Source organism: Schistocerca gregaria, chromosome 4, assembly GCF_023897955.1.
Source record: "Schistocerca gregaria isolate iqSchGreg1 chromosome 4, iqSchGreg1.2, whole genome shotgun sequence".
Taxonomy (NCBI): domain Eukaryota; kingdom Metazoa; phylum Arthropoda; class Insecta; order Orthoptera; family Acrididae; genus Schistocerca; species Schistocerca gregaria.
In genome coordinates, this window is record NC_064923.1 from 222,275,999 (window position 1) to 222,348,087 (window position 72,089).

Genomic DNA, 72,089 nt, shown 5'->3' on the forward strand with positions numbered 1-72,089 from the left:
AGAAGTTAAGTCGCATAGTGCTCAGAGCCATTTGAACCATTTTGTTAATTGATATGAAATGTTAGTATATTCCACGCATATTTTTATGAGGGGATAATTAATTTACATATAATGGTAGTAATAACTGTAATTATTATTAATGTCAGATGGAATTGCACACTATGAAATCATTCAACGTTTATCATTCATATTCTGAGTTACCGTTAAACTTTTTTCCTTTTTCATATTCATTTTTTTCCTGATGTCTTTGCAATTTCGTTCTCCCATTGTACTTACTATCTGTCAGCCTTACGTCCGTTCACGTTTCTGTCCAAAACTTCGGATAAATTTATGTGGGCTCATTTTGGAGCGTTTTGATTTGTCGAAGCCAGTCGTTTAGTCTAACGTTGAAATGTTGGTAGGAAGTCATGTCGCTGGGAATCTGTGAAGGGCCAAAAAATCCTTAATATTTTTCAAATGTGTGCCACGAGGTTTGCTGTTTTCCAGGATTTTAGTCCGTAGCCATCTCCCTTTGTACATACGTCGATAATCTTTCTCATAATATCGTGTTTCTCTTTCAGGATGTTTTCTGTGTCGCGTTTTATGTGAAGTGTGGCATTCATGTCCTTTTGATTTGATAATTATGTATTGGGCCAGAGTTTTACACGTCTGGAGATAAATTTTTTGTTGTAGATGTGGTAAGTGTTTCAGCAGATCGTCTTCGGTTTTTGTAGGCCCATTTTCTGTGCCAGTTTTCCTCTCCTATTACGTTCAAGGATCTCTCCTAGGTACATGGAGTACGGTATTCTCTCCAGTTGACCATACACTCCTGGAAATTGAAATAAGAACACCGTGAATTCATTGTCCCAGGAAGGGGAAACTTAATTGACACATTCCTGGGGTCCGATACATCACATGATCACACTGACAGAACCACTGGCACATAGACACAGGCAACAGAGCATGCACAATGTTGGCACTAGTACAGTGTATATCCACCTTTCGCAGCAATGCAGGCTGCTATTCTCCCATGGAGACGATCGTAGAGATGCTGGATGTAGTCCTGTGGAACGGCTTGCCATGCCATTTCCACCTGGCGCCTCAGTTGGACCAGCGTTCATGCTGGACGTGCAGACCTCGTGAGACGACGCTTCATCCAGTCCCAAACATGCTCAATGGGGGACAGATCCGGAGATCTTGCTAGCCAGGGTAGTTGACTTACACCTTCTAGAGCACGTTGGGTGGCACGGGATACATGCGGACGTGCATTGTCCTGTTGGAACAGCAAGTTCCCTTGCCGGTCTAGGAATGGTAGAACGATGGGTTCGATGACGGTTTGGACGTACCGTGCACTATTCAGTGTCCCCTCGACGATCACCAGAGGTGTACGTCCAGTGTAGGAGATCGCTCCCCACACCATGATGGCGGGTGTTGGCCCTGTGTGCCTCGGTCGTATGCAGTCCTGATTATGGCGCTCACATGCACGGCGCCAAAAACGCATACTACAATCATTGGCACCAAGGCAGAAGCGACTCTCATCGCTGAAGACGACACGTCTCCATTCGTCCCTCCATTCACGCCTGTCGCGACACCACTGGAGGCGGGCTGCACGATGTTGGGGCGTGAGCGGAAGACGGCCTAACGGTGTGCGGGACCGTAGCCCAGCTTCATAGAGACGGTTGCGAATGGTCCTCGCCGATACCCCAGGAGCAACAGTGTCCCTAATTTGCTGGGAAGTGGCGGTGCGGTCCCCTACGGCACTGTATAGGATCCTACGGTCTTGGCGTGCATCCGTGCGTCGCTGCGGTCCGGTCCCAGGTCGACGGGCACGTGCACCTTCCGCCGACTACTGGCGACAACATCGATGTACTGTGGAGACCTCACGCCCCACGTGTTGAGCAATTCGGCGGTACGTCCACCCGGCCTCCCGCATGCCCACTATACGCCATCGCTCAAAGTCCGTCAACTGCACATGCGGTTCACGTACACGCTGTCGCGGCATGCTACCAGTGTTAAAGACTGCGATGGAGCTCCGTATGCCACGGCAAACTGGCTGACAATGACGCCAGCGGTGCACAAATGCTGAGCAGCTAGCGCCATTCGACGGCCAACACCGCGGTTCCTGGTGTGTCCGCTGTGCCGTGCGTGTGATCATTGCTTGTACAGCCCTCTCGCAGTGTCCGGAGCAAGTATGGTGGGTCTGACACACCGGTGTCAATGAGTTCTTTTTTCCATTTCCAGGAGTGTATTTTATGATCAAGCTCTGGATGTTGCAATTAGAACATATGAATTGAGATTTTTCGAAGAAAATTTGTAAGCCGATATTTTCAGCTTAAGCTCACGGGCATGTAAGCATTGTTTCTTCGCGTGCCAGGGAATAGGAAGAAATCATTATGCTTGGTACAATGTGAAGCAACCTCTGCCATGCACATCAGTATCTAGCACAGTGATTATTGTTTATATGCTTCTTGGGAGCATTACTAACGTATTAAAACAGTTGTGGCCCGATGGCTCCAAATCTTTGGTATCCATCTCTTTCCAGATATGTTAACGGAGAACTGTTAAAGACGAAATGGCCCTCATTTACGTATTATATAGGTTGTGCACTGTATGATATCACACACAGGACCATAAACCTATAGAATGTACACTTCTGACTATTGAAATTGGAAGACTACGAAGGCGGCATGCAACAGGCAACAAATAGACATAGAGTCAGACGAAGTTAGCTTTCATAAATGAAATACTTAACGTAGCAGATGAATATGCACACACCACAACAGTTATCCGCATGGGATGGAAATCAGTAGATCTGATGTACATGTATAGAAAAAGAAACAATTATAATTTCAGAAAAATTGGATGATTCATTCAAGAGAAAAAGCTACACAGTTTGAGCAAGCGAATAACGCGTTGGTCCCCCTCTGGCAGTTACTCCGCTTGACACTGATTGACAGAGTTGGTGGATGTCGTTCTGAGGGATATTGCTACAAATTATGTCCAATTGCCACGTTTTCTTTCGGCTCCTGTGGCAACCTTTTCATCTCAGAGTAGCAATTGCACCCTACGTCCTCAATTATTTGCTGGATGTATTCCAATCTGTCTTCCTCTGCAGTTTTTGCTCTTTACAGCTCCTTCATGTACCATGGAAGTTATCCCCTGATGCCTTAACAGATGTCCTATCATACTGTCGCTTCTTCCTAACAGCGTTTTCCATATGTGCCTTCCTTGCTGATTTTTGCAGATACTCCCCTTATTGTTCAGTTTATCAGTCCACCAAATTTTCAACATTCATCTGTAGCACCACTTCCCACATCTCCCACAGTGCACGTCTCACTGTCATACAATGCTGTGCTCCAAATGTACATTCTCAAAAATTCCTTGCTCAAGTTAAGACCTATGTTTGATACTAGCGGGTTTCTCTTGGCCAGGAATGTCTTTCTCGCGAATTCCAGTCTGCCTTTAATGTCCTCATTGCTGCGTCCCTCATAGGCTATTTTGCCGTCTAGGTAGCAAAATTCCTTAACTTCGTCTACTTAGTGATCCCCAATTGTAATGTTACGTTTCTCGACGTTCTCATTTACGCTACTTCTCATTACTTTCATCGTTCTTCGATTTACTCTCAATCCATATTCTGTACTCACTAGACTGTTCATCCTGCAATTCTTCTCCACTTTCGCTGAGGACAGCAAAGTCATAAACTAATCTTATCATTGATACCCTTTCGCCCTGAACTTTAATAAGATTCTTGAATATTTCTTTTATTTCTGTCATTGCTTCTTCATTGTATAGATTAGATACGAAAGACTGCATCCATGTCTTACACCTTTTTTAATCCGAGAGTTTCGTTCTTTGTCTTCCAGTCTTATGTCCCCTCTTCGTTACTGTACATATTTTATATTACCTCTATAGCTTACCTCTAATTTTCTCACGATTTTAAACCTATGGACCATTTTACACTGTCGAACGCTTTTTGCAGGCCGGTACACCCCGAGAAAGTGTCTTGATTTTTCTTCAGTCTTGCTTCAATTATCAACTGTAACGTGCCAATACCTCTCCTACAGCCAAACTGATAGTTGCCTAAGATATCTTCAGTTTTCTTTACCACTGTTCTGCACATTATTCTTGTCAGCAACTTGAATGCAGGGGATGTTGTGGAAACTTGATGGTGCGATAATTCTTGCACTTACTATCTTCGCAGCTGTGTGGATGATGTTCTTCCGAAAGACTGGTGGTATATCGCGTGTCTCATACATGCCACACACCAATATGAATAGTCATTTTGTTGCCAATTTCCCCAATGATTTTAGAAATTCTGAAGGACTGCCGTCTGTCTCTTGTGCCATATTTCATCTTTAGCCTTCCAGAGCTCTCTTAAATTCTGATTCTAATTCTAGATCCCCTGTCTCTTCTATACCTATCCCTCTACATTTAACAGTGGAGTTACCATTGAACTCTTAATGTTACCGTCATTTCTTTTGATTTCATCGAAGGTAGTTTTGACTTTCCTATATGCTGAATTTGTCCTTATGACGCCGGCCGGGGTGGCCGAGCGGTTCTAGGCGCTACAGTCTGGCGCTACAGGTTCGAATCCTGCCTCGGGCATGGATGTGTGTGATGTCCTTAGGTTAGTTAGGTTTAAGCAGTTCTAAGTTTTAGGGGACTTATGGCCTCAGCAGTTGAGTCCCATAGTGCTCAGAGCCATTTGTCCTTACAACCATCACTTCTTTTTCGATTTTTGCATGTTTTCCATGCAGCCAGTTTGCTTTAGCTTCCCTACACTTCCTATTTACTTCGTTCCCTCACTGGGGAACATTTTTGTACTTCTTTCTTTCGTCAATCAGCTGAAGTATTTCATTGGTTACCCATGATTTCTTCGCAGTTGTCTTTCTTGACCTACGGTTTTCTTTCCAACTTCTGTGACTGCCTTGTTTAGAGACGTCCATTCCTCTTAAACTGTATTGCATATTGGGCTACTCATTATCGCAGTGTCTATAGCCATAGAGAACTTCAAACGTATCTCTTCACTTCTTAGTACTTTTTGCGCACCGCTTATTCCTGACTACTCTTTTAAACTTTACTTAATTGTGAACTGAGTATATTTGCTCCTGGGTACGCCTTACAATCCAGTATCTAATTTTGGAATCTCCGACTGATCACTAAACAATCTAACTTAGATCTTCTCGTATCTCCCGGCTTTTTGAAGTATACCTCCCCCTCTTTTGATCCTCTAACAGAATATTCGCTATTACTAACTAGTTCAAATGGCTCTGAGCACTATGGGACTTAACATCTAAGGTCATCAGTCCCCCAGAACTTATAACTACTTAAATCTAACTAACCTAAGGACATCACACACATCCATGCCCGAGGCAGGATTCGAACCTGCGACCGTAGCAGGCGCGCGGTTCCGGACTGAGGAGCCTAGAAGAGCTCAGCCACCGCGGCCGGCTATTACTAACTAGTATTTATTACAGAACTCAATTAGTCATTCTCCTCTCTCGTATCTACTACCAAGCCCATATTTTCCCTCTCCAATCCCCCATGACTATTGAATGGCGGCTGCAGTGTAACACGTGTTAAGTTCGGCTCGCGAAATTTAGTCGATTTCGAAGGTGTTCTCGCAGGTGGTGTTGTCTAGTACAAGTGGAAATCGTGTAAACAACAGTGCTCTGTGTAGTAGTGCTATTTTTTTCTGTGCTCCGCCAATATCTGCGAGAAAATGGTAAACAGAAGAATCAACAGCAGCGCGTCCAGCAGCGGGGAAGCAGCAGGTGCGGCGGGCCTGCTCCTGGCGGAAGGTGCGGCCGCGGCTCCCGGTATAGCGGAACTGGTTCGCTCTGAGGTAAACGCTGCGCTTCGCGATAAAAACAATCTCGATCTGATAGCAGGCACCATATCAGATACTGTAACGGCAGCAGTATTGGCCAAAATGCGTGAAACTGTTGAGGCCAATACTGCCGAAATTACAGCACTAAAAAAGTCTGTGTCTGAATACGAGAAAAAGGCACGAGAGTTGGAAGTGAAACTATCTGCCGCCACAGACGAGCTAGAACAGTACCAAAGGCGAAATAGTCTACGACTGTTTGGAGTAGCAGAAACTAAAGAAGAAGACACGGACAACCTGCTTATACAGGTTGCGCGTGAAAAATTAGGCGTCGAAGTGACCAAGGCAGACATTGACAGGAGCCACCGGGTGGGACGAAAACTACCAGGTGCTACCAAACCTCGTCCAATAATAATTAAATTTGTGTCGTACCGAAAAAGGGCTGAGATCTTTACCCAGAAGAAGAAGTTAGCAAGGACAGGGATTACAATAAGGGAAGATCTGACACACGAGCGGCTAAAGATTTTAAACAGTGCCATATCCCATTTCGGTCTTCAGAATGTATGGACTCAGGATGGCAGAGTAATCATTAAGACTGCAGCTGGAAAGAAGACAGTCACAAACATGACAGAACTAAATAGTATTAAGTGAACCTACTCGAGCCAAAAGTCAAACTTAACACCATTTGCAAATTTTAACAGTCCTATACTCAGATATAGTCTTGTAATTGTATTAACTTTTTAATTATTTGTACCTTCAACTAATTGTTCTTGTAACTGTATTAACTTTGTAATTATTTGTACCTTCAACAAATTGTTTTTGTAACTGTATTAACTTTTTACTATTTTTTTGTGTCTTTAGCTGTAGCCATTGCTTAGTTTTAGTTACTGCTAATACTTTTTTCATTTTCTCAGTTTATTCTCTTCCATTCTGTAATAGTTCTATTGCAATTATTAGTCTCTCCTTTAGTTCATTAGTCAACCATCTCTTCGGTTTAATTTGTTCATAACAAAAATCAGTATCAGTATCACTTTAGCAAATTTCAATTTAATTCTAGCTTCCTACGATACTCTATTAAATATTAAGCTTACTTCTCTCTGCTGGCAGCATCGGCCTCTTAAATCACTCCTCTTTCCCTTATTTCCACCCTAAGCTGATTAAATACTCTAATTACATTTTTCCTCTTACGACATAGGATACTCAGTGACACACAGCTGTCACCATTTTGGTCATATTCTCCCTGCACCGAATACCACTAATCCATTTTCTATACTCCCGCAACCTCAGGAAATCTCTTGCAGTCGCTTTTCTTTCGGTTCTCGCGGAGTCACAAACAGGGCGCGCAAAATCTCGGACACCCCTGTAATATGTCACTTGGCGGAAACACCGGTCAGTGCCCCTCGCGGCAGGTAGTGCCTAACAAAGGGACAAACCAGTCTGCCACCCTACTCCAGGCTGCTCAGCGGAACGCGTCCGAGGTTTTAGCAGCTCACTGCAACATTCAGTCTTTACCTGCGCATTACGAAGAACTTAGCCTCCTCTTCCACCAACTAAACTACCACGTAATCCTCTTATCCGAAACGTGGTTGAAACCACACATATCCTCTGCATCTATTCATCTCCCAGGGTACACATTTCTTAGGGCAGACAGATCAAAAAAGCGAGGTGGCGGGGTCGGAGCATATATACGAACAGATCTCAAAGCGAAAGTCTTATGTACGTCAAATCCTGCTGAAGAAAAAGAGGCTGAATTCATGTTCATTGAAATAAATATACAAAGTCGGAAATTCTTGACTGGCGTCGTGTACAAGCCGCCAAAAATAAGCTCAATGAGTTCCTTCCAGTCGGAATTACATTCACTTCAGTGTCAATACGAACATGTCATCGTAATGGGTGACTTGAACATAGACCTGCTAAGAGACACTCCCTCCGCAATAAACCTAAGAAGATTGTTTAGTTGCAATAGCATGAACATTCTTCCATTACAACCTACACACCATACGGCGCACAGTCATACTCTTATAGACGTGATCGCAACGAAACAGACTGACAAAGTAAGAGATGTTGGTCAATCATCGGCCCCTGGCCTCTCAGCACATGATGTAATATTCCTGGCCTACTCTGTGCAGCCCCCAAGGATCAAATCGCGTTACATAACTTGTAGGAACATGAAACGTATTGACCTTGACGCTCTAACAGCCGATTGCTCAGAAATCTCATGGCATCAAATAATCAGAGAACCTACAATCGACGGCAAAACTAATGAACTTGGTCATAAACTCACTGCCCTCTATGACAAACATGCACCTGTGCGCACAATCCGTGTAAGAAAATCTCCTGCTCCATGGCTGACAGCTGAATTACGTCAAATGATGACTAATAGGGATGCTGCCCACAGGCGTTTCAAGGCAGATCCGAAATCCGAACGTTTTGAAGAATATAGAAAGCTACGGAACAGAGTGAAACAATGCATTCGCAATGCCAAAATCAGGCACGCTCGCTCCCTTGTATGCAGCGATCTGACACCCACGACTCTATGGAAGAATCTCCGTAGCTTGGGGGTCGGAAAGGCAAAATCGGAAACTACTTTTCATGTGTCAGCTAACGAATTAAATGAATTCTTCTCTGCACCTCTGAATACCAACACGGCTGATAATTACCGTCCACAAGAATCCCCAAACAGGATAACTAACAACGATACCTTCCATCTAAAACATGTAACAACAAATACGGCAAGAAAAGCAATAATGAGAATCTCTTCTGATGCAATAGGCAACGACAGTATTGGTATAGCCATGATTAAGAATGTTGCCGATATCTTAGTACCTGTCTTAACCGACATATTTAATTTTTCCCTCGTGAACGGAATATACCCCACTGCATGGAAAAGAAGCATAATTCGACCCATCCCTAAGGTCGAAAACCCGCAACTGCCTAGTGATTACCGACCAATTAGCATACTGCCTGCTGTTTCCAAAGCACTGGAATATATTGTTCATGACCAAATCACTGAACACTTGCATGAATTCAGTCTATATGACAAATTTCAATCCGGTTTCCGTAAACATCACAGCACAAACACTGCTCTAATTAAAGTAACTGATGACCTGAAATATGCCATCGACAATCGAAAGGCAACAATATTGACGTTACTGGACTTCAGCAAAGCTTTTGACACTGTTAACTTTGACATATTACTCAGAAAAATGCAACAGCTTAATTTCTCTGATAGTGCAATGAGATGGTTTGAAAGCTACTTAAAAGACAGACAGCAATGTGTTGTCTGCGCAAATGAAAAATCTTCCTGGAAACATGTTTCTTCGGGAGTGCCACAAGGATCAGTCTTAGGACCACTTTTGTTTTCTTTATATGTCAACGATATTTCGTCGGTTTTGTCCTCCTGTAAACATCATTTCTATGCCGACGACCTCCAGCTCTACCTAAGCGTCAGACCTGAAGACGTAAACACTGCAATCGCTCTGATGAATGATGATCTGTCTTCAGTAGTGACATGGGCGAAAAATCTGGGGCTTAAATTAAATGCAAAAAAGACGCAAGTAATCTTAATAGCCCATCAGAAATTAATAAGTTCAGATTTCCGCGAACGGCTACCTCCTATTCTGCTCGAAGGTACTCCAATACCATATCAGAAAACAGTGAAGAACTTGGGTGTAACTTTGGACGAGCATCTCAACTGGGCGGAGAATACAGTCGCAGTGTGCCGAAAGACGTCTGCTTGTCTCTATGCTCTCAAAAAGTTTCGGAACACATTCCCACAGGACTTGAAACGCCAGCTCGTGCAAGCACTCGTTCTACCGAACCTCCACTATTGTGATGTGATTCAACAAGGCATGAGTAGTGAAAACAAAAGACGGCTAGAGCTAACCATGAATGCCTGTGTGCGTTACACCTGCAACATTCGCCGATATGATCATGTTAGTGCTTCATACTCCGAGCTAGGGTGGCTGCGGCCGGACAAACTGCGTGACTACCACACTCTGTGTCTACTTCACCGACTCCTCATCGCGCAAGCACCCCAGTACCTAGCTTCAGAGATAAAAAACCTGTCATGCCATCATAATCGAAACACGAGGTCACTCTTATCTGGTATCCTAACTGTGCCCACTCACAAAACAAAAACTTTTGCAAACTCCTTCTCAGTTGCCGCTGTCCGCCTCTGGAACAAACTGCCCCTTACCTTGAGAAAAATTCAATCTCCTGTGGCTTTTAAGAAGAAGTTGAAGCATTTCCTACTATCATCCGCATAAAATTCTCCACAAAATTAATGTGCAAGGCCAATCCTCTCATCTGTCAAATAGCAAAGCTAGCGACTCATATCTTGCTCCTGAGATGCCTTCCACTTCATCTATCTCTATTAGGCACACAGTCTTCTTTTCCTTTATATTTTCCTTAATCATGTTTCATCATGTCTCTCTATTCTTCTCCTCCCTTCACCATGAGTCTCCCTCATACTCCCTGCTGCCAGCACTCCTATATTAAATCTTTCTCTTCAATAATGTATTTTTCGAGGTGTACCTTTCTAATTGTTTATCTCACTTTTTGTATTAGATGTAGTTTAACATGCCTACTGAAACATATGACTGTAAAATAAGTAGAATGCCTGGTTAGATGTAAGAGAGGGCCTGATGGCCCTAATCTTGCCAGGTTAAATAAATAAATAAATAAATAAATAAATAAATAAAAAATGACTATTAGATTGTCATCCCCCTTTACATGCTGACTTACCCGTTTAATATCCTCATATGCTTTCTCCGTCTGTTCATCTTTTGTTTGCGACGTCGGCATGTTTACCTTAGTTATTGTGATTCGTGTTGGTATGCTGTATATTCTGATGAGAATAAGTCGATACTGAGTTGTTCACAGTAAAACACTCTCTGCCCTATTCATAAGGAATACTACTCCAGTTACACCATTTTCTGCAACTTCTGATATTACCCTAAACTCGTCCGACCAGAAATCCTTGAGTTCCTTTCATTTCTCTTCACTGACCGCCACTGTATCTAGATTGAGACTTAGCGTTTTCTTTTTCAGATTTTCTAGATTTCCTGTCACGTTCAAACTTCTGCCATTCCAAACTCCGATTCGTAGAAAGCTATCCTTTCGTTTGTAATTCATCACCCGTCCCTAGTCAGTCCCTCTGTTGATCCGAATGGGGGACTGCCGAAATCTTTTGCCAATGGAAACATCATCATGACACATTAACATTTTTTTTAAATTGCTGGTCTCATTTCCTGTGGATACACATTATGTCTTTAATGCAGTGGTTTCCATTGCCTTCTGCACCATCATGCCGTTGATCATTGCTAATTCTTCCGCCCTTAGGGGTAGTTTCCCACCCAAAGGGCAAGAGAGTGCCCTGAATCTCTATCCTCTGCTCCGTTTCGACAAGTCGGCATCAGATCGTCAAAATTGCTAGATGGTTAGAGGACTCTGTCCACACTTCTCCAAACTTTTCTGTTTTGGAGAGAGATCTGGTGACCTTACTGGCAAAGATAGGGTTTGGCAAGCACGAAAACAAGCAGTAGAATCTCTCGCCTTGTGCGGGCGGGCATTATCTTGCTGAAATGTACGCCCAGGATGGCTTGTCATGAAGGGCAACAGAACGGAGCGTAGAATGTCGGCGGCATACCACTATGCTATGAAGGTACCGCAATTGAGAACCAATGAGGTCCAGATGTGAAAAATAATGGCACTCCTGGTTGTTGGGTCTTATGGAGGGAGACAGTAAGGTTCGTATCTCATCGCTGCCTGGGCCATCTCCAGAAACTTCTTCTGCCTGGAATCTCACTGACTAGCGTACAGTTGTCTCCAGTGATGACTTCCGCTTCGAACTGAGTCGCGATGACCAGGGCAGGCAAATTGGAAAAATCCTGGACAGCGGTGGGGTACTTACCTATCTATCGCGGGCCATACGGCTCCACAACCGGGAGTGGTGGTCTGGGGTGGTATTTCTTTTTATAGCAGGACCCCTTGGGTTGTCATCCTCGACATCCTTACAACACAGATCGTCGCCGATATTGTACGCCCAGTTCATCGCAAGATATCCTGGGTTTATATCTGAGCAAGATTAAGCATTATACACTCCTGGAAATTGAAATAAGAACACTGTGAATTCATTGCCCCAGGAAGGGGAAACTTTATTGACACATTCCTGGGGTCAGATACATCACATCATCACACTGACAGAACCACAGGCACACAGACACAGGCAACAGAGCATGCACAATGTCGGCACTAGTACAGTGTATATCCACCTTTCGCAGCAATGCAGGCTGCTATTCTCCCATGGAGACGATCGTAGAGATGCTGGATGTAGTCCTGTGGAACGGCTTGCCATGTCATTTCCACCTGGCGCCTCAGTTGGACCAACGTTCGTGCTGGACGTGCAGACCGCGTGAGACGACGCTTCATCCAGACCCAAACGTGCTCAATGGGGGACAGATCCGGAGATCTTGCTGGCCAGGGTAGTTGACTTACACCTTCTAGAGCACGTTGGGTGGCACGGGATACATGCGGACGTGCATTGTCCTGTTGGAACAGCAAGTTCCCTTGCCGGTCTAGGAATGGTAGAACGATGGGTTCGATGACGGTTTGGATGTACCGTGCACTATTCAGTGTCCCCTCGACAATCACCAGAGGTGTATGGCCATTGTAGGAGATCGCTCCCCACACCATGATGGCTGGTGTTGGCCCTGTGTGCCTCGGTCGATGCAGTCCTGATTGTGGCGCTCACCTGCACGGCGCCAAACACGCATACGACCATCATTGGCACCAAGGCAGAAGCGACTGTCATCGCTGAAGACGACACGTCTCCATTCGTCCCTCCATTCACGCCCGTCGCGACACCACTGGATGCGGGCTGCACGATGTTGGGGCGTGAGCGGAAGACGGCCTAACGGTGTGCGGGACCGTAGCCCAGCTTCATGGAGACGGTTGCGAATGGTCCTCGCCGATACCCCAGGAGCAACAGTGTCCCTAATTTGCTGGGAAGTGGCGGTGCGGTCCCCTACGGCACTGCGTAGGATCCTACGGTCTTGGCGTGCATCCGTGCGTCGCTGCGGTACGGTCCCAGGTCGACGGGCACGTGCACCTTCCACCGACCACTGGCGACAACATCGATGTACTGTGGAGACCTAATGCCTCCCGCATGCCCACTATACGCCCTCGCTCAAAGTCCGTCAACTGCACATACGGTTCACGTCCACGCTGTCGCGGCATGCTACCAGTGTTAAAGACTGCGATGGAGCTCCGTATGCCACGGCAAACTGGCTGACACTGACGGTGGCGGTGCACAAATACTGCGCAGCTAGCGCCATTCGACGGCCAACACCGCGGTTCCTGGTGTGTCCGCTGTGCCGTGCGTGTGATCATTGCTTGTACAGCCCTCTCGCAGTGTCCGGAGAAAGTATGGTGGGTCTGACACACCGGTGTCAATGTGTTCTTTTTTCCATTTCCAGGAGTGTACGTAGAGCCCTTCAACCATCTCAAAATTCTGTCGCTGTACCGCGCCATTTGCACAGAATTTGACACGATATCGCTCAGGTGAACATCCAATAACTGTATCAATGAATACGAACCCGATTAACTGCTTGCATAAGAGACAGGGGAGAACCAAGCATTACTGAGTTGCTCAATTTGTGAACCTCTGTCCCTTGAACAAGTCATCAAAATTTCCTGAAACTGTAGTCATTTGTGTGGGTGTACATGTACATCATATCTATCGATTTCCATTCCATTGAGATAATTTCTTTGTGGTGCTTCGTTTTTGTTTCTGTTTTTATCGTAGAGTGTATGAGCAAAAACAACAAGACCTAGTATAGATCCTGATATCGCAAAAAAGACGTCCAACATTGAATTGGATGAATGGGGGAGTTATAAAAACGTAGTAAATAAAGCAAGGGGAAAGGGGTTGCAGGTGTCGAATAAATGAAGTCGACAAAAAGTGGAAATTGAAAACTGGGAGTGACTAGAGCAGAAATGCGATGACGTAGAAGCATGGATGACTGTGAGAAACATAAATTCGCTTTGAAGAAAACAGAACTAGCTGTACAACTGTCAGGAGGTCAGATGGAAAGCCGGTACTAAACAAGGTAGTGAAGGCTGACCTGGCAGGATCTGACGCACGATAGCGTCCAACATTTGTTCTATCGGGTTCAGGCAAATTTTGTGGCCAAAATATTAACATGATTTCACTATCATTCTCCTCAAATCATGCCGTGGAGGCTCAGGTCAGTATCATCCACAGCGTAATACTGTCACCACTGGTTCAGTGGGTCAGGGATTTTCTCTGCCTCGTGGTGGCTGCGTGTTGTGTGATGTCCTTAGGTTAGTTAGGTTTAAGTAGTTCTAAGTTCTAGGGGACTGATGACCATAGATGTTAAGTCCCATCGTGCTCAGAGCCATTTGAACCACTGGTTCAGTCCGGAACCGCGCTGTTGCTACAGTCGCAGGTTCGAATCCTGCCTCGGTCATGGATGTCTGTGATGTTCTTACGTTAGTTAGGTTTAAGTAGTTATAAGTCTAGGGGACTGATGACCTCAGATGTTAAGTCCCATAGTGCTCAGAGCCATTTGAACCATTGTTTGGTCGACACTGGCATTCGTGTGTGACAAGGTGCACGTTTTGAGCAGCTGTTCCATTGGGCACCAACATCGACCTGGTGCAATAAGAAATGATTCATCCGACCGGGCGACTCGTTTTCACTGAACTATGGACCAATCTCGATAAAACCATGCTCACTGCTTCACAGAGCGGGCATGGTTCCGACTATCACGTTCTGTGATGAGGGGTGGAAGCCCAACACCTTGTCACCATTTTTGTGTTCACGGCGTCCTGCAACAACTTTCCTTGGGTGCTCAAGACAGGAGCATATGAACAGACGACCAACTTCGTCATTTCCGATATGCTCGTTTCCAGGCGCAGCACCATAACAATCAGCCCTTTGTCAAAGTCGCTTACGTCAGTGTGTTTCCCCATTTCCTGCCACTGTCGTGCCCAGATTGGTTCCCCCTTCGTCCCTGCTCCGCTTACCTAGTTATCTTAAAGCATCATATGTACGTAACGCCACCAGACGGCATTCAGTCGCATGGTGGGCAATGATCGTAACATTTTGGTTCAACAGTACATGTTATCCCCCTTCTGACTGGCTAGGTGCTGCCCGCTGTGAATTTCTCTCCTCTGGACAATTATTCACCGCAGGATTGCCCCTACACTCAACGTCCTTAGTTATTTGTTGTGTATATTGTAATCTCTGTTTTGCTGTGCATTTTTTCCCTCCTCACCTCTCTCTACTACAGTTAAAAGTCAATCCTGAGCCTTCTTTGTGCCAGTGTGCCTCATATACTCCTTTCCTCGCCTAATGTGCGGAGAATCTCCTCAAGCTCTTATCTTCTCCGCGTAATTTCCATCGTCCTTCTATAGAACCCCATCTGAAACACATCTGTTGCCACCTTTTCTAGACTTTCCACTATCCTTGTTGAACTTCCATTACATTGGTATGGTTGAGATACACAATTTCAATTTTTTTTTCATCTTATTAAGGCTTACAACGGCGTGGAAAAAGTCTTGAGATACCTCCTAATATCATGTCGGACCTCCTATTTCCGGCATAGGGCAGCAACTCGACGTGGCATGGACTCAACAAGTCGCTGGAGGTCCCCTGCAGAAATATAGAGCCATGCTGCCTCTACAGCCATCTATAATAACGAAATTTTGTGGGTGCAGACTTTTATGCACGAACTGACCTCTCGATTATGTCCCATCAGTGTTCGATACGGTTCAAAATGTTCTTCAAACGAATGGCGAACAAAAGTGGCTTGGGGACGTGCTACATTATCATCGACAAAAAAACCATGTTTGTTTGGGAACATGAAGACTAAGAATGGCTGTAGGTGGTCTCCAAGCTGAACGTAACCGTTTCGACTCAATGATCAGATCATTTGGACCAAAGGACACCATCCCTTGCAAACACTGCACACATTATGGAGCCACAACCAGAAGGGGTGGGAAACTGCCCCCAAAGGAGGAAAAATCAGCAATGATCAACGGCATGAGGATGCAGAAGGAAATGGAAACAACTGGGTTAGACACATGTAACGTGTATTCACAGGACATGTAACCAGTAATTGAAGAAGTGTCATGATTATCTCTTCATTAGCAAAAGCCCCTCATTAGGACCTCCGAGATGGGACTGCCAAGGGGGAAGTAACCATGAGAAAAAGTTTGAATAATCAACGGAAGGATAACGTTCTACGAGTCTGGGCATGGAATGTCAGAAGTGTGAACGTGGTAGGGAAACTAGAAAATCTGGAAAGGGAAATTTAAAGGCTCACTCTAGACTAGAATGCAGTTGTAAGGGAAGGAGTAGAAGATAAGGTTACCGGAGAATATGGGCTTCGCAGAAGGAATGAGTGAGGAGAAAGAGTAATTGAGTTCTGTAACAAGTTTCAGCTAGTAATAGCGAGTAACCTTTTCAAGAATCGCAAGAGAATGAGGTATACTTGGAAAAGGCAGGAAGATACTGGAGGATTTCAGTTGGATTACGACATGGTTAGACAGAGATTTCGAAATCAGATACTGGGTTGTAAGGCGTACCCAAGAGCAGATATAGACTTAGATCACAATACAATAGTGATGAAGAGTAGGCTGAAGTTTAAGCCAGTCAGGAAGAGTCAATACGCCAAGGAATGTGATGTGGAAGTGCTAAGGAATGACGCGATACGCTTGACGTTCTCTAAGGCTATAGATACAGCAATAAGGAATAGCTCAGTAGGCAGTACAGTTGAAGAGGAATGTACATTTCTAAAAAGGGAAGTTGGGAAGGAAGACATAGTACAAAGAAGGTACCTGCGACTGAAACAACATATAGGAAAATCAAAACAAACTTTGGTGAAACTGAAAGCAATGCTGATAACATTAAAATTGCAACGCGAATTCCACTGTTAAATGCAGAGGAGAGATCAGATAGGTGGAAAGAGTACATTAAAGGCCTCTATGAGGGGGAAGAATTGTCTGATGTGATAGAAGAAGAAACAGGAGTCGATTTAGAAGAGACAGGGGATTCAGTATTAGAATCAGCAATTAAAGGAGCTTTGGAGGACTTCAAATAAGGCAGAAGGGATAGATAATATTTCAACAGAATGTCTTAAATAACTGGGGGAAGTGTCAACAAAACGGCCATTCACGTTGGTGTGTTGAATGTATGAATTTGGCGACATAACGACAGACTTTCAGAAAAATATCATCCACAAAATTCCAATGACTGCAAGAGCCGACAATCAGCTTAACAGCTCATGCTTCAATAATACTTACAAGAATAATGTACAGATGACTGGAAAAGAAAATTGAGAATGTGTTAGATGACGGTCAGTTTAGCTTTAGGAAAGGTAAGACACCAGAGAGGCAATTCTGACGTTGCGGTTGATAATGGAAGCAAGACTAAAGATAAATCAACACACGTTCATAGGATTTGTCGACCTGAATAAAACGTTGGACAATGTAAAATGATGCAGTACGTTCTATACTCTGAGAAAAATAAGGGTAAGCTATAGCGAGAAACGGATAATACACAATGTATACAAGAGCCAAGAGGAAATAATTAGAGTGAACGACCAAGAACGAAGTGCTCGGATTAAAGAGGATGTAAGAGAGGGATGTAGTCTTTCGCCCATGCTGCCCAATCTGTTCATCGAAGAAGCAATGATGGAAATAACAGAAACGGTCAGGAGTGGAATTAAAATTCAAGGTTCGCTGATGACATTGCTACCCTGAGTGAAAGTGAAGAAGAATTACATGGTCTTCTGAATGGACTGAAAAGTCTAATAAGTACAGATTATGAACTGAGAGTAAATCGAAAAATAACGAAAGGAATGAGAGGTAGCAGAAATGAGAAAAAGAAAAACTTAACGTCATGATTGATAGTCACGAAATAAATGAAGTTAAGGAATCCTACTAGCTAGGCAGCAAAATAACCAATGACGGACGTAGCAAGGTGAACATCAAACGGAGACTACAACTTGCAAAAAGGGCGTTTCTGACGAAGAGAAATCTAGCTAGTATCAAGCATAGGCCTTAATTTGAGGAAGAAATTTAAACATGGACTGCGGGAAAACCGGAACAGAAGAGACTCGAAGCATTTGAAATGTGGCGCTACAGACGAATTTTGAAAATTATGTGGACTGTGATAAGGTAAGGAACGACGTGTTTCTGCGCAGAATAAGATAGGAAAGGAATATGTGGAAGATACTGACAAAGAGAAGGGACAGGATGAGAGGGCATCTGTTAAGACATCAGGAAATAACTGTCATGGTACTAGAGGAAGCTGTAGAGGGAAAAATCTGTGGAGGAAGACAGAGATTGGAATACATCCTGCAAATAACTGAGGACGTAGGTTGCAAGTGCTACTCTGAGATGGAGAGGTTGGCAGAGAAGGGGAATTCTTGGAGGGCAGCATCAATCCAGTCAGAAGACTTGAATTAGCAGTCTAGTTAAAAGGTGATTAAGTCTCTTCAGTAAATTGATTCCTTAGGATGTGTGACGGCTGTGTACGGACGCAGGAGGAGCTGGCCACTCTTCGCGAACAGCTGAGCGTGTTGATGGCCGCGGTCAGCCGTCTTCAGGCTGCTGCCTCGGAGTGTAGCGGCAGTGGGGAGTCTGGTGCGTCGCAAGGTACACCCCAGGTGTTACATGCTTCACCCAATGTCCCTGCTGTCGAGACATCTTCGCGGGTACCGGGCGCGGTTGGGCCACCATCTCCCCAAGGGGAGTGGCGGGTTCAGCGGCGTTCGTGGCGCACGAGGCGGAGAGTAAATGTGGAGGCTGGCCTTGTGGCATCGTCCGCTCTGCCTGTGAGTGGACATGTGGCTGCTCCTTAAGCAAGGTCCGAGCAGGCACACGGGGGGGGGGGGGGGGGGGGAGGGGTTTATTAGTTATTGGGAGCTCCAACGTTAGGCGGGTGATGGAGCCACTTAGGGAAATAGCGGAAAGGTCGTGGAAGAAGGCCAGTGTTCACTCTGTCTGCTTGCCGGGGGGGTCTCATCCGAGATGTGGAGGTGGCCCTACCGGCGGCGATAGAGAGCACTGGGTGCACCCGACTGCAAGTTGTTGCTCATGTCGGCACCAATGACTCCTGCCGTCTGGGTTCAGAGGTCATCCACAGTTCTTACAGGCGGTTGGCGGAATTGGTGAAGGCGGAAAGCCTCGCTCGCGGGGTGGAATCAGAGCTAACTATTTGTAGTATCGTTCCCAGAACCGATCGCGATCCTCTGGTTTGGAGGCTCAGACGATTCTGCGGAGAGCTGGGGTGCAAATTTCTTGACCTCCGCTATCGGGTGGGGAAATGTAGGGTCCCCCTGAATAGGTCAGGCGTGCAAAACACGCCGGAAGCTGCTACAAGGGTAGCGGAGTACGTGTGGAGTGCACATTGGGGTTTTTTAGGTTAGAGAATTCCCTCCCTAGGCCCGACAAGACGCCTCCTGAGACGCGGCAAGGTAGGAGTAGGCAAAATGCAACAGGGAATAACAATATTAATGTGCTAATAGTAAACTGCAGGAGCGTCTATAGAAAGGTCCCAGAACTGCTCTCATTAATAAACGGTCACAACGCCCATATAGTACTAGGGACAGAAAGTTGGCTGAAGCCAACAGTAATGAAATCCTAAACTCAGATTGGAATGTATTCCGCAGAGACAGGCTGGACAGTGAAGGGGGAGGCGTGTTTATAGCGATAAGAAGTGCTATAGTATCGGAGGAAATTGACGGAGATCCGAAATGTGAAATTATTTGGGTGAAGGTCACGGTTAAAGCAGGCTCAGACATGGTAATTGGATGTCTCTATAGGCCCAAGGGCTCAGCAGCTGTTGTGGCTGAGCACCTGAAGAACAACTTGGAAAATATTTCGAGTAAATTTCCCCACCATGTTATAGTTCTGGGTGGAGATTTTAATTTGCCAGATATAGACTGGGAGACTCAAACGTTCCAGTGAAATTGTTTTTAGTGCTTTATCTGAAAACTACCTTGAGCAGTTAAACAGAGAACCGACTCGTGGCGATAACATGTTAAACCTTCTGGGGACAAACAGACCCGAACTATTTGAAACAGTTAATGCAGAACAGGGAATCAGCGATCATAAAGCATCGATGATTTCAGCCGTAAATGGAAATATTAAAAAAGGTAGGAAGAATTTTCTGTTTAGCAAAAGTGACAATAAGCAGATTACAGAGTACCTGACGGCTCAACACAAAAGTTTTGTCTCAAGGACAGATAGTGTTGAGGATCAGTGGACAAAGTTCAAAACCATCGTACAATCTGCGTTAGATGAGTATGTGCCAAGCAAGATCGTAAGAGATGGAAAAGAGCCACCGTGGTACAACAACCGAGTTAGAAAACTGCTGCGGAAGCAAAGGGAACTTCACAGCAAACATAAACATAGCAAAAGCCTTGCAGACATACAAAAATTAGGCGAAGCGAAATGTGTGACGAGGGCTATGCGAGAGGCGTTCAATGAATTCGAAAGTAAAGTTCTGTGTACTGACCTAGCAAAAAATCAAAAGAAATTTTAATCTTATGTCAAAGCGGTAGGTGGATCAAAACAAAATGTCCAGACACTCTGTGACCAAAATGGTACTGAAACAGAGGATGACAGACTAAAGGCCGAAATACAAAATGTCTTCTTCCAAAGCTGTTTCACAGAGGAAGACTGCACTGTAGTTCCTTCTCTATATTGTCGCACATATGACAAATTGGTAGATATCGAAATAGACGACTGAGGGATAGAGAAACAAAATCGTTCAAAACAGGAAAGGCCGCTGGACCTAATGGGATACCAGTTCGATTTTACACAGAGTACGCGAAGGAACTTGCCCCCCTTCTTGCAGCGGTGTACCGTAGGTCTCTAGAAGAGAGTAGCGTTCCAAAGGATTGGAAAAAGGCACAGGTCATCCCCGTTTTCAAGACGGGACGTCGAACAGATGTGCAGAACTATAGACCTATATTTCTAACGTCGATCAATTGTAGAATTTTGGAACACATATTATGTTCGAGTATAATGACTTTTCTGGGGACTAGAAATCTACTCTGTGGGAATCAGCATGGGTTTCGAAAAAGACGGTCGTGTTAAACTCAGCTCGCGCTATTCGTCCACGAGACTCACAGGGCCATAGACACGGATTCCCAGGTAAATGCCTTGTTTCTCGACTTCTGCAAGGCGTTCGATACAGTTCCCCACAGTCGTTTAATGAACAAAGTAAGAGCATATGGACTATGAGACCAATTGTGTAATTGGATTGAGGAGTTCCTAGATAACAGAACGCAGCATGTCATTCTCAACGGAGAGAAGTCTTCCGAAGTAAGAGTGATTTCAGGTGTGCCGCAGGGGAGTGTCATAGGACCGTTGCTATTCACAATATACATAAATGACCTGGTGGATGACATCCGAAGTTCACTGAGGCTTTTTTCGGATGATGCTGTTGTGTATCGAGAGGTTGTAACAATGGAAAATTGTACTGAAATGCAGGAGGATCTGCAGCGAATTGACGCATGGTGCTGGGAATGGCAATTGAATCTCAATGTAGACAAGTGGAATGTGCTGCGAATACTTAGAAAGATAGATCCCTTATCATTTAGCTACAAAATAGCTGGTCAGCAACTGTAAGCAGTCAATTCCATAAATTATCTGGGAGTAGGCATTAGGAGTGATTTAAAATGGAATGATCATATAAAGTTGATCATCGGTAAAGCAGATGCCAGACTGAGACTCATTGGAAGAATCCTAAGGAAATGCAATCCGAAAACAAAGGTAGTAGGTTACAGGACGCTTGTTCGCCCACTGCTTTAACATTGCTCAGCAGTGTGGGATCCGTACCAGATAGGTTTGATAGAAGACATAGAGAAGATCCAACGGAGAGCAGCGCGCTTCGTTACAGGATCATTTAGTAATCGCGAAAGCGTTACGGAGATGATAGATAAACTCCAGTGGAAGACTCTGCAGGAGAGATGCTCAGTGGCTCGGTACGGGCTTTTGTTAAAGTTTCCAGAACATACCTTCACCGAAGAGTCAAGCAGTATATTGCTCCCTCCTACGTATATCTCGCGAAGAGACCATGAGGATAAAATCAGAGAGATTAGAGCCCACACAGAATCATACTGAAATACCAACTGATTTCAGAGAGTATGTATAATCCTACAAACAAAGAAGGCCGTTGCTGACATGTTAATATTCCAGAACTATTAATTATTAAACTTGCATAATAGTGACACAAATTGGTTGCAGAAGAATGAAACTCCGACATCAGTGAAGGTCATTATTGCTTCCAGAGGAATGTAATTTTTTCTAATTTCTTAGTAGTGATTTGCTATGCGATGGTTAGTGAAACCATTATCGCTTCATATATCAGTCGCGTTTTTGCTGTATGATTTTCTGTTTCCAAGAATATCTTCAAGTGTCATGTTCCTGGCTTTCTCGCATATTGGATGAGTGTTAAGCGTATTGTGGCTCCTATCAGACCTGTTTAAGTGCACTATAACCGATTCTTGGTAATTGCTGACAGTCACAGTTGTATCAAAGGAAAAAAAATTCATTTCGAAAACATTTTCAGAAGCACGGTACCCCACTGCTAGTATTACGGTTTTAAGACCGGTAAGTCGCTATTAAAGCATGATCCATCGACGAAAAGGTTAGTAGAAGGCAGTGACTTTTCTACCGCAGAGTTCTGTTGTCAGAATTTACCGACTCGATTCTATTATTTTGGATAGGCATGTTTTGTAGTTAGTGTTCAGTTTTTGGAATAAGAAATAGTATACCCTTATGCCTGGCAATATCTGCTCTGTAGTTTCTAGAAGGACGGCATATTCTCGTGATAAAACTGATGTATACAGTTTGATTCTAAACGATATTCAGCAATTTATTACAAACAAACTGTGGAAGACAGAAACACATTGCACATGTCACTGAAAAGAGGAAGATTCAAAGTTTTGTGTTCACTCAGTCACTATGCCATTCACTCAACATGAGCACCACACGATATTCGAGAAATATCGAAACTGTGATCCCATCTATTCCACACAAGAATCAGTATGTCCTTATTTATTGGACCGACAGCTTCACTAATTGAGTTGCTAAGTTTTTGAAGTGTAGCTGCCATAGATGTGACAAAGACTGTATCTTTTATATAAGCCGACAGTAAAAAAATCGCAGAAAGTGAGGTCTGCTGACCTGGAAGACAAAAAACAGGGAAAAATATTTTGTTGTTCATTTCTTACAGTACAACGTTGTGGGATGGTGTTGTTAAGACAGCGCTGCACGTGAAAGGGTACACTGAGGTGGGGCGCCGTCATACATAAAAATGTGAACACTGGTATCTTCGTGAAGGCGAGGAAAAAACCGATTTTGTAGCATGTCCAGGTGTGGCATTCCTGTCACAATTTCCTTCGAAAAAAATGAAGATCCATAAAATTTGAAAACAGACGCGGCAGAAAACACGTTCAGTTTTGGTGAGTCTCTTTCATGTTCGATGACTACGCCAAGATTTTGTGACCTCGAAATTTTTACATTACGGCGCTTTACCTGATAGATGAAACGTCGGTTCCTTGGAAAAAATGAGACGTTCGAGAAAAGTGTTCTCTGCCATACCCTCGAACTGAAATCCGAAATTCGTACCTTCTATTATGGTCACTGGGACGCAGTTGCTGTACTATCTGCAACTTGTATGCCTCATATGGAGGCGTCGTTTCAGAAAAAGCGGCTCGTGGTCAAATTGCGTGCTTATGGAATGTCGTCTCAGTTATGTGACTGGATTTGTGATTTCCTGTCAGAGAGGTCAGAGTTCGTAGTAGTTGCCGGAAAGTCATCGAGTAAAACAGAAGTGATTTCTGGCGTTCCACAAGGTAGTGTTATATGCCCTTTGCTGTTACTTATCTATATAAACGATTTTGGAGACAATCTGAGCAGCCGTCTTCGGCTGTTTGCAGACGACGCTGTCGCTTGTCGACTAATAAAGTCATCAGAAGATCAAAACAAACTGCAAAACGATTTATAAAAGATATCTGAATGGTGCAAAAAGTGTGAGGTCATCCACATGAGTGCTAAAAGGAACTGGTTAAACGTCGGTTACACGATAAATCATTCAAATCTAAAAGCCGTAAATTCAACTAAATATCTAAGTATTACAATAACGAACAACTTAAATTGTAAAGAACGCTTAGAAAATGTTGCGGGGGAAGGCTAACCAAAGAATGCGTTTTATTGGCAGGACACTTAGAAAATGTAACAGACCTACAAAGGAGATTGCGCTTGTCCGTCCTCTTTTAGAATACTGCTGCGCGGTGTGGGATCCTTACCAGATAGGACTGACGGAATACATCGAAAAAATTCAAAGAAAGGCAGCACGTTTTGTATTATCGCGAAATATGGGAGAGAGTGTCACAGAAATGATACAGAATTTTGGCTGGACATCATTAAAAGAAAGGCGTTTATCGTAGCGACGGAATCTTCTCACGAAATTCCAATCACCAAATTTCTTCTCCAAATGCGAAAATATTTTGTTGACACCGGCCTACGTAGGGAGGAACGAGCACCAAGATAAAATAAGGGAAATCAGAGCTCGTACGCAAAGATACAGGTGTTCATTCTTTCCGCTCGCCGTAGGGATTGGAATAATAGGGAATTGTGAAAGTGGTTCGATGAACCCTCTACCAGGTACTTGAACGTGATTTTCAGAGTACCCATGTAGATGCTGATGTAGAACACTCCACACCCTTGTTTGAGGAAGTTGACGACTGCCCGTCTTGTGAACTGCCGAGGCTCCGTACGAACGCGTCTCTTGACACACTCGACATTTTCATCAGACGTGCGAGGCCGCCCAGTGCTCTTCCCTTTGCATATGCAACCAACTTCCAAGAATTTGTTTTGCCTGTTATAAATCTGCTTGTGCCACGCGAGTGGCTGCTAAACTACTGGCTGTTCTTCATGTATTACTCTCCTAGTAGTATATATCGCATTGGATTAATTCGGGCAGCTCTATCGAAAGGAACGTGAAATTTCTATTTAAAAATAATTTTGTTTGTGGCGGGAGACAAAGCAAAGCTTTCCGTCGATCCGGGCGGCGCGTAAAAGACGTGATGAGCTCTCTGCTATATCAAATGGTACCAATTATTTTGCCTTACTTGTCCTATCTTATAATGTAAAACAGAGCAGTATTGAAGGAAAGGTTGCAGCTAATCGTTAACTCTAATCCCCAGAGTATGAGACTCAGCTGTTTGTTGCCACGTTATATTACTATTAATCTTATTGTGTGTGTGATAATAGTGTTGTGTATGCTTTGGGACCAGTTAATCTTGGCCACGTTCTTGTGGAGTGTCACGGCTTCTACAGCCCGGTCGAACCACTTGCAATATCGGAAGGTTTCTCAGAATATTTTGTAAAAGTTTGACCTTCAAATTTATTGTTAGAGTTGTTGTATGCATCTTTTCTTAAAACATTCTTGAAATTGATTTATATGTCACTCGATGTACCCAGTTAAATTTCAGTTGGGTGTTACTGTGAGTTTGTGTACATTATTCCACACATTGCTAAAAGCTTTAAAGAGATCTGGGGATCTTAGAAGTACAGGCTTCAAATGAAATCTTATTTGAAGCCTGCTGTTTTAAGAGCATGTAATTTTTCTCTCAAGTGTTCATTGATTTAAAGAATATTTGCTAAATTTCGCCATACCTGAATCTTTGCCTTGCAATGCTTTTAACTTGCAAACTGGTAACTATACCTTTTAGTTTTGGGAGCAATCCTTTTAAGTTTGCTGATTTATGTGGAATCTTGTTATCTTAATAAATTCTAATTAAAATTTGGAATAAGCAATGATATCCAATTACCATTTGCACAGACCATTCTTATCCTTCCTAGTAGAGGCGTATCGAGGCGTCTCCTTGTATGAATAGAAAATCATTCTGTTCCTCTGTGTGTTATCCGTGGAGACAAGGCAAGCAAACTCCAGTTTCTTCTTTTTTCCTTTAAATTACTATTCACATGCAACGAAAAGAATCGTGAATACAAGAGAGGAAAGAACTTATGATGCTTTAAGATGGTTGGTTGAGAAATGAAAATTTCCTTGGGATCACTTCATTGCCAAATCGCGTATAAGTTTTGCAGTGCTTTTCTTGAGTTAGTTAAGCAACATTTCTGCTGCATTATCGAATGTTTTCCAAGCTTCTTAGTGGTAGATCATGGGAGTTGTGGATAAGCCTGCTTGGTCCAGCACCACACCTCAATGAAACAGTGTGCAGAAAACGACGATTTTTTTTTCACAACATCCTTTGTGCACGCTATCAGTGTCACAGTGTATTATTTATAGCTTTTCATCACATCTCGACCGCACTTCACTTATGGTACTTTTGCCGTGGAGGAGGTGTATGTTTTCAGGAAAGTTACAAAAGAGCATTTGGAGCAGTACCAGCTGAAACTTTGCTTTATTAACCACAGTGAAACGCACAATTAAGTTTCAAAGGCAAGTTCAGATAAATGTACAATAAGACGTATAAGAGTAAGCTGATGCGTAATGAGGGTCCGTCGAAGCCAGGAACTTCCTGCGCTAGCTCCATCATCCGTAGTAGCCGTAGTATCGCCTGTAGTACGGTCTGTAGTAGCCTCCTCCGTAGTACGGGCGGTAGTAGCTGAGTCCGTAGCCGCGGCCGTACCCGTAGTACGATGGGTAGCCGTAGCCGTAGAACTGCGCCGTCCCAGCCGCCACCAGCATCGCCATCACCAGGAGGAGCATCTGAAACGTAGGAGGCTGCTCAGCGACCATCGTACACATCTCGGCAACTGGCTGCAGCTCTAGGCTGTACCTTCAAACTACAGCTGAAATGAGTTTGTGACGTAGCTTTTCTCTAAGAAATGTAAAGGACGGATCATGAAAGGAAATAAAAAGCTGTAGGAAGTGACAGGAATCAATGCGAAAAGTTTTGATCAAGAGCTTAGTAAAAACCAGTAAACCCCTATACTCCAATTCTTTACAGAAGCCAACTCCTAGTGCAAAACTGGACCAAACCACTCATTACATTACAGATAAGTTAATGCACAATGAGATTTTCACTCTGCAGCGGAGTGTGCGCTGATATGAAACTTTCTGGCAGATTAAAACTGTGTGCCGGACCGAGACTCGAACTCGGGACCTTTGCCTTTCGCGGGCAAATGCTCTACCAACTGAGCTACCCAAGCACGACTCACGTGACGTCCTCACAGATTTACTTCTGCCAGTACCTCGCCTCCTACCTCCCAAACTTAACAGAGACTCGAACTTTGGAAGGTAGGAGACGAGGTACTGGCAGAAGCAAAGCTGTGAGGACGGGGCGTAAGTCGTGCTTGTGTAGCTCAGTTAGTAGAGCACTTGCACCGAGTTCGAATCTCGGTCCGGCACACAGTTTTAATCTGCCAGGAAGTTTGTTAAGATAATGTGTTAACCATGAAAGCATGTAAGCGAGATGAAGTTTAAAAAAAGCATTAAAATTATATCAAAAGTTTGTTGGAAGTCATTAAGTGTTCTCATTATCGAACACTGGCTGAATATCCTCTGAATCAAACCATTGTAATTACACAAAATGTATATAAGAGGTAACTTTCTCTCGATCAAAAATTTTAGTCCTACAATTCCATTTTCAAGATATTACAACTCTGAAAAAATAGACACAATCAAAACTGTTGATAACAGTTCATTGAGATACATGGCTTTCTATATCATTGACTGTTTATTGCAATATTGTGAATAACTTGTCAGAACCAGCCTTACACAGTCTGAAAGTTGAGGCGGTTATTTGTCATGTCAGTATAAACAGAAGTCTCGGTTTCGACGACACAAAGTACACTACTGGCCATTAAAATTGCTACACCACGAAGATGACGTGCTACAGACGCGAAATTTAACCGACAGGAAGAAGATGCTGTGATATGCAAATGATTAGCTTTTCAGAGCATTCACACAAGGTTGGTGCCAGTGGCGACACCTACAACGTGCTGACACGAGGAAAGTTTCTAACCGATCTCTCATACACAAACAGCAGTTGACCGGCGTTGCCTCGTGTAAGGAGGAGAAATACGTACCATCACGTTTCCGACTTTGATAAAAGCCGGATTGTAGCCTATCGCGATTGCGGTTTATCGTATTGCCACATTGCTGGTCGTGTTGGCCGAGATCCAATAACTGTTAGCAGAATATGGAATCGGTGGGTTCAGGAGGGCAATACGGAACGCCGTGCTGGATCCCAACGGCCTCGTATCGCTAGCAGTCGCGATGACAGGCATCTTATCCGCATGGCTGTAACGGATCGTGCAGCCATGTCTCGATTCCTGAGTCAACAGATGGGGACGTTTGCAAGACAACAACCATCTGCACGAACAGTTCGACGACGTTTGCAGCAGCATGGACTATCAGCTCGGAGACCATGGCTGCGGTGACCCGTGACGCTGCATCACAGACAGGAGCGCCAGCGATGGTGTATTCAACGTCGAACCCGGCCGCACGAATAGCAAAACGTCATTTTTTCGGATGAATTCAGGTTCTGTTTTCAGCATCATAATGGTCGCATCCGTCTTTGGCAACATCGCGGTGAACGCACATTGGAATCGTGTATTCGTCATCGCCATACTGGCGTATCCCCGGCGTGATGGTATGGGGTGCCATTGGTTACACGTCTTGGTCACCTCTTGTTTCCCACTGACGGCACTTAGAACAGTGGACGTTACATTTCAGATATGTTACGACCGGTGGCTCTACCCTTCATTCGATCCCTGCGAAACCCTACATTTCAGCAGGATAATACACGACCGCATGTTGCAGGTCCTGTACGGGCCTTTCTGGATTCAGAAAATGTTCGACTGCTGTCCTGGCCAGCACATTCTCCAGATCTCTAACCAATTGAAAACGTCTGGTCAATGGTGGTCGAGCAACTGGCTCGTCACTAGACGCCAGTCACTCCTCTTGATGAACTGTGGTATCGTGTTGAAGCTGCATGGAAAGCTGTACCTGTACACGCCATCCAAGCTCTGTTTGACTCAATGCCTAGGCGTATCAAGGCCGTTATTACGGCCAGAGGTGGTTGTTCTAGGTACTGATTTCTCAGGATCTGTGCACCCAAATTGCGTGAAAATGTAATCACATGTCAGTTCTAGTATAATATATTTGTTCAAGAAATACTCGTTTATCATCTGCATTTCTTCGTAGTGTAGCAATTTTAATGGCCAGTAGTGTATTTAACTGGATATTATCATCTCAAGCGAGTTGTTTCGTGCAGACTGGAAAACTGAGGTCTGTGTCTCCTACTGGAGTCTAAGCCTGTTCCCTCCAGCACCGCACACTGCGCTTCATGTCACAGCTAATCGTGAGCGCTCTCCCCTCTCATCGCAACCCCAAGTCACAAGGCGAGGAGTTAGCGAGTAGTAACCTCACCTTGCAGGAAAGAAGGCTGTTGCTTCACGCGAGCGTTGAAGTCGGTGATACGTAAATGGAGACGGAAGAGGCGGGGATATTGTTGTCGGATTTACCGCCAACGGATACCGTCCAAAACACTCAACATCAACACCTGGAATTTGCAACAACATCTCATTTAAGCCGATTTTCGGCAAGGGTGTTGAAAGATCGACTCATAAAGTCATGGGGATCAACCGGACGATCGCAACTGACTGGTTGAGCACCACTGTTCTGGATACTTCGGTGTCCGTTTGAAGGAAACCTGGTTTTTCAAGAATCTCCTTACGTATGACGTCCTAACTCCCGACCTATACGTCGTACGAAGATATGTTTAAGTACATTAAGTGGTCTATTTGGGTACTCGCTGCAAAAGTCTTGCGAATAGAATAAGTAGTAAAGAAGAACGCCTGATGCGGTAGTTTTCACACATCTCAATGTTTATGATGTCATATCTCCTGAACTGTTTCTAGCAATGATATAATTTTGCGGGAACATTCAGTTGTCTACGTGAATATCGTCAGCGAAATGTGTTGTGAGTAGAGTTAGCGGTAATGAAGTAATAAATAAAATCGTTATGGTTAATGTGGCAGTTTTACTGCATGAACACTGACAATTTAGTAAGCGATAAACTATTTTCATTTCATTATTTCGTGGAGGTAACGGAGACAAAAACTTTCTTCAATGTTTGAAATTTTGCTTAAAGTTTGTTGCAAGTCGCTAAGAGCTCTCATTTTTAAATATTGGATGAATAAAGCCTCGGCAGTTGCGTGTGACATGCTACGTAACTTTTCCATCCCCCTTGAGAGGTTGCACGTTCTTACTCCTACAGTGCTTCTCTCCATTGCTTGTTCATCGCAAGTGCGATATGTATCACGCCCGAATAAAATAGTTCCAGTCATTTAGGAAGAAATTATACACACATAGATTCATTTTTATAAGACACAGAGAAACTGACAATGAAAATTTTGTTTCCCCTGAAAGTCGTTTGATAGGCAAGCTGCAACTGAGATCATATGACCGTTTTAGCCGTTTAGTGATATAGATTCATGCAAATGGATGACCTAATTTGGAGCCGCTGAAAGGATTACTACCCTACTAGCCACATGAATATCCTTCTGTGGAACCGGGGAACTGTCCCACAGGTTGCTTTGCCGTTATCACCCACTTTCAGAAAGTTGAGAGATTAAGTAAGACAGCGAAGACTTCGAAACCCCTGTCTTCCCTGTGCACCTCAGAACGACTGGTAAGAAGCATTACCGGGAGGAAGCTCCTGTCAGATTTCCGTCAAGCTGCGTGAGGATCATCAGGATATACCAGCATTGTAAATTATATTCGATCCCCGCTGCCACTATCGAAAAAAACCAAACGCCCATTTCTTGCTACTCGGCAGTTGTGTTGACATCTGGACACAGTAGGACTGCTCATGTCGCTTCTCAAGGACCGAGATGCATTCTTTTATAAGAGGCGATCAAAAAGGTTCCGTTTAAACACTGTAGTGCATATGGAACGTAGCACTACTTCGATGCTGTACATAAGCACCAAGATGTAGGCAAGGGAACTGGAAATTGTTGGTAAGTTCCTATGGGACCAACTGCTGAGGACATTGTGAAACGTCCCCTTAGAACAATTATACATAACTGTGCTTAAACTGACACACAATATTTTTAGCGCAACGCAATCTGACTTCCAAAAATCCCTACGAAAGATTGGCCCTGACTAACATTAACCTATACGTTTCACAAATCACTTACCTCACAAAAATCTTCGTTACTCAAGCTACTGCAATACAGCGAGCGCGACTACTGCCAGCTAACTAAAAGATTCAAACTACGGAAGTCACTAACTACTGATAGGCACAGTTAGCAAATGAAAGATTTTAATAGAGAACGAACAATGTATTTACCTTAATAGTCACAATATATATATCAGTTCATGACACCAATTCTTACAAATTTCAAAACTCCGCCATCTCTCTCCCCACGTCCACCACTGTTGGCGGCTCACCTCCAACTGCGCAACGCTACGCGCTGTTAGCATCCAGCTGCCGCTGCCCAACACTACAATGGCAGACAACAATGCAAACCAGCCAGTGATTTTCTTACAGAGCGCTACGTGGCGTTGGAGTTACCAATAAAAAAACCTAAACAGCCTACTTACAATTGGTCCCTAGACTCACACACTACTTAATTTAACTTAAACTAAGTTACGCCAAGGACAACACAGACCACCCATGCACCCATGCCCGAGGGAGGACTCGAACGTCCGACTGGAGGGGAGGGGGGGGGGGGGGGGGGCGGGTGGCCAGACCGCACGAAAACCGTCATAAGGCGCCTAAGACAACGCGGCTACCCCGCGCAACTGTGGTCAAGGGATTACGGTCTTTCCGACGTGCATCCGTAAATGCCGAAACGTGAACTATTACATTATTACCATTGCTTCCAAACAGGACCAACGTGCTGTTACTCTTTTCTTTGCTGCCGAAGGACAAATACCGGTAGGCATTCATCTGAAAATGCAGAATATCCGACGTCCGCCTATTAAAAACTACCGTTGTGAAATGGTGCGAGTAGGAATGCTGCTGCTTCATGGTAACGCAAATGTCGTAACGCAGAAGTTAAGCCAACAAAAGTGGAAGGAACTCGAGTACCCACCCTATAGTCCTCATCCCTCCCCACGTGATTATCACAACCGCCCACGCTTAAAAAAATACCTTGAAGGGTCGACGATTCCTGTCGGACGAGGATGAGCCTGTTTGGCATACCCGTTCTTGAGCGTAGGCTTTCAAAGAGAACTGTTTGACAGCCCCTTACGATTTATTTCAGTCAACACCTTAGCTCAGTCTCGAGCCGAACGCCTTCTGCGGTCGTAATTTCAAATTAAAACAGAATAGGGCTAAATAAAGCAAACTTTTCATTTATAAAGAACGTCATTACGAGGGCTGCACAGCAGATAAATATACAGGGTGACAATTATTGAAGTACATGAAAAATAAAAGTAAATAGGTTACGAATTACGGCGTGCACACACTTTATTCAACATGTAAACGTCACTACAGATATTCAGATTTAGGTTATGACATGTTCGATATGTCTGCCGTAATTGGCGATGATGTGGCGTAGACGAATAGCGAAATTCTGCATGACCCGCTGAAGTACCTGAATATCGATGCTGTCGATGACCTTCTGAACGGCTGTTTTCAGCCCAGAAATAGTTTTAGGGTTATTGCTGTACACCTTGTCTGTAAGACAGCCCCACAAAAAGGAATCGAATGTGTTCAGATCCGGAGAATATGGCGGCCAATAGAGGCCCATGAAAGTGGCCTCGGGAGTAGCCCAGAACCAGAATGCGGTCCCGAAAGTGCTGCTACAGGACATCAAGCACTCTCATGCCTCGATGGGGTCAAGATACGTCTTGCACGAACCACGTCTTTTCGAAATAAGGGTTGCTTTGGATAGTGGGGATGAAATCATCTTCTGAAACCTTCACGTACCGTTCGGTAGTGCCATCAAGGAATATCGCACCGATTATTCCATGACTGGACACGGCACACCACACAAGCATCCGTTGAGGGTGAAGAGACTTCTCGGTCGAGAAACGAGGATTCACTGTCTCTCAAATGCGCCAATTTTGATAATTAACGGGTGAAGAGACTTCTCGTTCGAGAAACGAGGATTCACAGTCTCTCAAATGCGCCAATTTTGATTATTAACGGGTGAAGAGACTTCTCGTTCGAGAAACGCGGATTCACAGTCTCTCAAATGCGCCAATTTTGATTATTAATGAAGCCATGAAAATGAAAGTGGGCTTCGTCGCTAAACCAAACCATAATGCACATGCTGATTGTTATCATGCCACCCGGTCAACCTTGCAGTTGGAACGTCTTAACGCAAACCGTTCAGAAATTATGGCGATTTTGTGTAATATAGATCAATAATTGTCACTCTGTATGTAAAATAATTTACTGTGCTACTCTCTTGTTTCATTTTCCACCTGCGCATTTCGATAGTTTAAATTTGCTTGGATACAAAAATTTATTAAAGTGTAATGTGCAGCACTGAAGAGCAAATGCAATAACTAGTAACTCAATTCCTACCCCGCTTGCCTTCAAAAGGTGGAACATAATCTACTTTCCAAGTCTCTGCTGAATTGAAAAGGCATCTGTTCTCTCTTCTCTAACACCAGCAATATAACTACACCGCTCTCCACCTGAAAAGAATAATGTGAAGCATCGAAACGTATAGTGGGAGAATAAATCTGTGACTGACGCAGTGGACTGTTTTATTTTTTAATTTATGTAGCCCTTGGTATTTCGAAAGGCTAAGAGTAGCTACAAACGATTACAGGCACTGAGGCGGAATGGTTTCCGATTTACTACACTCGTTCTCCGGTGGGCGCTGCTCCAGGGATTGGACTCCTCAGTTTGGACACCATGTCCGAATCTTCATGACGTAGTATGATTGACGGTTCTCAGTTCCAACAAGATTTGAGTAAAATTAATTCCCTTACCCCCTAGATAGTAGCTGGCAGCTAGTATATGTTTTTTCCGATACTTGATTCACTTACTCAGCATGCTAATCACCATTGAATATTTATGTTTACTGTAATGTGTATAACCTTTAAATACTCATCTTAATTCCTAAATGATCTATGGCGTCAAAGATAAATTTTCTTAGCAACTTTCATCCCAGTTCGTGAGAGAGGTGAGGGTTGTAGATCTTAGATTTTTACCAGAGCACACTGCAAGTGGGGCATAAGGAAATTCCAGTTGGAAGTGCGCATAAGGAAATTCCAGTTGGAAGTGCTTTCATCCGTGTTTTTCACACTTTTATGAACTAGGTAAGAATAAAAAAAAATCATTCAAAGCTATGGTAAGACGTCATTTTTCGACTGTCGGGGTGTGATTTACCTTGTTGTCTGCTGTAACCATATGTTATATTGGCTTTTGCGAAGATAACGTACTGGTGCCAACAACATTGCCACCTGCTGATTCTAATGATACGTCAACATATACCACTGTATCACCTTACAACTTAACTGATGAGATTAATCTGATAACCTCCAATCCTTTTCTCTAGCTCTGAAATGGATGTAAAGAGAGTTAAAGAAGTAACCGCATTCCCGTAGTATGGAATTTGGCACTATTGCTCCAAACGACAAAAGTATCTCTTCCCACTTTCGTTACGTTCTAGCCACTTGTCTGCTTGACTGGTAATACATGCCTCTCATGATAAAAATGAAAAAAAGGGAAAAAAAAGAATACAAATGAGATCAGGCTTCAACGGTTGAAGTTCATTGTAGCTAAATTCTGTCAGGTGTTGTCCAAGTCGTTGTGTACGAGTTACGTCCTACCAATGTTTCTCTTGTTCTGATAGCTTTCATGTGTGTAAGATTCGTACTTATTTGACGATGAGATGATACAGTTAAAAGTATTTCATATAAGAAAAATCTACAATTTGCATTACAAATATTCTTACAACGAGAATATACTAAACTAACCTTTACAAAGACAAGAGACACCTTATTGTAATATACGATATCCGTCCATCAAAAGGTTGTACGTGGAGTGACAGATACATAGAGAAGGAAAGAAATAAATTATGCGTAGCACCTCCCTAGTACGAGGATGAACAATAACGAACCAAGCGCATCCTTCTTTGTCGGATATTTTGGTTTTATTGATATTTAACGCATCAGTTACATAACGAAGAAAAGGTTGGGAATGCTAGTTTTGTTCTTTCTATACTCCATACTTTTATTTTCGGACGAAGATACTACTTAACATTCTAAAAGTGGCTGATAGATGGTGATATGAAATTGTCTCACGACAATCTGTGTTGAGTCAAATTTTTAAAGCCTTCCGTAGGTCCTGTTGTGATGTCATCTAAACCAATTTCATAAATTCTTTCGCTACGTCATTCTACAAATTTAAATGCTGAAGTGTTGTAGCAAAGAAAAAATGAAACTTGTTTAGTGAAACTGGTTAGTAGATAGGTACACAACTGAATACACCACATCAAATCAACATATTTTAAATTTTCGAAAGTACAGTGACATTTAGGCTCCTGTGGGTCACCCCTAATTACAGATGCTTTTCGGTTGTACCTTTGCTTTATGTGTTGTAACACACACACATACACACACAAAACCACTTGCCATCGCAGATGCTCCACAGTCCGACATGAAGAAGGAAACATGTAAGTTGCTGAACACCACAGACAACATTATTGCTGCCTCACAATGAAACTTGTTTAGTAAAACTTTTAGTGAAACTTTTAGTGAAACTTTTAGTGAAACTGGTTAGTAGATAGGTACACAACTGAATACACCACATCAAATCAACATATTTTAAATTTTCGAAAGTACAGTGACATTTAGGCTCCTGTGGGTCACCCCTAATTACAGATGCTTTTCGGTTGTACCTTTGCTTTATGTGTTGTAACACACACACATACACACACAAAACCACTTGCCATCGCAGATGCTCCACAGTCCGACATGAAGAAGGAAACATGTAAGTTGCTGAACACCACAGACAACATTATTGCTGCCTCACAATGAAATACATAACGTACTAGAGTAAAACCAAAATAACCAACGTTCAGGAAAACGACCCACAATAGAATTTAAATTAATGGTGATAACAGTAACTAGCATTACATTAACTGTTAATCTAGATATTTAGACTAGAATAAATATTATCTGTGTTTTGCAGCAGATTTTTTTTGGTTTTTATCCAAACATATTTTACCTGTTTTTGTCATACATCAGCAGTGGTTCAAGAGAATAAATGCGATGATTGCCAGTTCTATATGTTTTCATGTGTAGTGTTTACTGGCAGTAATTGTATGTTTCTGGAGAAAGTAGAAACATGCTAATATAAATTCATTTAAGTTTACAGTTGGTTTATGTTGGTCCTCTGCATCCTGTCCAACAATTTGGAAACAACTCGTGAAGTCATGCTGTAGTATATGGTGCACTGTCGGCTGGACAACTGTTTCCTGGTACGACAGGTTCCTCCTAGGCTACAGCATCCATCTTCTAGCGCCCGTGGAAGATGATCTGTTAGGAGGTTGCGATACTTGTGCGTATTCAGTGTTCTATCTGTGAAACCAGCGTATGAGCTGATGGTTCACTATAACACACCTCGCGTTTGCATTCAATGGACGCTGATATTCCAACGGGATACATGCGGACGTGCATTGTCCTGTTGGAACAGCAAGTTCCCTTGCCGGTCTAGGAATGGCAGAACGATGGGTTCGATGACGGTTTGGATGTGCTGTGCACTATTCAGTGTCCTCTCGACGATCACCAGAGGTGTACGGCCAGTGTAGGAGATCGCTCCCCACGCCATGATGCCGGGAGTTGGCCCTGTGTACCTCGGTCGTATGCAGTCCTGATTGTGGCGCTCACCTGCACGGCGCCAAACACGCATACGACCATCATTGGCACCAAGGCAGAAGCGACTCTCATCGCTGAAGACAACACGTCTCCATTCGTCCCTCCATTCACGCCTGTCGCGACACCACTGGAGGCGCGCTGCACGATGTTGGGGCGTGAGCGGAAGACGGCCTAACGGTGTGCGGGACCGTAGCCCAGCTTCATGGGGACGGTTGCGAACGGTCCTCGCCGATACCCCAGGAGCAACAGTGTCCCTAATTTGCTGGGAAGTGGCGGTGCGGTCCCCTACGGCACTGCGTAGGATCCTACGGTCTTAGCGTGCATCCGTGCGTCGCTGCGGTCTGGTCCCAGGTCGACGGGCACGTGCACCTTCCGCCGACCACTGGCGACAACATTGATGTACTGTGGAGACCTCACGCCCCACGTGTTGAGCAATTCGGCAGTACGTCCACCCGGCCTCCCGCATGCCCACTACACGCCCTCGCTCAAAGTCCGTCAACTGCACATACGGTTCACGTCCACGCTGTCGCGGCATGCTACCAGTGTTAAAGACTGCGATGGAGCTCCGTATGCCACGACAAACTGACTGACACACTGACGGCGGCGGTGCACAAATGCTGCGCAGCTGGCGCCATTCGACGGACAACACCGCGGTTCCTGGTGTGTCCGCTGTGCCGTGCGTGTGATCATTGCTTGTACAGCCCTCTCGCAGTGTTCGGAGCAAGTATGGTGGGTCTGACACACCGGTGTCAATGTGTTCTTTTTTCCATTTCCAGGAGTGTATGATACATCTGGAGCATCCTGTGTTACTGTCCATGTACAGAAGTTAACACGATTCTCACAATTGTTTCCATGAAGCTCTTGATCTGGTAGTTATGGAACCTATGCCGATGGAGAATATATAGCGTACCTGCCTGACACATGCCATTTCCTCGTGCGTGGAGCAAGAACCATAATTTCCACTTCTTGTGTCATGACTTGTTTCCTTCTTTCACGTTGTCTAGGTGTTACACTGCAGCCTCCACGTCAGTGGTTGAAGAGGTTGAGAAATAGTTGCCGAGATGGTTGACATCTATTGGGATATCTTGCCGCATACACCGTTCAAGACCGAACTTCATTCTTCCTATATTCTCCATACACCATGGGCAAGTCGGCTTTTTTTGCATTTGTAAATCCCATCGTGCCCACACGACGTACTGCGTGGACTGTCACACACTGACTAGTAAGTCGCAGTACACTCAAGGAAAATATAAGCCCACTGTAAGCGAACATAACAACACCGTACCTAGCAACTGCCCAAGTTGAATGGCACAAACAGTGTCTGTCTAGAAACTTATCAAAATACAATATCTCGAAAACGACTCACACTGGACTCCTGCAACAAACGCCACTGCAATTTTAATGTACCCGACTTTTAGTTTGTTGAGGCCAACAGATATTCCATTTCAAAAAGTGTAAATTTGCATGAAATATACACTTTGTAAGTACTATTACACTCTGTTGACTAACCCGCCCAGTTAGCTGGGGGCACTAATGTGTTGCTTCCTGGACTCGGATAGGCGAATTAAAGGCGAGGGCCGGAGTGTCGGCCAGCCTGGATGTGGTTTTTAGGCGGTATTCCACATCCCACTAGGTGAATACTGGGCTCGTCCCCACGCACCGCCTCAGTTACCACGACTGGCAGACATTTGAAAATGTTCACACTATTTCATGGCTTACACTAAACACAGACTGCTAGGGTACACTGATTCCGTCCAGAGGGGGGGGAGGGGGGGGGGGGTTACGGTGTGGCGGCAGGAAGGGCATCTGATACTAAGATTGCCAAATTCCATTTTAACAAGGCCGACCCCGCGCTTGTGTGGGACGGAGGCCCAAAGGAAATGATGCTTGTGATTACACTCTGTTGACTGGCTAAAAAAACTAACCACTGTTTATTCCATCAATTTTCTGGAGTGCATCCGGTATATTGTTTTTCTGATATTTTGCCAGGCAACCATTCAGCCAATTTCAAGGTGAGTCCCTTGCAAAATTTTTAAAGAACTTAACTTTGCAGAGTAAAAGCACATACGTCAGAGATAACATGGTTACGACAGCGTCAGTCATAGATAAAATTTTACGACTCTAAGTGCAAAAACACAGCAAGGGCAGAGTCAGTGAAGTCGCAGTGCTTACGAAGTATTTTGTAGGTTATTGTGGATGGCGTATGTTGGAATGCCACGGAGCGTAGACAGTGTGGACTTAGACCTTTTTCTGAGAGCGCAGTCGTGAAATGAGTTTTCACGATTTGTCGAGCTGGAAAAACCCTAATCTCGGTTGAGACGTTCTTCTGCTGACTGTATTTTCACAGCTTCCTTGATCATTGAATCCCGTGAGGCGGTGGCCACTATCTTAGCTTCTCGTAAGCCATGGAATTGCTAGTGGAAATACAATTCATGTTAGGGACTGAAAACCCATGAAGTCAATATCGCACATGAAGTCTTCTTTATTTGTATGGATTACTACTTTCTGTCAACAATCTAGCTATCTCCAGATCATAAACCATTCGTGACTAATGTTGGTGCCATTTCGGCTTCACACATCGTTAAAATTCTTAAAATGACGACAGTCATACATGAAATAATTAAAAACAGTTCTTTTCAAATTATAAACCAAATATTAGGATTTCCATTCAGTAAAATCACTTTAAGCTCCAAATCACATTGAAAATCACGTTCGAGGTCACGGCCATTAGTAGCAATGCGGGACCGTCTTAGCCACCTACAACTTACCTAGATATTCGCGATTATGCATTAAAACTGTCTACCCTGTATATGCTACTGATTGTATCAGTTACTAAGTTTTAATCACATAACGGCTTTGTTTTATGACCACAATTCAATTACACTGGTCACGAATGGTGAACCGTTTTTTATTATGTTATTTACGGATGCTGTCATTGTAAGAAAGATTTTATCGATGTGTGAAGTCGTAATAGCACCAACGCTAATCAAGAATGTGTATTGATCTGATGATGGCTAGATTGTTAGCCGAAACTAGTAATCAATCCAAATAAAGAAGATTTCTTGTGCAAACTTGACTTCATGGGTTTTCAGTTCCTAATAAAAATAAAAAAACTACAACAGATCGCGTATCTCGTGGCTGACAAAGTCAACAAACTTGAAACCAGATATAAATAGTAGTAAAATTTTGAACTCGGATCGGACAATGTTTAGGAAGAATAGGACTGATGCTATGGGGGATGGTGTGTTCATTGCAGTTATAAACTGTTTAAACGCAGTTGAGATCGATACTGGGTCGGACTGTGAAATAGTATGCATAAATCTGTCAATCAGACAAGGGTTGACCATTGTATTAGGAAGTTTTTATAGGCCTCCTGCGTCTGCAACAAACGTCGCAGAACGCTTCAGGGAAGGTCTTGAGTACGTAGGAAATAAATATCCAAATTATCCATTAGTTATAGGTGGAGACTTAAATGTGGCATCCATTGTCTGGGAAAATTACGCGTATATCACAGAGCCAGAATCAAAGACTCGTGTGAAGTTATTCTAGGAGCGCTCTCAACATACAACCTTAAGCAATTGGTTAGTAAACCAACTCGAGATGGGAAAATATTAGATATCTTGGCGACAAATAGACGTGATCTTTTTGAGGAAATTAATCTAGAAGAAGGTATTAGCGACCATTATGTTATTGTGGCTTCTATGTCAGTGGAAGCTGAAAAAGAAATAGCGTAGAGTTCTCTTGTTTGGGAAAGCAAACAAAAGTGTCATTAATGAATATCTTCATAGTCAGCTCCAAGCATTCACCGCGGCACACAAAGATATTGAGCATCTTTGGTCGGAATTTAAAGGTGTTGTCCACCACGTGCTAGAGAAGTATGTGCCTAGCAAAAATATAGGGGAGGGAAAGGATCCATCTTGGTACAACAAACATATTAGGAAGTTGCTGAGAGAGCAGAAAATTTTGTTCAGTCATTTTAAACGTAGTCACTACCACGCTGACAAACAGAAATTATGCGAAATGAAAGCAGCTGCCAAAAGGTCCATGAGAGATTCTTTTAACAAATTTGAAATATTTTATCTGCAAATTCTAAAAATAACCCCCAAAAATTTTGGTCTTACGTAAAATCTATGAACGCTACAAATAATTCAATACTTTCTCTTACTGGCAGTACGGGTAATGTAACGGATGATGATATACAGGATGCTGAAATTGTAAACGTAGCTTTCAAAAACTCGTTTACGGTAGAGGACTGCAGCACCATTCCCCCTTTCAATTATCGAACAAATACAAGGATGGCTGACATAGTATTTAGTGTATCTGGGATTGTAAAACAGTTAAGATCTTTAGACGCCAGGAGGGCATCTGGCCTAGGCGATATCCTCGTAAGATTATATGTTGACTACGCTACAAATATAGCACCATTCTTATCCATCATCTATAATTGTAACAGCGAAAAGTTCAACGGGACTGGAAGAAGGTCCAGGTCATAGCAATCTATAAACAGGGGAGAAAGTCGGATGTCCATAATTACGGACCAATTTCACTGACATCGATTTGTTGTAGCATCATGAAACATATTTTTGATCAGACATAATGTCCTTTCTAGACTCTGAGAATCTCATCTGCAGAAACCAGCACAGTTTTAGGAAACAGCGGTCATGCGAGACACAGCTGGCCCTCTTTGTGCATCATATACAACAGATTCTAGATACCGGCTCCCAGGATGATTCCTCGACTTTCGAAAGGCTTTCGACTCAGTTCCGCACCGTCGCTTGCTCCAAAAAGTGCAAGCTTACGGCATATCCGATGACGTATGCGGATGGATAGAAAGTTTTCTAACAGACAGGGAACAGCATATCGTCCTGAACGGGGTGACTTCAACAGAAACAAGCGTAAGTTCAGGTGTGCCCCAAGGCAGCGTAATAGGCCCGCTGCTTTTTACGATTTACATAAACGATCTGGTGGATGGTATTGACAGCGGCATTAGACTGTTTGCCGATGACGCTGTAGTCTACAGGAAAGTAGTATCACACGAAAGTTGTGAAAAATGAATGAGGATTTGCAGAAAATAAATGCGTGGTGTAATGACTGGCAGTTATCTCTCAATTATAGTAAGTGTATTCTACAGCGTATAACAAGGCGAAAATCCCCATTAATGTACGAGTTCACAATAAATGCCCGGTCTTTGGAAGCGGTAACATCCGTCAAGTATCAGGGTGTGACTATTCGAAATGACCTCACATGGAATTATCAGATTACACAAGTAACGGGCAAGGCGCACTCTAGATTGCGGTTTATTGGTAGAATCCTGAAGCGATGCAGTCCTCCAACAAAGAAAATTGTTTACAATACGTTAGTTCGTCCAGTCTTGGAGTATGGTTCGTCAGTATGGGACCCATACCAGTCGGATCTGATTCAAGAGATTGAGAAGGTCCAAAGAAGAGTTGCAAGATTCATGACTGGTACATTTAGCCATCTCGAGAGCATTATAAATGTAACTTTTAATCCGTCTTGATTGCAAAATGCTTATTCATATGACCGGTTTCGGTTCCTTTAGAGTCATCTTCAGGTCTGTAACGATAATGATACTGATTTACTATTTCACGAATACAAGCCGTTTTCATCCTATCTAATCAACATCAAATGTATAAGAACGTACCTGATATTTCGGTTACAGGAGTAACACGTCCAAATACAGCAACTTTCACATGCTGCGTCACATAAAAGTGTTTGGCAGAATGCATGTCATTTATATTAACTATAATAGTATTAACAACAGGTGGCGTCTAATACATTTGTTACATTACACATGCACATGCTATATTCAGAATTTAGTATGTCCATATGTAATGTAACCGAAACCGATCATATGAATAAACATTTTGCAATCAAGACGGATTAAAAGTTACATTGTAAAATCACTTTTTGCGGCTATCCTATCAGACATTATGTCTGTTTTTGCAAAGCGTTGCAAATCTCATAGAAAATTTGAAGTGGGATTCACTTGCAGATAGACGAATTTACTATGTCCATATGTAATGTAACCGAAACCGATCATATGAATAAACATTTTGCAATCAAGACGGATTAAAAGTTACATTGTAAAATCACTTTTTGCGGCTATCCTATCAGACATTATGTCTGTTTTTGCAAAGCGTTGCAAATCTCATAGAAAATTTGAAGTGGGATTCACTTGCAGATAGACGACGCACTGAACAGAAGGGGCTGCTAACTAAATTCCGAAATCCGATCTTCGCCAAGGTTGTAGAGTATGTATTATTACCAGCAGCTTTCAATTCGCGTAATGATCACCATTCAAAGATAAGGGAAATTATAGCTCGTACTGGGCGTTCAGACATTCGTTTTCCCTCCCGCGATTCGCGATTGGACCAGAGGGGGGTGGGGGGGGGGGGGGGTGGGACATGACTTTGGCGCGAATTTTGCCCTCCGCCACACACTGATTGGTTGCCAGCAGAATATATATGTAGACACCTCAGATTTTTAGGCTTTAGTAGGCGAGTGTATCGCTGGTGTTCAATGCAAATGTTATTTTACGATGCGTATTGTTCGTCTTGTTTACATTTTACCGCGTCCACAAAGATTTTCGTATATACCTTCCTTTCCGTAAAAGAAGATCATCCTTCACAGATCCCAGAAGAGCTGTCGTCTTGCACTATCGGTAAATGATGGAGTATTAAATCCACCGCGAAAACCTCCAGGAACCATTAGTTATTTACGCCAAAATGACTGATAATAGCCACATATGAGGCAGACACTACTTACATTTTAGAAATAATTTGTAAATTGGAGCTCATGATTTTGGAACTGTAGAAAATCTAAATCAGGGTACTTGAAACGCAAACAGAATCCTGCTCCTGCCGAAGAAATACGTATTGTCCTAACAGACATGCCGCATCGCTCGATAACAACAACAAAATCAGCCTACTGGCGTTACGTCTCACACACTTACCGGGATTCCTGACATGGTTCTTGCGCTGGCTTCCTTCGAACTACGTACCTTCATCTCTGGGACCGATCTTTTGTTCCATATATACTGAGTCTCCCACGTGACGTTGCTGCATATAGCAGGTTCCATCTCTCTCACAACTGTCCCTTTTTGCACGCACTTCGCGGTTGCAGACGGAAAGTCAAAGCTCGGACAGGACGATCCCAACTTGCGAAACTGTGGGAAAATTCTACGGTCAACGACTGCGCAGAAGACGCTTTTTCTGTTCCGACTGACTGCCCACAAATTTACCTCGTGTAACGCTCCCGTCTAAACACAGCTGGGAGTCAAGAATCTTTCTTGGCACCGGACCTGCTCTGTTGTTTAACCGTGACAGACTGGAGGAAAACGAAGATGCGACGTATCTAATGTGTAGCGAAGTGATTATTCATGGCCAAGTGTTTCGCTACAATATAGTAATCGCAGTATTAAACACATGAAGAACATTAATCTGTGGATGTTGTTGTGGTCTTCAGTCGGAAGACTGTCTCTGAATTACAATGTCATCGGAAAATCTCAAAGCTTTTATTTCTTCTTCTTGGACTTTAACACTTACTCCAAATTTTTCTCTTGTTCCCTTTACTGCTTGCTCAATATACAAATTAAGTAACATTGGGAGTAAGCTACAACCCAGTCTCACTCTCTTCTCAACCACTGCTTCCCTTTCATAGCCCTCGGCTCTTACTACTGCCACCTCGTTTCTGTACAAATTGTAAGTAGCCTTATGCTCCTTATATTTTACCCTTATACCTTTAAAATTTGAATCAGGTTATTCCAGTCAACATTGTCAAAAGCTTTCTCTAACCTATCTTCTGTGAGAAGTCGTATGGTGAGTATTGCCTCCTGTGTTCCTACATTTCTTCTGAATGCAAACTGATTTTCCTCGAGGTCATCTTCTACCAGTTTTTCCACTCTTCTACAACGGATTCGTGTTAGTATTTTGCAACCGTGACCTATTAAATTGATAGTTTGGTAATTTTGACACCTGTCTGCACCTGCTTTCTTTGGAACTGAAATTATTATATTCTTCTTGAAGTCTAAGGGTGTTTCACCTGTCTCATACATCTTGTTCACCAGATGGTAGAGTTTTGTCATGTGTGGCTCTCCCAAGGCTATCAGTAGCTCTAACACAATGTTGTCTACTCATTAATCCACATTGTCGGAACAAAATCACAACACCTAGAAATATTTAATGTAGGATAATAAAATTCCGGTAACACTTTTGCGTAGATAACGCATTTAAATGCTTAACATTGCAAGGTCACAGGATAATTTAAGCGTGAGATAGCCATTGCAGAAGTGAAATTCTGGTACGTTTATAACCGTTGTAAATGCCAGAAAGTTGAATGCAAGCTCGCAAACGTGCCTGCATTCTGTTGTACAGGTGACAAATGCACGTTTGTGAGATGGAGTTCCATGCCTGTTGCACTTTGTCGGTCAATACGGGGAGTAATCATCTTGAGGTTGAAGCTCCTTTGTCCGTGTTTGCTTTAACAATAGATATGTTTTTGGACGGAGCAAAACACAATTTTGTTTTTTAACCCAAACATGTTTCACTATAGTTGCAGCATCATCTGTGATTTTTTATTTTATGGCTTTTTACCACATGGTATGGTTTTCCTGAAGTATTATGTTTTATAGTGCCAGTTTTCTTTCATAGTTTGTCATGTTTTCTTTCGCCCTCATCTTCGTCACTGTGAAGTTCTGTGTATTCAGCTGTCACTGTTACTGTTTCATTGTTTACCAGCTGTAAAACCAAAATCTTGACGAACTCTGAAAGAAAACAGGCACTATAAAAATAATACCTCAGGAAAATCACAACTTGTGGTAAAAAGCTATAAAATAAATGCCCACTGATGATGCTGCAACTGCAGTGAGACATGTTTGGGATCAAAAAACCGTGTTTTGCTAAAGGCGGAACCCATCCAAAACAAACACAGGGAAGTTTGTCGCATCCCAGAACAGAGTTGTAGTGCAATAGGAACGCTGACGACAATCTGAGGGTTGTTGGGGTGTCCACCTTTGCTGTCGGAGATGAGAGGGAGAAAGCTCTCCGAGGCAGAAATGTGGTTACTGGTTGCAGTGGTAACCTGTTAGGATTAATGGCAGGGTGGGTATGCTGAAAAGTTCAGGATTTATTTAATTAATTCATTTATTATCTCTTTGATAACTTATGAAAGAGGTGCTATTTCCTAAATCCTTCTTGATTAAATGTCAGACTCAATTTCTTCTCAACAGGCCACTCGCCTAAGCTTACAAGAGACAACTACTGTTCCGTTAATTGTTCTTGTTAATTACGAAACTACAAATGCTATCTATTCCTTGAGACAAAGACAGATCGTCTGTATTCAAAGGTATTCCACAGAAGAGATAATAATTACTTATCTTGCAGTTGATGTGCGTGTCACCAGATCTGATCGCCGACTTTTCGCTGAGAATATGATTTCTGCATCCTTCCGCTGCTGCTGCCTGGCGTAGCTACACGGTGGCTCCTCAAAGCGGCCACTACTGTGGTCCCTTAATCCACTGTCAGAATCTATTGCTTATATACCGTTCTAAATCGAGGCTATAATTGGCGTTCGGGATATGTCCATCCGCTGGCTCGTTCGACCCTAAAACACTTTAATGTTCGATTTCTCTTATAGGTTTCCACTCGATGTTACCACTTACATATACTGGAAAGCTTCTTTTAGCGTCAGGGCTTATGCCTCTTTCGCAGTCTCCTTTCACTGGAGCTGACAAGTATTGCTTATTAAATATTTACTTGGGACTGGACAGGTTAATGAAGTTTGTAGATGACGGTGCTCCATTACAGACAGATTTGGTGAACGAACAGGTCAGGCCAACATGTTGGCACTCTTTAGAGCATGCTGCGTTACAACAGCGGTATGTGGCCGAGCATTATCCTGTTGGAAAACATCCTCTGGAATGCTGTTCATGAATGGCAGCACAACAGGCCAAATCACCAGACTGTCCTTGAAGTAACCGACTTGTAACAGCTCTGTGGCGTCAGCTGCTGCTCAAATTCATGTTGCAGGCGCAGCTTGATGCGCTACAGCTGTACGTCGAACACGATTGTTCCCTCCGGAGTCACCTTGCGACCGTACACTCTCGTGATCATCATTGCCGGCAATCATGTACAATGGTTACCCTGCCAAGTCTTTCTGTAGTATCGCACAAGGAACATCCAGCTTCTCGTTGCACTATTACACGAGCTCGGTCAAATTCAGTGGGGTTTTTGTCGCTTTACAGGCGTTCTTGACTAACACCAACTCATCACATCCAATCTCGAAGGTAACTAACTCTGACGACCGAACAGTAAACCTGGTTTGCAGACCGAGTAAGATGGCGCAGTGGTTACGCACTGGTCTCGCATTCGGAAGGACGACGGTTCAAATCAGCGTCTGGCGATCCTGGTTTACGTTTACCGTGATTTCCCGAAGTCCCGAAATGGCGGACTGGTTCCTTTGAAAGGGCACAGCCGACTTCCAACCCCATTCTTCCGAATCCAATGGGACCGAGGACCTCCACCCGGATCAACCAACCATCCAACCAGATTTGCATCCTCATAGTGGCGCTACTAGTGACACTTTAATGAGACTGGCGCGAAAGTTGAATATACATCATCTTTCAGATGTACAAAGACGCCCATCAACTTTCGTTTCTGTCGCACAAGTTATGCATGGAGTTGCGTTTTTTCCCTCAGTTTATAATCATGTTTTAATCGTATTAGCATAGTAGATGACGTACCTTCAGATCATTTCATTCTCTGCCTTGATATACCGAGTGTCCCAAGAGGAATGGTGAGTATTCAGAAATATGACAAGACCGAACAATTAAAGCAAGTGCTCACCTTCCGAGCTATGAGCACGTCGTGAAACAAATTTCATTTACTGCGAGCTATTTTCTTTCCATACTTTGAGCGGTGTGGACCAAAACAAGGAAACAATTTCCAGAAAAAAACGGGCTCTAAAATGGATGCTTTATGAGCTATTAGCATTGGTTCACCATAGCTTTTACTGAACAAGTGCTCATAACTCTTCCGGTATGTATTTTAGAGCCCGTATTTACTAGACAATTTTGTCTTGTATTGGTCCATATTACGTCCTCCCAAAATATGGAAAGCAAGGAGCTCGCAGCGGAAGCTATTCGTTTCACAGTATCGAAAATAAAAAAGTTCTCATAGGTCTTAAGGTATTCATTTTAGACCCATGTTTATTAGACGTTTTTGTTTCGAATAAACGATCCTGTCAAATCCCTCAATACTGACCACTCCTCCAGGAACACCCTGTATTATTGTGACCTCTTAAGGTGTGTGTACAGAAACACGCTAAAAAACCTTTAGACAGACTTCCAAAATTTTAATGAAGTTTGGTCATTTACAAACACTATCAGGAGCAGAGTTCATTTATTGAAGGCTTCCTGCTTACTCTTAAATAGGACCAAACACCATCCGTTGTACATCTCTCAGATATTTCTACACAGAAAAAAAATGTCTTGATAATACATAATCGATTCATGCTGTAACAGTTGTAATAAAAAAATGATAACTTATAACATAAAATAAAGAAAAATTGAGTAAAATGAAAAGGATGGAACTACTTAACGAAACGTAGACGTAGAGTTAAAACTCAGGGTAACAATTTTTAATGCTCTAATTACGATAAACTTGGTTCGAGTGGGAAGTGTGTGTGTGAATTCTTATGGGACTTAACTGCTAAGGTCATCAGTCCCTAAGCTTACACACTACTTAACCTAAATTATCCTGTGGACAAACACACATACCCATGCCCGAGGGAGGACTCGAACCTCCGCCGGGACCAGCCTCACAGTCCATGACTGCAGCGCCTCAGACCGAGAGTGGAAAGTAAATGCTGCCTTATAGTAATTATGACAAAGGTAATTCGTTAATTTTTTGAACATAAGAAACTACGAAACTTCTCTAATTTTGCAGGGCAAGCTACCATTGATGCATCTGGGCAGTGCTGCACCATGAAGCCCCAGTAAGACGCACGCAGAGATGACAAAAGTCATGGGATAACGATAGGCACATACATAAGTGACGGTGGTATCACGTACACAACGTATGAAAGGGCAGTGTATTGGTGCAGTTGTTGTTTGTACTCAGATGATTCATGTGAAAAGATTTCTGACGCGGTTGTGCCCTGACGACGGGAATTAACAGACTTTGAACACGGAATGGTATTTGGAACTAGACGCATGGGACATTTCACTTCTGATATAGTTCGGGAATTCAGTACTCCTAGAACCACAGTGTCAGTGTGTCGAAAATACCAAATTTCAGGCAATACCTCTCACCGCGGACAACGCAGTGGCCGAAGGTCTTCACTTGGCGATCGAGAGCAGAGGCGTTTGGATAGAGTTGTCACTGATAAGAGACAAACAACAATCAATGTGGGACGTACGACGAAAGTATAAGTTAGGAGAGTGCTGCGAAATATAGCGTTAATGGTCTGTGGTGGTAGACGGAGGGCACGAGTGCCTTTCCTAGCAGCACGACATCGCCTGCAGCGCCTCTCCTCGGCCCGTGGTCATATCGGCTGAACAACCGTGATCTGGTCAGATGAGTCCCGATTTCAGCTGGTAAGAGCTGATAGTTGCGTTTGGTGTGGCGCAGACCCCATAGAGCCATGGACCCAAGATGTCAACAAGACTGTGTGTAAGCTGCTGTTGGCTCCATAATAATGTGGGCTGTGTTTACATGCAATGGACTGGATCCCTCTGGTCCACGTGAACTGATTGTTGACCGGAAATAGTTATTTGCAGCCAGTCATTTATCATGGAATTTTTACGGTATGGAAATGAGCGTTTGGCGTCATCTGCCCGGAGGTCCCTTGCTGGGCAAAAAGATGGTTCAAATGGCTCTGAGCAGTATGGGACTTAACAGCTGAGGTCATCAGTCCCCTAGAACTTAGAACTATTTAAACCTAACTAACCTACGGACATCACACACATCCATGCCCGAGGCAGGATTCGAACCTGTGACTGCTTTGCTTGGCAGATCCGGCCGCCTTGGTGCAGGTCTTATTACATTCGACGCCAGATTGGGCGACCTGCACGACGGAGGGGAATGAAATGGTGATGAAGACAGCACAACACCCAGTCGCTGAGCGGAGGAAATCCCCGGTCCAGCCGGGAATTGTACCCGGGCCCGTAGGACGGCAATCCGCCGCGCTGACTACTCAGCTATCGGGGCGGATATTTTTATGGTGACAAGCGCCATATCACTAGACCACATTCGTTCCCGATTGGTTTGTAGAACATTCTGAACAATTCGAGCGAATGATTTGCTCGCCCAGATCGCCCGACGTGAATCCCATCGAATATTTATGGGACTTAATCGAGAGGTCAGTTAATGCACAAAATCCTGTACCAGCAAACCTTTGGCAATTATGGACGGCTATAAAGGTAGCATGGCTGGATAGTTCTGCAGGGGGCTTCCAAAGACTTGTTGAGTCCATGGCACATCGAATTGCTGCACCAAGTCGGGCAAAATAAGGTATGAGACGATACTGGGAGTTAACCGATGACTTTTGGTACCTCTGTGTAAGTGCCACCTTATAGTAATTCCAGACAGAGCCAATATGTTAACGTTTTGACAACAGGAAACCAAACAACTACCCTCTTTATGCAGGTGAGGCAACTACTTACTAAATTGACAGTGCCTGTGAATGAGAACCCAGTACGACATACAGGGTGGTCGGAAATTCCCGTTACAGACTTCTAGGACATGTAGAGGGGAGTGAGTACATCGTATTTTGAATAGGAACCCATGTTCAAAACGTCATCCAACGAGACGACACAGCGTCAAAGTTATTGGCGCGGGCGTCTATAAATGTACGTATACGAGCTGTGATTCCGTGATGATGTTACAGACTTTCTAAGTTGATGGAAAACGATAAATGTATTAATTTGACGTAAGGATCCTTGTACCGGAAACAAACGAGTCGAAAGTTATTAACGAAAACGGTTCTGATACCTCTGAGAGTTGAATACATGTACCAGTTCTTGTGTTGTGAAGAGTGCAGGCCTGGTAGCTTTCAGTGCTGGTAGCGTCGACAAAAAAGAGAAAAATGTCCAATAAACGTGGCCTCTAAATTGTATACTTGGGGATTTATGTCAATTCGTTCATCTTCGCTAATGTGAAACACATCTCCTCTACTGAGCAAGCGTTCATAGCGGTAAAGGTACATTTCAGTGATACAAAACGTGCTGCCCTTCTTTGAACTTTTTCGATGTACTCTGTCACTCATATCTGTTAAGGATCCCACACTACGCAGCAGTATTCTAAAAGAGCACGGACAAGCGTAGTGTAGGCAGTCTCCTTAGTAGGTATATATGCAGTCTTTGGTTAGCCTTCTCCAAAACATTTTTTATGTGTTCCTTCCAATTTAAGTTGTTCGTAATTGTAATTCCTATGTATTTTGAAATGTATGATGAGATAAAAGAAATTGTTCAGATAGCGAAGGGAGACAAAAATTTAATAGTCAGGGGTGACTGGTAATCGATAGTAGGAAAAGGAAGAGAAGGAAACGTAGTAGTTGAATACGGATTGGGGGTAAGAAATGAATAAGGAAGCCGCCCGGTAGAATTTTGCACAGAGCATAACTTAATCATAGCTATCACATGGTTCAAGAATCATGAAGAAAGGTTGTATGTATGGAAGAAGCCTGGAGATACTAGAAGGTATCAGATAGATAATATAATGGTAACACAGAGATTTAAGAACCAGGTTTTAAATTGTACGACATTTCCAGGGGCAGATGTGGACTCTGACCACAATCTATTGGTTATGAACTGTAGATTAAAACTGAAGAAACTGCAAAAAAGGTGGGACCTGGATAAACTGACTAAACAAGAGGTTGTACAGAGTTTCAGGGAGAGCTTAAGGGAACAATTGACAGGAATGGGGGAAAGAAATACAGTAGAAGAAGAATGGGTAGCTCTGAGAGATGAAATTGTGAAGGCAGCAGAGGATCAAGTAGGTAAAAAGACGATGGCTAGTATAAATCCTTGGGTAACAGAAGAAATATTGAATTTAATTGATGAAAGGAGAAAATATAAAAATGCAGTATATGAAGCGGGAAAAACGAATAGAAAAGTCTCAAAAATGAGATCGACAGGAAGTGCAAAATGGCTAACAGTGATAGCTTTACGACAAATGTAAAGATGTAGAGACTTATTTCACTAGGCGTTGAATTGCCCTCTCTGTTTATTGATTGGGTAGCCACTGAATTGCTATTTATTTATTTAATGGGATAATAATAATCATTAAAAGGTGGCAACTTTATTTAAGCTGTTTCGATTGTTGCGAGTCAGCGATAATACAATGCTGCTCGCTTTGGAGAATACACATTTTATAAGAATTATTTGGTCCAGGAAACACTTTTGCGATCACGGTTGCGATATAGACGGATTCGTGTAATTGTACTGATTAAAAGTTATCGTTTCCGAAAGACGCAGGTTCAATTAAAGCTGTGTGCACTTTTGCGCGTATAATGAAAATAGTCATTACAAGTCGCGTAACAAAAAGAAACATGCGTATCACAACCGTGATCAAACGAAGAAAATATATGATAACATAAATGTTCTTTGCTGTTATTCAGGACAGGCTCAGATTAGACCTTGCAATTTTTAGTTATAGGAAATCACAATACGTTACACTTTAGAAATATTTGTTTTGAATAACTCGTATTTACCTTCTCTCTCTCTCTCTCCTTTTTACAGCCTTTATACATTCACATCGATTAAGTAACTTTTCCTTCTCTACCGACGAGTACGAGAACAAAATTCAGACTCAACAAAAAGTCTTACATTGAATTATTACACGCTTAACCCTTAACAATAATATATAGTTTCGTAGCACAAACAATGCTAATCTATTCCGTGCACTAGAAAGTCCTTGATACACTGAGCACAAAAATGAAAATAATAAAATTATAATTAAATTTTTAATATCATGAATACTTCTTTAAATCATAAAAATAAGGTTTGACATCGTCGTAATATTAATTATCATCGTTGTGGCACTACAGGGTAAGATAGATACTACTACAGGAAAATTAAAGAGACATTTGTAGATAAGAGAACCACTTGTATGAATGTCAAGAGCTCAGATAGAAAAACAGTTCTAAGCAAACAAAGGAAAGCAGAAAGGTGGAAGTAGTATATAGAGGGTCTATACAAGGGCGACGTACTTGAGGACAATATTATGGAAATAGAAGTGAATGTAGATGAAGATGAAATGGGATATATGATACTGGGTGAAGAGTTTGACAGAGCACTGAAAGACCTAAGTCGAAACAAGACTCCCGAAGTAGACAACATTGCATTAGAACTACTGACATCCTTGGGAGAGCCAGTTCTGACAAAACTCTACCATCTGATGAGCAAAATGTATGAGACAGGCGAAATACCCTCAGATTTCAAGAAGAATATAATAATTTCATTCCCAAAGAAAGCAGGTGTTGGCAAATTGGAAATTACCGAACTACCAGTTTAATTAGTCACGGCTGCAAAATACTAACGCAAATTACTTACAGACGAATGGAAAAACTGGTAGAAGCCGACCACGGAGAAGATCAGTTTGGATTCCGTAGAAATATTGGAACACGTGAGGCAATACTGACCCTACGACTTATCTTAGAAGATAGATTAAGGAAAGAAAAACTTACATTTCTAGCATTTGTAGACTTAGAAAAAGCTTTTGACATTGTTGACTGGAATACTCTCTTTCAAATACTAAAGGTGGCAGGGGTAAAGCACAGGCAGCGAAAGGCTATTTACAATTTGTACAGAAACCAGATGGCCGTTATATGAGTCGACGCACATGAAAGGGAAGCAGTGGTTGGGAAGGGAGTGAGACAGGGTTGTAGCCTATCCCCGATATTATTCAATCTGTGTACTGAGCAAGCAGTAAAGGAAACAAAAGTTAAATTCGGAGTAGGTATTAAAATCCATGGAGAAGAAATAAAAACTTTGAGGTTCGCCGATGACATTGTAATTCCGTCAGAGACAGCAAAGGACGTGGAAGAGAAGTTGAACGGAATGGACAGTGTCTTGAAAGGAGGATATAAGATGAACATCAAGAAAACCAAAACGAGGATAATGGAATGTAGTCGAATTAAGTCGGGTGATGCTGAGGGAATTAGATTAGGAAATGAGACACTTAAAGTAGTAAAGGAGTTTTGCTATTTGGGTAAGCAAAATAACTGATGATGATCGAAGTAGAGAGGATATAAAATACAGACTGGCAATGGCAAGGAAAGCGTTTATGAAGGAGAGAAATTTGTTAATATCGAGTATAGATTTAAGTGTCAGGAAGTCGTTTCTGAAAGTATAAGTAGTATGGAGTGTAGCCATAGAAGAAGGGATCGGTTGATAGGACATGTTCCGAGACCTCCAGGGATCACCAATTTCGTATTGGAGAGCAGCGTGGAGGGAACAAAATCGTAGAGGGAGACGAAGAGATGAATACACTAATCAGATTCAGAAGGATGTAGGTTGCAGTAGGTACTGGGAGAGGAAGAAGCTTGCACAGGATAGAGCAACATGGAGAGCTGCATCAAACCAGTCTCAGGCCTGAAGACCACGACAACAACTACACGTATTTAGTTGAATTTACGGTCTTTAGATTTGACTGACTTATCGTGTAACTGAAGTTTAACGGATTCCTTTTAGCACTTATGTGGATGACCTCACACCTTTCGTTATTTACCGTGAACTGCCAATTTTCGCAGCATTCGGATATCTTATAGAAGTCGTTTTGCAATTTGTTTTGATCTGCTGATGACTTTATTAGTCGATAAACGACAGCGTCATCTGCAAACAACCTATGACGGCTGTTCAGATTGTCTCCCAAATCGTCAATATAGATAAGAAACAGCGTAAACCCTTGTTGACAGGATATGTCCAGTGTACGTCCCACTTTTGTTTCCGCCGTTATTTGTTTCGTGGGCCTATAATACTACCTTGGGGAATGCCAGAAATAGCTTCTGTCTTACTCGATGACTTTCTGTCTTTTACTAGGAATGGCCTATAACACTGCCTTGTGGAACGCCAGAAATCACTTGTGTTTTACTCGGTGACTTTCCGTCTATTACTAGGAACTGTGACCTCTCTGGCAAGAAATCACAAATCACGTCACATAACTGAGACGATATTCCATAAGCACGCAATTTCACTACAAGCCGCTTGTGTGGTACATTGTCAAAAGACTTCCGGAAATCCAGAAATAACGGAATCGATCTGAAATCCCTTGTCAACAGCACTCAACACTTCATGCGAATAGAGAGCTAGTTGTGTTTCACAAGAACGGTGTTTTATAAACCCTTGTTGACTGTGTTTCAATAGATCGTTTTCTTCGAGTTAATTCATAATGTTCGAACACAATATATGTTCCAGAATCCTGCTGCAAATGGACGTTAACGATATGGGCCTGTAATTTAGTGGTTTACTCCTACTACCTTTCTTGAATATAGGTGTGACCTGTGCAACGTTCCAGTCTTTGGGCACAGATCATTCGTTGAGCGAACGGTTCCAGATGATTGTTAAGTATGGAGCTAATTCATCAACATGCTCTGAAAGGAACCTAATTGGTATACAGACTGGAGCAGAAGATTTGCTTTTATTAAGTAGTTTAAGTTGCTTCACTATTCCAAGGATATTTACTTCTACGTTACTCATGTTGGCAGCTGTTCTTGATTCGAATTCTGGAAGGTTTACTTCTTCTTCTTTTGTGAAGACATTTCGGAAAGCTGTGTTTAGTAACTCTGCTTTGGCAGCACTTTCTTCGATAGTATCTCCATTGCTATCCCTCAGAGAAGGCATTGATTGTTTCTTGCCATTCTTGCCATGTTTCTTTTGCCATGTTTGGTTGGTTTGGGACTTTCCTTCACACCGTGTTCGCAAGAGCGATTTTCGAGTTGGACTGATTGGAAATCTAAAGTTAAATGACAAAAAGAGAACCGCTAGAGTAAAAGTAAGCAGTGCAACTAAAATTCATGCAAATAAAAGAAAAGTCTACTTTGGTATGAAATGTGATTCCTTTACACTTTATGCTATAATCAGAACGGCTTTTGCAGCTGTAAATAATGCAAGCAAGCATTTTCTGTCGAAACCCTTCCACCAGAAGTTGATGTTTGGCCATACGAACATGGCAGACGTTAGCCTTAATTTTATGACTTCATGAAAGCTCTTATTACACCACCGTGGTTTTATCGCTTGTCTTTTCCAAGAGCGAATGATCCACTCATTCATCTCTGACTAATGAATCCGTTCGGCTTCGATCTCATCAGATGCAGGCTGTGTTAGGTAATACTGAGAGATGATGGGTCACAATAGCTAAGCTATTTGAAAGTAACACTTCTACAACTATTGCTGAAAATCTTACGAGTTCATACCACGGAGTCATTAACACCGCATTCTCACCATCTGAATGATGCGTCGCTCTCCCTCTTTCTGGTGAAGTCAGCGTAACTGTCGAAGGAATTTGTTTTTGTCACTTCCTGATAAATTAAACGTATCGTCACAATGAAAAACTTTATGTTCAATTCAAGTAATAACTAAATTTCTGTAGGATAGTAACGCGCCATAAAACGCTTCTGACCACAACAGGGCAGGGGAGGGGCGGGTATCGCCATATTGTTCACTAAGCACATCGCAACCCCTTGGCAACCGCGCCTGCTACAGCAGAACATGTAATGAACTTCGTGCCGCAGCCAAACTAGGGAATTACTGTCCACTGCATGGGCTGCCTTTAGCACAATAACACAGACGGTTAAGACTGGAGAGGTACCGTAACCAGGATGTAAGGTCTTCTAATAGGAGGCATCACCATTGCATTAATCGTTTAATCGCAATTCTCCATCATCGCCGATGACCATCGACAGCTAGTGTAGTGGTGACTTTTATAAAGGTCCCATTCTTCCAGTGTTTCAGGGAGGCACACTGGTTTTACTCCTGGTGTGTCAGACCGAGCGAGGTGGTGCAGTGCTTAGAAAACTGGACTCTCATTCGAGAGAACGGCGGTTCAAACGCGCGTCAGGCCATCCTGATTTAGGTTTCCCGTGATTTCCCTAAATCGCTTTAGGCAAATGCCGTGATGGTTCCCCTGAAACGACGTGGCCGATGTCCTTCCTTGTCCTTCCCCAACCCGAGCTTGTACTCCGTCTTTGATGACCTGGCTGTCGACGTGACATTGACGTCCTCCTCCTGGTATGTCAGAGTATGGGGCGATATGGTGTGACTTCAGTTCGCGGTAGTATTTGAGGGCGCTGTGACGGTGCAACGATACGTCCTGCGTGCTCGTGCTTTACCTCTCTTGCGACAGTCCCACGGTGCCGTTTTTCAACATGTCTCCATGAACTGTATTGGTGATGTTGAGGTAGTCATGCAACTAGCAAGACCCCAAATCTGTCCTCGAATTACAGCTCGGACATCAGTTCCATCCCAGTGTCAGTATGAAGCAAATACAACAGTTGTGATTCATAGGAGAGGAATCGACGAATTGATGACACCTTTTCCAACCTAATAAGTGCGTATATTCAACCGGAGGGGGAGCAATGACGTACTGATAAATCCGCTCTTACTGCCACGTACTTTTTAAATTTGACGTCGTTTTGTCATCTCTGAAATAAAATAACATATCCCTTCTCAACCCATTAAGTTTCATTTTTGTTTTCTCCTTCTCTTGTTTGAGCTTCTCTTTTTATTTTGCCAGGCAGAGTAGTTTAGAGTTTAGAGCTAATGACAGCCTCATCGTCATTTTGGTATCTTATATGGGGTAGGTAGCAAAAGTTTAGTATCATCTCACACTTAGTGTCTTGGTGACTGACGGAAAATACGGCAGTTCAAAGCAGTTGGAACGAATCAGTGAACGGTTGGTTAGAGTCCAAAACACATGTGTAGAATACCAGTCCAGAGTAAGTATCAGAGAGAAAACCGTACAAAAATCAGTACTCAAACTCAATATCAAATAGTGCTGTCCGACCGTCTTCAGTGACGACAGGCAACTGGCTGTATGTGATCGCGAGCTATTATTCAAGCGCAGAAGGGCGCTGGAGCGCGATCATTCGACGCTCTGCTTGCTCCGTCTGCGGATCTCTGAGGAATTGGTACTGTTGTGGTTGGCAGGAGAGCCAACCGTGTTCCTAAAGGAGGCCGAAATGCACGCGTTTTAGCTCACGCAGGCTGGCGTGAGGTCTGGAACATGACAAGGGAATTAGAATTGAGAAAAACGGACGTATCTGGTGGAATACTTAACTTTAATCCATTAATGACGAACGTCGCTCTTTATGGTACATGATTCACAATATCAATAGTACGGATACTGGCGCCTTGCTAGGTCGTAGCAAATAACGTAGCTGCAAGCTATGCTAACTATCGTATCGGCAAATGAGAGCGTAGAAGTCAGTGAACCACCGCTAGCAAAGTCGGCTGTACAACTGGGCGAGTGCTAGGAAGTCTCTCTAGACTAGACCTGCCGTGTGGCCGCGCTCGGTCTGCAATCTCTGATAGTGGCGACACGCCGTTCCGACGTATACTAACGGACCGCGGCCGATTTAAAGGCTAGCACCTAGCAATTGTGGTGTCTGGCGGTGACACCACAGGTACAATTTGACAACCTGAGCTTCTCAGACTACGTCTTGATGATGAGGCCTGCTGGGGAAAGCCAGATCTCACTTAGATTCAGGAAACAGCGAACCTTGCAGCGTAGCTTCAGGGCATTTTTATTCGTAGATGATTTCCCTGATTTTTGATATTTTTGTAGTGATGCGGAGATCAGGTATAAACTAATGATAAACAATGTTTGTAACTGACTTTAGAATAAGAACTGGAATATTTTACGTTTCGGTGAAGTTTTCTGATTGTAAGCTTACCTGACTGTCACAATGGGAGGGGCACAGTTGCTGAAGGTGCTCAACATATTAAATGTCTCTGTCCCGCTCTACGTAGATCGTAGTTTGTCTGTTCCATTTCACAAACCTTTTGCGCTATCTGACATGGATTACGCTACCAAATCGAAGGTAAAGTGTCATAGGCTGTTAGGCGGCGTCGTATTTCTTCTACAACGTTTCGACCTCTCTGCTGGGATCGTCTGCTGCATCTTCTGGTGACGGCTACTTCAATCCCTTTTTTATGCTCCAGGCTGTCTTATCTGAAGATTCTGGATGTGTCTGCCAAGAGAGAATCAAAGTGGTCGCACCAGATTTTAACATCAGCATCTGCACAGAGGCATGATTCATCAGGCCTATAAAATTTGCAATGCTTCTTAGTCACCATCACAACTTACTTTTGCTCAGAATCCTCCCCTCTCCATCTTTCCACCGCAGTCGGTAGATTCATGAACAATATCTGCACTTCTAAAAAGCCTTGTATACGTCTTATGAATAGCTATCTTTGAGAAATAGGAGCCTAAGTATTTGTGTTCTTTAAATTTCTTACACCAAGGTTGGAGACATAGGTCGTCTCGGCTGACAGAGACCCTACTTTTAGACACGGAATCATTAAAATAAATAGGGAGCATATTTTAAACAAAACGCACAGTATTTTTAAAATTCTCACGCATGGTTTCAAGTTAAGCGAAATGGCTGTTTTGCACTTTTCCCTGGCCTTGTACTCGGAATTGGCGTGCTATTTACAGTGAAGAGCAGTACGGAAACACGAAAGCGAGACAGGAGATGAACCCGAATGGAAGATGAATTTTCGCGACCGTACCGATACTCTTCGTAATTTTTAGCAATTTTGTAGACGAAACAGGCTTGAAAAATTTACAGATTTTACGAGACACTATTATCCTCCTACAAACGCAGAAAAATTGCACCACTCTTCTGGATATCAGAGCACGATGGGATCGGCGGAAATGAATAAGGAAATACAGTTTCCAAGGAAATTTGTCGGAAGCAGACTATAGCAAAATGTGCCATGCCCCTGCAATGTACCATGTTCCTGTTGAGTCAGGTCAGAACAATAGGGACTAATATTGGCTGGGAGTGACAGATAGAAAGCTGCGGAAGGTGAAACCCAGCGTCCGGCCCTGGCTTACCGTTTGCTGGCATAGACATGAGACGAAGCGACGCCTTCCCATTTCCGTATAGGTTGTAGGATTTTCATCTCTTTCTGAGCGAATGTGGCAATAACATTTCCCAATGTGAATCGAGTTTTATTTTCTTATGAGAGGGCTAAAGCAAGCACGACGCTAGTGTGAAACACTATTAAATTTATGTAAACTGCCCAAATTCCCACCTAATCCATTGGGTTGAAGGTTTTAGCATGTTTGTACATGGCTAGCTCATCTGCGTTTGAGGTGACAAAAGTTATGGGATACCTCCTAATATCGCCTCGGACTCCTTTTGCCCTCGGAAACTCATGGGTGCAACAAGACGTTGAACCCCCCCCCCCCCCCCCTGCAGGTATATTGAGCCATGATGCCTGTATAGCCGTCGACAACTGCGAAAGTGTTGACGATGCAGGCTTGCCGGCCGCTGTGCCGAGCGGTTCTAGGCGCTTCAGTCCGGAACCGCGCTGCTGCTACGGTCGCAGGTTCGAATCCTGCCTCGGGCATGGATATGTGATGTCCTTAGGTTAGTTAGGTTTAAGTAGTTCTAAATGTAGGGGACTGATGACCTCAGATGTTAAGTCCCATAGTATTCGAGCCATTTGAATTTGATGCAGGCTTTTGTGACATCTAGATTATGTTCCATAAATGTTCAATGGTATTTAAGTTGGGTGGCCTGGGTAGCCAAATGATTCACTCGAACTGTCTGCCGTGTTCTGACATTGCGCATTGTCATCCATAAAAATTCCATCATTGCTCCATGAATGGCTGCAAATGTACACCAAGTAGCCGAACATAACGGTTTTAGGTCAGTGAATAGTTCAGTTGGACTAGAGGACGCTGACCATTCCATGTAAACAGAGCCCACACCATTATGGATCCACCACCATTTTGTACAGCGCCTTGTTGACGACTTGGACCCATGGCTTCGTGGGGTGCTACCGTTAGCTCTTGCCAACTGAAATCTGGATTCATCTGACCAGGCCACCGTTTTTCAGTTGCCTGGGGTCCAATCGATGTGGTCACGAGACACGAGACCAGGAGAAGCGCTGCAGGCAAAGGTACTCGCGTCGGTCGTCTGGTGCCATAACCCATTAACGCCAGGTGTCGCCGTCCTGTCAGAAAGGATGTGTCCAGCGTACGTTCTGCGGTTATCTGATTCCGTGTTGCTTCTCTGTTAGTACTGAGAATTCTACGCAATCGCCACTGCTCTCGGTCGTTAAGTGAAGGCTATCGGCCACTGCGTTGTCCGAGGTGAGAGGTGATTCATGAAATTTGATATTGTCGGCAGACTCTTGACACTGTGGACCTCGGAATATTTATTTCCTTATCGGTGTCCGAAGTGGAATGTCCAATGCACCTAGCTCCAACTAACAATCTGAGTTCAAAGTCTGTTGATTCCCATCGTGCGGCCGCAATCACACCTGAAATCTTTTTACAGGAATCACATAAGTACATCTTACAGTTGCTCGTTTATACGTTATGTACTCGATAATACTACCACCATCTGTAGATGTGCACATTGCTGTTCCATGGCTTTTGTGAAGTCAGTGTGTTTGCTTTAGTACTACATTCTCTTTTTTTCCTATTAATCTGTTAATTTTTGTTAACAGCGGTGACATAATGTATTTCAGCGCGCATGTGTTTGTGTGTGTGTGTGTGCACAAGAAAGACTTTTTTTTATGAACTGTGGCGGGGTTGATCGCGTCGCCTTTCGAATTCATAGCGCCACTAGCTTGATCTGCCGTGTGACGCCGCTCTGGTTTGAGGCCACCTCTTTGGTAGAGGTTGTCGATGGGGATGGGGCGTGCTGTGGCGTGGCGAGTTGTAGAGTGGTAATGGGGCGAGGAGGACGGTGTGTGGGGTTCGCCCGGCGAACAATAAGGCGAGCACTTACGTAAGCGTCTTGGGCACGGAGTCTGGCGAGTGGTTGCTGGGCATATTTGTGGGCCGATTTGAATCCACGATTGACTTCTAGCACCGTCTTCGTACGTTGCCTGCCAGTCACCTCTCGGATGTGGCACATTGATGAGAGAGCTATGCTGAATTAGCCCCCCCCCCCCCCCCCTCCCTCTTTGGAATCTGCAAGATTCAACTTCGGTTCGTGAACTTCAATTAAATTCTGTATTTTCTGATCTTAACTGTTATTTTCTTACTGATACCGAAAGGTCTATTGCGGTCATTGCGATTTCTTAGCTGATCTATTTCACCGCTAGCTGGTTCCTTGAACTGAGGCTGTCGTTTGCTTTTTCTCAATCGATACCGGCCTTGGTTGTTTGTTAACAGGATACCTTAAACTGTGTGAGCCGATGGTGTTTCCTAAGCTGAAGCGATAACGTGTTTCGTCTATGCTGAGGCCCCACCCACCCGCTCCCGTCATAAATCAGTTGAAACCTACAATTATGGATAAAGGGATGTAAGGCGAAAGGTTTGCGATCTATGGACCATCACGTGTCATTTCCTGTTACTACCTTGTTGACATAAATACCTCTGAAACAGTTAGACAATCACTACACGGATTGCTACAGAAGAATGTTGAAGATTAGGTGGGTAGATCACATAACTAATGAGGAGTTATTGGATAGAATTGGGGAGAAAAATTTGTGGCACAACTTGTCTAGAAGAAGGGATCGCTTGGTAGGACACATTCTGAGGCATCAAGGGAACACCAATTTAGTATTGGACGGCAGCGTGAAGCATAAAAATCGTAGAGGGAGACCAAGAGATGAATACACTAAACAGATTCAGAAGGATATAGGTTGCAGTAAGTACTGGGAGATGAAGTAAGCTTACACAGAATAGAGTAGCATGTAGATCAGCATCAAACCAGTCTCTGGACTGAAGACGACAACAACAATTACACAGATTGAGTAAGACATCAGATCTCAATAACAGGGCAATAAAAAGAGGTAGACCTTGATTAATAAAAGTTTCAGGTAACACAAATTACGAAGCAGCTCTTAATTTAATTAAAAGGCAGGCCTTCAGTGACATCAGCTTCAGTTACGTAAAATTACTAAATAGAAATGGGTGAAAGTTGCAGAGATGCTAAAAAAACTGAATTGGCAGACGCTTGAAGATAGACACAAACTGTCCCATAAAAGTATATTCGTAAAGTTTCAAAAATCTGATACAGTAAGTAGTATTGAAACACAATATAACCTCCTGCATATCGCTTCTGCGGATGGAGAAGACGTGTACTAATTACAACACACAAAGAGCGGTTTAAACAATCATTCTTTCCACTCTCCATACAAGACTGCAATGAGATGCCTTAGTAACTGGTACAGAGACTGGGAAGTATCGTTGATACAGAGATTGGGAAGTATCGTTTGCAGCGTACTTGATAGTGGTTTGAACAGTATAGATACCAATGCAAATGAGGTTTCAGTTAAAACGCTGTGAAAGACAACCACTACTCAGAGTGACGACAAATTTGAACAGCATATTTTTGAAGCAGGGAGAAACGTCACGGAAAAAATTCCAGTAGATTGGAATGGTGTCATCTACAATTGACAGATGAATCCCATTATGGCGGCTATGATTTCAGTTGCTCATTACGCCATCGGTACTGTACAATGTGCATGACTGCATAAGTTCGGCAGTCTGCAGTTCTGGAAGTGTCAGATAGGTAAGCCCATCCACCGCTACATGGCCGTACGATGTCGGATAGAAAACACGATTTTAATTGTCCTTTGGCTAAAATCCCCGTAAAAAGCAAGCTGACATCGGTTTTTAATCGCCCTGGAGCCAAAAACCACATAAAAATAAAAATGACATCTATTTTTAGTTGTCCGTAGACCAAAAACCGCATAAAAAAACAAAATAACCCCGCCTTCTAATCATCGTGAGACTGAGGCGAGACATGTTCAGTATGTTGTCCACCGTCTTCTGGCAGAGGTTAAAATCGTAAAGCAGCATGTTCCACAGCATATCGAAGTGTCTGCGGGATCACGTTCAGAATGCGATGCGCAGTTTGTGCCTTCAGTTCAGCTACGTTCGTAACTGGAACACTGAACACATTTTTCAGATAACCCCACAACCAGAAACCACGCAGCTTAAGATCAGGTGTACTTGACGGCGATGCTGTAGGGGGGGAAACAGCGGTTGATAATTTTAGCTTTTCCGAAACGCCCCTGAAGCAGCAACTTTACTAGTTGTGCAAGGTGCGGAGGTGCCTCATCGTACATAAAAATGATCCTACCCACACATACACGATGTTGAAGTGTGGAATAACGTTAGTGCCAAAAGACTCCCATACCGTTTACCAATGACTTTACAGGTAGCAGAACCCACAGGACTCATCTTCTCCAATTGCATATCGGCTAGTCCTTGGAGATGAAAATGGGCTTCGTCTGTCCACAGAATGTTCCATCGCCATGCGCGCAAGATATTTCAGAACGAACGTTTGTCTTGCTGGCACGTCAGCAGGAAGCAACTCCTGAAGATGGATGACTTTGTATGGATTGTAATGCAAGATATTTCGTAGGATTTTATGCACCGTACCCGCAGACATGTCCAACGTTCCACGTCCACTGGATGTCTGCACACCAAGGCTGGACCCTTTCCTGCCCTCCTGTAATGCTGTGGCCAAAATACTCAAGGATCCATGTTGACTTTTCCCCGAGGGAGTTACACGCCTACGTTCGAAGTATGAAGTACTTCCTGGGAGTAATGTAGCTTTTTTCCGATGCACCACTGCCAATTGACAGTAACCCTCACACCCTCACATTAACTATTTAACACAGAAATTGCGTCGTTATTCAGTACTCAAGGATCCATGCTGACTTTTCCCCGAGCGAGTTACACGCCTACGTTAGACGTATGTAGCACTTTCTGGTAGTCATATAGCTTTTTCCGATGCACCACTGCTAGTTGACTGTAACCCTTACACCCTCACATTGACAATTTAACACAGAAATTGCGTCACTATTCAGTATTGAAGGATCCACGTCGACTTTTCCCCTATTGAGTTACACGCCTACGTTCGACGTATGTAACAGTTCCTGGGAGTCGTGAAGCTTTTTTCCGATGTACCACTGCTAGTTTACTGTAACCCTTACACCCCCACATTGAAGATTTAACACAGAAGCCGAATCAGGTGCTTTTCCCCATCGGCCACATTGCACTTCAGAAGAACCTGTATTTTCGAAATTTGTAATCATTTTCTCCAGATACTAGACAGACATCGAAACAATACCTATTTTCATGCACTTGACTTCTGCAGGGCTAGTAAAACACAGTCATCGTTCTTGGAGAAGAGCCAAACCAGTAGCACGCGATCCTTCTTGGATTCAGTCATCTTGGGCGCCTCGGAAGCAAACTAAGGAACAACCGTGTGCCACGCGTTTGTTGATGTGTATATTCTGGCGCTTACAGAGCCATCAATTGGTCAAATTTTCCTTAATTTTTTTCGCTCGATGAAGTTTCCCGGTGCGTGAACAATGTGCTGTTAAAATTTGACGCCATTCTGAGTAGTGGTTCACTTTCTACAGAAACTGGAATTTAGATCATGGGCACTATGTATATATGTATACCGGATGTCCTTGCTACGTGTCGGCGGATTTTCTCTGTCGTTTCAGCAGATGTTTGCAATTTCGTGTATGCAGTGTCTAGCTGGAGTCAGCATAAAGGAAATCCAGCTCATCTCGTCTTTCACATGACGTCCACTATGGACGGAAAGCATCTGTTTGTTTCCACCACAAACAAAATAATTTTTAAAATAAAGTTATGCGCGCCTATTCGATAGAGCGGTCCCAAAATTAATTCACTGCGTTACTCGCTGTATCAGTACAGGAACAGTAAAACGCGAAGAGTAACCAGTACTCCAGCAGTGAATGAGTATCTCTTCTGAATGACGGTGGAAAGTCAGCGCGAACTAGGGCGGTGCTGTCTCTGCTGCAGTACTGATTATTCTTCGTGTTTTGCTGTTCCTTTTAATACATACTGATACAGCGAGTATTGCAGTGGACTAATTTGGGACCGCTCTGTGAAATGTGCACTTAAAATTTCACTTTAAAAATCTGTTATTTTTTTTTTTTTTTTTTTTTTTTTTTTTTGTAATGGGAAACAAACCGACGCTTTCCATCGACGCTGGGCATCGCATGGAAGACGTAATCAGCAGTATTTGTTTGACTTCATCTCCATATTGCAAAGAAGAATTTGCATATACATTGAACAGCCAAACAAACTGGTACACGTGCCTAATATCGTGTAGGGCCCCCGCGAGCACGCAGAAGTGCCGCAACGCGACATGGCATGAGCTGGACTAATGTCTGAAGTAGTACTGGAGGGAACTGACACCATGAATCCTGCAGTGTGTCCATAAATCCGTTCGAGTACGAGAACAGCACGTTGCAAGGCGTCCCAGATATGCTGAATAATGTTCAAGTCTGGAGAGTCTGGTGGCCAGCGGACGTGTTTGCACTCAGTTCCTGGAGCCACTCTGTAGCAAATCTGGGCGTGTGAGGTGTCGCATTGTCCTGCTGGAATTGTCTAAGTCCGTCGGAATGCACAATGGACATGAATGGATGCAGGTGATCAGACAGGATGCTTACGTACGTGTCGCCTGTCAGAGTCGTATCTAGACGTATAAGGGGTCCCATATCACTCCAACTGCACACGTCCCACACCATTACAGAGCCTCCACCAGGTTGAACAGTCCCCTGCTGACATGCAGGGTCCAGGGATTCATGAGGTTGTCTCCATATCTGTAGACGTCCATCTGCTCGATACAATTTTAAACGAGGCACGACCGACCTGACAACAGGTTTCCAGTCATCAACAGTCCAATGTTGGTGTTGACGGTCCTAGGCGAGGTGTTAAACTTTGTTTGGTGTAGCCATCAAGGGTACAAGAATGGGCCTTCGGCTCCGAAAGCCCGTATCGTTTCTTTGAGTGGTTCGCGCCTTGACACTTGTTGATGGCCCAGCATTGAAATCTGCACCAGTTTACGGAAGGGTTGCACTTCTGTTACGTTGAACGATTCTCTTCAGTAGTCATTGATCGAGTTGTTGCAGGATCTTTTCCAGGCCTGAGTGGTGTCGGAGATTTGATTTTTCTATCAAATTAGTGATATTCACGGTACATTAGTGAATTGATAATACGGGAAAATCCCCACTTCATTGTTACCTCGGAGATGCTGTGTCCCATCTGTCGTGCGCAGACTATAACACCGCGTTCAAACTCACTTAAATCCTGTTAACCTGCCATTGTAGCAGCAGTAACCGATCTAACAACTGCGCCAGACACTTGTCGTCTTACCTAGGTGTTGCCGACCGCAACACTGTATTCTGCCCGTTTACATGTCTTTGTATGTGAATACGTATGCCAACACTAGTTTCTTTGGCGCTCCAGTGTACATACTGAAACACCAGAGAAAGTGCACCTGACGACTCTTAGGAGAGACGTCATGTGTAAGCCCTTGTGTTTCACTGTAACAGGAAATGATGAAGCTCGATTTGAGAATTTCAAACGTTCCGAGGTAAGATGGGTCTCCAAAAACTGGATAGAGTGGAAGAGATAAAGAAACTTTCTCACAGTAATGTGCCCATCATTTCGCATAGTTTCCCCAGCAAAGCACGTGCACACCTGAAAATCCTTCTGAGATTTCTAGCATCTTACTGTAAGCAAAGCGATGCAATGAAAGTTTCTGAAATCCTTAGCAGAACTTGATAAGATCTATAAGTTTTCTCTCGTTTCTGGTAAGGAACGCCAATACTGTCAATATTTCTGTGCCACAATTTTATGTCTGACACTGCCAAATAAGCAGCAACTAGGTTTCAGCCATCAAGATGCAGCCTCATCTATGTACAAGCAAGAATTCTCCCAGAGTATTCTGGCGCAACATGCGCCGTGACGTAACAGGAAGAATGATTCATCTGACCAGGTAACTTGTTGGCATTGTTCGTTATGTATTCTCGGCAACTGCATTCGTACCATTCGATGTCGTTGGGACAAGAAAAACTCATGTGGCTCTTAACTGCGGAAGCCCTTTTCCAATAATCTGTGAACGGTGAGTTCCGGAACATATCCATATATATTGTAGTGTTAGCTGCACCACAGATTTCCGCCTACTTTCCTTTGCAGTTCGAATGCACCACCAGCGCGCAGTTTAGTGCCTGTCTACTATCTGTTCCCACCAGCATACGTATACTTTCGTTAGACCACTAATAAAATAACGGCAATAAATGGAGAGCTTTCGTTTGTTCGTCACTCGGATAGAAGCCACGGGCCAAGATCACTTAAAACAACATCACAATTTTTAGTAAGTATGAAACTCAATACGCCTGGTAGCTGTCATAGGTAGAAGCTGTTATATAAACGAGTAGTGTACGTCGTCACGTATTCCGTACGCGTTCTTATATATACCAGCCGTGGATCATAGGTGCATATCGTTTAAAACTGCAGTACTTAATCTATTACAATTGAGATCAAACTCCCTCGTACCTGTCATAGGTAGTAACTGTTACTTATATGATTTGTGAACCTCATCATGTACTTTTTACGTGGTCTTGTAAACAAAAATCACGGGACGTAGGTGTACGTCACTTAAAACTACAGCACACCACCATATGCAAGTGAAAATCAATAATCCCGATAGCTGCTACAGCTAGTAACCGTTATGTAAAAGAATTGTGTACCGCATGATTTACTGTTCTCTGTACATGATTTTATCTACAACATGGGACATACGAGAAGATCGCTTAAAACAGCAGCATTATGTCTAGCAACCTTCCTATTAGCTGTCACAGGTAGTAATTATTACATACGTGAGTTGTATACCTTATCGTGTACTTTGTGTACGACCTTACATATAACAGCCACGCCACATATTTGAGATCGCTTAAATCAGTAGCACACAATTTAGTACAAGCGAAATTCAGTGTTTTCGGTAGTTGTCATAGGTAGTAACTTTTATGTATATGAGTTTTGTCCCTCATCATGTGCCTTGTACGTGATATTATGTACTGTATAACACTCACAGGGCATAAGCGGAGGTCGCTGTCTACTACAAGCGAAATTCACTATCTCTGGTAGCTGTCATAGGCAGTTACCATTACATATATGGTTTGTGTAGCTCCTCATGCACTCTGCAAGTGATCTTAACGAGTTTCACTCCGCGATGACAAGTGGTCATAACGTTTTGGCTGTCGGAGTGTGATATTACAGTGTTGTTACAAAATTTTTTGTTTTCACTTCCATGGACAGTCTTACCAGTGGAACAGGCTTCTACAACTGCAGCAAATAATATAGGTAAAACGGCTTTTGGATTTAAGCTGCACTTATATCATTGTCTGGCAATGGAGTGGCATTCGGGAAAAGTAAGTTTCACATCGCTCTCTGGCCATCCAGGAACACCATTTGACGAAGAACTGCTGAAGTTGCTAACAGTAGTTTATTAAGTCATGACTACATTCGGCCTTCACAATCAGGCCATTTGGAAGTGAAGCTGAAACTGCCATTTTGATATACAGGGTGGTCCATTGATAGTGAGCGGGCCAAATATCTCACGAAATAACCGTCAAATGAAAAAAATTACAAAGAACGAAACTCGTCTAGCTTGAAGGGGGAAACCAAATGATGCTATGGTTGGCCCGCTAGATGGTGCTGCCGTAGGTCAAACGGATATCAACTGCGTTTTTTTTTAAAATACGAACCCCTATTTTTTATTACATATATAAATACGAATGTTTCATTGGGACCACTTCGGCTTTGTGATAGACGGCGCTGTAATAGTCACAAACGAATAAGTACGTGCTATCACGTAACATTCCGCCAGTGCAGGCGGTATTTGCTTCGTGATACATTACCCGTGTCAAAATGGACCGCTCACCAGTTGGTGAAAAGGTCGATATCGTGTTGATGTATGGGTATTGTGATCAAAATGCGCAAGGGCGTGTGCTACGTATGCTCCTCGGTATCCTGGACGACATCATCCAAGTGTCCGGGAACGTTCGCCGGATAGTTACGTTGTTTAAGGAAACGGGAAATGTTGAGCCGCATGTGAAACGTCAACCACGGCCTGCAACAAATGATGATGCCCAAGTAGGTGTTTTAGCTGCTGTCGCGGCTAATCCGCACATCAGTAGCACACAAATTGCGCGAGAATCGGGAATCTCAAAAACGTCGTTGTTGACAATGCAACAACAACATCGATTGCACCCGTACCAAATTTCTATGCACCATGAATTGCATGGTGACGACTTTGACCGTCGTGTACAGTTCTGCCACTGGGGACAAGAGAAATTACGGGACGATGACAGATATTTTGCACGCGTTCTATTTAGCGACGAAGCGTCATTCACAAACAGCGGTAACGGAAACCGGAATAATATGCACTATTGTGTAACGGAAAACCACGACGGCTGCAACAAGTGGAACATCAGCACCCTTGGCGGGTTGATGTATGGTGCGGCAATATGGGAGGAAGGATAATTGGCCCTCATTTTATCGATGGCAATCTAAATGGTGCAATGTATGCTGATTTCCTACGTAATATTCTACCGATATTACTACAAGATGTGTCACTGCATGACAGAATGGCTTCCAATATGATGGATGTCCGGCACATAGCTCACGTGGGCTTGAAGCGGTATTAAATATCATATTTCATGACAGGTGGATTGGTCGTCGAAGCACCATACCATGGCCCGTATGTTCACCGGATCTGACGTCTCCGGATTTCTTTCTGTGGGGAAAAGTGAAGGGTATTTGCTATCGTGATCCACCGACAACGCCTGACAACATGCGTCAACTCATTGTCAATGCGCGTGCGAACATTACGGAAGGCGAACTACTCGCTGATGAGAGGAATGTTGTTACACGTATTGCCAAATGCATTATGGTTGTCGGACATCTTTTTGAGCATTTATTGCATTAATGTGGTATTTACAGGTAATCACGCTGTAGCAGCATGCGTTCTCAGAAATGATAAGTTCACAAAGGTACATGTATTACATTGGAACAACCGAAATAAAATGTTTAACCGTACCTACGTTATGTATTTTTGTTTAAAAGACCTACCTGTTACCAACTGTTCGTCTAAAATTGTGAGCCATATTTTTGTGACTATTACAGCGTAATCTACCCCAAAGCGAAAAAAGTGGTCCAACTAAAACATTTATATTTGTCTACGTACTACACGAATATGTAATACAAATAGCGGGTCCTATTTAAAAAAAAAAAAACGCAGTTCATATCCGTTTGACATATGGCAGCGCTATCTAGCGGGCGAACCATTGCGCCATTTGGTTTCCCCCTTCAAGCTAGACAAGTTTCGTTCTTTGTAGTTTTTTCGTTTGACGCTTATTTCGTGAGATATTTGGCCCGCTCACTATCAATGGACCACCCTGTATAACATGACAGATATATAAATTTTTTACCTAATGGGCCATGAAAACTGAAGCTTACAGATATACAGCATCCTCTATACAGGGAGAAACTAATATTTACTGAGGTTTCCGTAAATTGCTGAGTGTGAATACCAGGAAGGTCCCTTTGGGTGGACCACTGCAGGTTTTCGTCACAACTGCGTCCAGCTCAAGTCCGTGTCGCATACCTAACGCCGTCGTCGTCGAGTAGATGGGGTTTAACACCTTCATTCATTCCTTTTTGTTACCATCTGATCCAACCGGTTTGCAACAAAAGCAACTGAATCATAGTAGCACGTTATCTATTGCGAAGTATAATTACAACTTCTTAGAATTAGTAGATTATTCAGTAGGCTGAATTTTCCGATCTTCACAGTCACTGTAGTTTTTGCTAGTTGCGTAAAGGATTTATTGAATGGATTTTAATCAGTCTCGTGATAGACACTCATTCAATAATTTTTGAGACGGTCGTATACTTTCATTTTATATATCTAGCTATTTACAATTCCTTTTGTCAATATTTTTAAAACCATCAGCTTTTGCTGTAATTAGCATTTTTTCAAACAATTTGGAATATTTTGTCTCTCAGTCCTCTCTTGTGTGTGTGTGAATTCTTAAGGGGCCAAGCTGCTTAGGTCATCGGTCCCTAGACTTACTCATTACTTAAACTAACTTATGCTAAGAACAAAACATACACACACCCATGCCCGAGGGAGGACTCGAACCTCCGGCGGGAGGGGGCGCTAAAGACTACACTGTTGAGCGCCCATTACACCATATCCATCCAACCATCCGGCGGGAGGGGCCGCGCAATCCGCAACATGACGTCACAAACTGCGCGGCTACTCCGCGCGGCAGCCCTGTCGTCTTTGGACTTTTCACGGTAATTGTCAGGCATGTTAACAAGCCAACCAGTGTTCATTACTTCTACCAGGCACTGAGAGAAAGAAAATTAA

The 72,089-nt window shown here is 43.3% G+C and overlaps 1 long non-coding RNA gene and 1 other non-coding gene across 2 annotated transcripts; both read right to left on the reverse strand.

Annotated features, from left to right (window-relative positions):
* Positions 1-26,263: 26,263 nt before the first annotated feature.
* On the reverse strand, positions 26,264-43,696 carry LOC126266820 (uncharacterized). The gene is made up of 2 exons (XR_007548933.1): positions 43,648-43,696; positions 26,264-26,588 (listed from the first exon to the last, which is right to left on the reverse strand). It is a non-coding gene; the product is annotated as an uncharacterized LOC126266820 (long non-coding RNA).
* Trnas-cga (transfer RNA serine (anticodon CGA)) lies at positions 26,958-27,032 on the reverse strand. Its single transcript has one exon. It is a non-coding gene; the product is annotated as a tRNA-Ser (tRNA).
* Positions 43,697-72,089: the final 28,393 nt, after the last annotated feature.